The sequence below is a fragment of the Serinus canaria genome, chromosome Z, assembly GCF_022539315.1.
Source record: "Serinus canaria isolate serCan28SL12 chromosome Z, serCan2020, whole genome shotgun sequence".
Taxonomy (NCBI): domain Eukaryota; kingdom Metazoa; phylum Chordata; class Aves; order Passeriformes; family Fringillidae; genus Serinus; species Serinus canaria.
In genome coordinates, this window is record NC_066343.1 from 58188154 (window position 1) to 58260242 (window position 72089).

The 72089-nt window shown below is 42.0% G+C and overlaps 1 long non-coding RNA gene across 2 annotated transcripts; it reads left to right on the forward strand.

Moving 5' to 3' along the window:
• The first annotated feature begins 11702 nt into the window (after window positions 1-11702).
• LOC127061052 (uncharacterized) lies at window positions 11703-41568 on the forward strand. 2 transcript variants are annotated; one of them, XR_007780474.1, is made up of 3 exons: window positions 11703-11815; window positions 35843-35936; window positions 41146-41568. It is a non-coding gene; the product is annotated as an uncharacterized LOC127061052 (long non-coding RNA). The 2 variants fall into 2 exon arrangements; XR_007780475.1 differs by lacking the exon at window positions 41146-41568 and adding an exon at window positions 37280-37825.
• Window positions 41569-72089: the final 30521 nt, after the last annotated feature.

Sequence of the window (72089 nt, forward strand, 5' to 3'; positions counted from 1 at the left end):
TCTTACCAGCATGATGCCAGCAGTCATGTAGTTTGAGTGAAAGCAGGCAAGTTGGCTCTTTGGCCATGGTGACTGACTCTCTTTCTGCAGCTGGATTCATGGGGGGCAAGGCACCCATAGATCTTTTATTTTTGGAGACAACAGAAGAACAGCAGAAGTTTTTTGGCTGCCCAGCCAAAACTCCAATGTGTCAGACCAGAGCTAAACTGTTGGGGAAGGTCAATGGAATACTGTCAGAGTAAGGAGGTGTAGGATATTTGTGAATATTATACAGCCATTCCAGCTGTGCCATCTCCCTGTACAGCCATGCCACAGTGGGCAAGTTCTGAGTCATGGACAGGTCCAGTTGGCCCCAGGCAGAGCCTGCCTGACCCTGGTATTTAACTGGAAAGTAGAGAAGGCATCTATCTGCACTGCCAAGCAGAACAAGGCACCTTTGATTCCTAGCCATGACTCCCTCCACCTCAAAATGTGGAGGGATTTTTAGAGAAAGAAAAAGGCAGGATTACACACATTTACCACTCCCTTTCCCTTTGTTCTCACCCAGTCCTCTGCACTGTTTCATTAGGACAGTATCTGGCTCCTGCAATGTACATGAACACATCCACAAAATGCAGTGAGTCAAACTAACTATCCATCTTCTTCTGCAGGTATCTTGGTTTTCTGGATATCCAGCATATCTGAGCACCTGCTTAGACATTGCCAGAATTTGACATGGGAGTATAAAATGATAAATCCTTTCTATATCTCTGGGATTCATTACAAAGTGCAAGGAATCTGTGCAAAATGAGATCATCCAGCCAAAGAGAGTGTGAGAGACAGCTGAAATGAGGAATATACACCTGCACCAGGCAATTCAGCAGCAAGTTATGAATAATTACCTCTCTGCCTGCTGATTATCCAGCATTATGCCCAAGAGGAAAGAGAAGTATTCTCTTCTGCAAGTTGTTGGTAGCCCCGCAGTCTGCAGACATGGCAAGAAGCAAAAAAGTTGTTGCTATCCTCGACATCAGAAAGTTTTCCCTTGGGCCAGGGGCCTTTAAAAAAGCACCAGGATAGCTTTGGTTTGCTCAAGTTGAGGCACTACCAAACCTGTATAGTAGGTTTGCAGTGTAAAACGTTAGAAAAGTATTCAGTGAGCCAAAAGTCCAGTTGTCTCTGGTGTAACCAGCTGAATTAAGTAGAGCTACATGGGGAGAGGGTGGAGGCTGTGAATTTCATCAGTCTGAGAGATATCTTTGAAACCCTCTCATTTTCATCACAGAAAAGAGGAACATCTGGACATATTGTGCAAGGGCCACATTCTGCTTCAGTCGTGTTGAGGCAAACCCAGAGTTATCCCAATGGGACAATTCAAGATTTACCCCAGGATAAACAAGCACAGGATCTATCACCATATTTTTGATTTTGTTTTGTAAGCTTAACCTGTTTGTGCCCTGTGTGCACTAATGTTCTGAATTGTTTTCTCCTTAAATGAGACACAGGAGCAGGAGGGAAAATCTAAGAAGTCTCCAGTTTTTCATTCAATTGAGATTTTCATAATTCTTAGCATTCTCCAAAAACCTTTGCCTTTCTGAACTTCTTTTCTCCCCTCGACAACCTGTAAATTATTATTTCTACCTTCCTCTCCCTCTACATTGCTTACTCTTTATTTTCCACTTCCAGTAAACAAGAATTAACAACTGAGAGTTTTGTTGTTGTTTTTATTTTCCCACTGGCTCCAAAGACCTCAGCTAAGAAAACAAAACAAGACAGTTCTCTCAGGGCCATGCTGGGAATTGTACTTTTCAACTGTCTCCACTGTATGCCTCTGACAAACTATGAAGAGCTGAGGGAACGGGAAGAGGCTGTCAAATGCAGCAGTCTTGTGCCTGTTTGATTTATTTTTAATTTGTCTTAATTCCTCTTCTTACTCTCTGACTAAACCTTCAATTCTGTCATCTTTTGGACTGAGCCAGATTAGAAGCTGCAACTTTTTGAGTGAAAAATAATCTCAGGAGTAAAACTCACAGGCAGGACATGAATTTTGGAGATTTGCTCTTGACACCTGAGGAAGTTAAACTTCTTCCAGAAGGGTAGCTCAAACACTTTGTGAAACTAGGGTCTCCATGAAAGTATTCTAAAGAGAAATGAGCCAAAAATACCAAGTACAGCTTTGCAGCCTGAGATGCTCAGCAGTAAGACTCAGCCCAGCTCCGTCCCAGGTGCTGCATGTGGATGTTGCCTTCTGTGTTTTGTTGTGACATGCAGGGGCTCAGGTTTTGCCCACTCTGCTTTACCTTCTTGCATGGCTAATGCATTAGTCACCTAACACTTTTCCTAATATTTGTATTTATAATGGGGAAAAGGGGTACTTGCTGCAGAAGTCCCAGGAAAAGTGTCTCCAAAGAATATGGGCAGTAGCTTTTCCTACCTGTCCTTGCCTTTCCTCCCACTCTCTGCACTGCTGTACCATGAGGCACCTGGGAACTTGTGACATATTGTGCTTGAAACCATGGCAATTATAAGATAGCTGCCTTTTTTTCCTGAGAAAGTAATGTTCTTGCCCTGGTAGGCATGAAAAAGCATCGTCATACTGACATTTCCTGATGCTTCTCTTTGCCAAAACTAGAACAGTGAAGCAGAAGTCAATGCTCAAATAGCCTTGGCGTTAGGACAGTCTGATGCATATAATGCATATAATTTTAAAAAGCTAGCACAAAGAAATGGTTGTTATTTTACTTAAACTGAGCTCAACTCAGTAGCTAATTAAGTACAGACTTTTTCCATGGTTATATGCAATTTTCAAATTCCTATAACACAAACTGTTTCAGAGGATAAATTAAATACAGAATGCATTGAGTTTGGTAGAGAAAGTTTAAAGGTCTGCATTTTCCCACCAAAGCTATTTCATATCAGCTACAGAGTGGGGGTGTGTGTGTGGAGGGGTTATGACCTCTTTTATTTTTACAACCATTGCCATGATTTCATAATACTGGCAGCAGTCACTTCAAGCGAGGGACTAGACTTTATTACTATAATTATATGCTAGTATGTGGGCATAAAACAGAAAAACTTTTCTATAGATAAATGCCAGTAGCAAAATCCTTTTGTCCAACAAGCAGTCCCTTAGCAGTGTTATGAATATTATATTGACCTCAATACAAGCTATGCCAGAAATGTCTACTGTACATGGTGCAAGTCCTGTCTTCTTAGGCAGCTTTGTTCTGAGAAATGAACAGCATTGAGAGCATGCAGCACCTTTTCTTTGCAAAGCATGTCAGAGATGTTCGCTCATGAATCATAACAGCCACTGTGAGAGGCAGTAAGACCACCTGAAACGGGGGGAAAACAGGAGGGAGGGTTCAGCTGCTGTGGGTTTGTGCAGATAGTGTGGTGCAGATGCAGGACAATACAGGGTGAGCCACAGGGCTCAGCCAGCCCAGCACCCATGAGCATACTGAATTTCTGGGAGGCACAAAAAGGAAGGATGTGTCCTGGAGGGAAGATGAGGCACTGAGCCCCATCCCCACTGCTCCCAGACAAGCCCCCTGTGCTGGCAAGTCAGATCCCACCCATGTGGGAGCTCCACCAGCAAAGATGGAGGGGTTGAGGAATCAGAGACAACAAGAGCTTTGTTGGGGTCCATCACTCTTCTTCAGCAGCTTCTAAGGCCTTTCAGCCCAGCTATGAGAGCTGCAGAGCCACTGTCCCACCAGCCACCTAAGCCTGACTCGTGTGAAGCCTGGGCTGCTGGTGATGCATGAAATTAGAGTGCAGTCTGGGTAGTTCACAGCCTGGGTTGGGAGATCAGGGCCTGTGCAGGATGGTCCCTGCAGCACAGGGAGAGCTGGGACAGGTGGCAGCAGCAAACCTCCAAATGTGAGAATACTAAAGAAAAAAATTTTTAGCCTGAGCAAAAGTTGGTTTTGCCATCTGAAGTGATTTGGGACTTGATGAGTCTTGTCTCATGAATCTGTACCCCTCTTGGTCAGAGAGGGACTGAGTGCTGGTGAGGCAAGAGCCTCAGCAAGGGACTGGTTCTCTTGGCAAAGGCTAATCAGGCTTCACAAGCAATCAAACAAATAGAATCACACGATTAAAACGAGGCATGTAAACCACAACAAATTATTGATCTTAATTTTTTTTTGCATTTCCAATAATCCTGTCCCTGTTTCCAGTGACGTGATAGAGGAATACAGAGTAGTATATCCATCTCTGAGGAATTTCATTGATTTTCTCCAGTGCCTTTTCCCAGCTGTATTAAATTTTCCATCAGTGAATTATATAAATAACAGCTTTGTCTCATGTTAGCTGGAGTTAGTAAAACTACTTTTTATGAATATTTTACAATAACATATTGAGTACTTCAGATGTTAGTGACAGGTAAAAAGTGGTGTTTGCCATTTTTAGCATGCGGAAGCAGTATTGATGGATGGCTAAATAACAAGCTGTTATTATCAACCGTTTGTTATCAGTCTTAAAAACCATGCAGTATCCAATGTGTTGCTGCTGGACAGGGACATTTCCATTGCACAAATGGTGTGAAGAATTTACACCTGAAGGCCTGATTCTTCTGTGCTGATTTTCAGAGTCATACTTACTCCCTTTTCAGCATGGTGGGACTGGTATTGACGGGTATTACCAATCCTGTAAATAGGTTGAAACTTGAATCAAAAACTACCACATGCAAAAGACACACTGCTGTTCAAGTGTGTGAGGACAACCAGAGTTGATCTAGCTTCTGGCATCAGGTATATTTAGGAGTAGTTTTAGTGTGTGGCATGTTCATGATTGAAAATAAAAATACAGTCAGTGAAGACTACCAAAAGTGATGGCCAAACACAACATAGGCCAACTGAGTGCTCATGCAAGAGTACTAAATTCCTCATCTACTCACCCCACAAATATTTTTGGCATTGTTTCCCTCAACTGGCACAGTCTCTTCCAGGTGGTGTTCATCCTCACAAGGATCAGTGATAGGCCTTATTCTGTCTGTAACAGATCTTTGCTTCCCATTCAGCAGATTAATGAGCAAAGACTGCCAGTGGTCTGTGAGATCACAGCTGGGTTGCTGTTTCAAGTACTCAACACAAAACTTCAGCAATGACTAAAGAGAAAAAGGTACAAGACAATTTTATTGTACTGATGTTCTGATAATCATTATTCTCAAACTGCAAGCCAACTAGTCTTTCTCATAGCTCATAGACAAAAATAAACAGAAACTTGTTTGGTCTCTCTTTTCATACGTGGAGCCATAATAGGATTAGTAGAACACCAGCAGGGCAGTGGAGGGCTGACCTGAAGGTCTGTATAGCCATCCCACACTGCCTAGACCCTAGCTAGAAAATGGAAATATATCTGGGAGAAGCCAAGACATCAAAGCCAAAGCATGTTCCCCAAATAAGCAATCATTAAGCATGGTCTTTTTTTTTCTGTTAAAAGAATAGGAAGGAATAACTCAAGTCAGAGACCTTGTTCAACAACTCAAACACCTGAGTTTGGCTAAGCAGAAAAGATATGCACTTCTGAATTACTTTCTCAGCGTGTGCAGAACACCAGAGGAGGGAAGGACCAGTCAGCTGTGTCTGCAAGGCAAATAAAATGGTTTTTTACCCTTGCAGTGGAAGTACAGTGACTGAAGAACAGACACAGTTACTTGTCTTGTTGTTCTGGGCTTGGTTGTGGTGGAGCACTCCACCAGCTTGTGTTAACCCTTGGCAGACCATGAGCCTCAAACTGGCAGGAGCCAAATGCACACTGATCCTCACACATCGGGTGAGTGCTGGGGCTGGGCAGGGAGGCAGTGCTGGGTGCAGCCACAGGCAGGGGAGCAGAACAGTCAGCAGGGAAAACAAACCATGTATCTCAAGATGGATCAAAAATATATCAAAATCCTAGTGATATATCAGTTCCTCCCCAACAGTTCAGGGGATTTCCTAATAGATGTCTTGAACCTGGAAGACCAGTACTCGCTGATAAAAATTTAATATTAAGCATTAATAGTAATAATTTATTCATTTATTACTAAATTTTATTTATCAATATTATATTTATTACTATGGCTGCCTGAATTTTTCTTTCTTTCTTCTTCTTTCATCCCTTTTTCCTACTGTAAGGTTCATTTCCTTTCCTAAGAAGTAAACATACCATTACATGAAAATATCACTCAGTGCCAGAAGCCTGCTTTTCAGTTTTGGTTCTCCCAATGAGCTTCAGTTTCCAAGTCCAATGTGGCAGTTCAGGGACAAAGTCCTCGGTTTCCCAATTCTGAAATGAAATGTTTGTGTGTGAACTTTACAATTTGTGCGCACAATTTATCAGAAAAAAATTAAAGCCCATACCATTGTGCAACAATGCAGTTTCCAATAACATCATACTTTGCAGAAAGCTGTTTATTACTTGTCTATTTATAAAGTTATGTGGAGTGGGGGAGACCAACATACCTCACGTGGGCCACTTCTCTAATTGGGCGTGCTGGATACCAAAGGGGACCATTTAAATTTGCAGCTGCTGGTAGATATGCTAAAATTAGACTAAATAAAAAATAGCAGCTGCATTTGTAGAAACAAATGAAAGCTGATTCACAGATGAGAGGCAGCTTGGGGGACTCAGGCATTGCAGCTAGATTTGACACAAAGGCTGGTCCAGTGTGAGATCCCCATGCCTACAAAGACACAATAGACCATAATGGTAAGCAAAAACTATGTTCAGCTCAACTCCATTGCTGGGGAAATCCTTTCACCACCCTGGACTTCTTTTTCTTTTTCCTCCTTTTTTCTTTTTTATTTTTTTTAAACATGTGGTACAATGTCTCATTATGTAGGAACACACTTTCCTTTAACATGTCTGTCTTCTTCTATCCCCTCAGCCTCCCCCTCAGACTTTCCTTGGACAACCACACTCATTGTGGCCAATGCCAAAAAAAGCCCACTCTCTACTTGTGTCCAGTCCCATACTCTGTTCTAACTACATGCCAAGACATTGACAGAGTGCAGGATCTTTCTCAGCAGCCATGTCAGGCTGGCTTTTTTTTATAGGATTCCCTTTCAAAATGCTAGTGCAGAAGAACTTCATGACCTCTTCTACCAGCAGCTCCATCTTGCATTGCCCCATGCATTATATTCAGATAAAAGGATATATTGTGGGATTTAAGGCTCAGTCTGTGTTACAGGGATGAGGGCACAGAACGGGCAGACTGCACAGGCTGTGCTTTCTGAACAGTCAAACTGGACTTTCCCTGGACAGAAAATACAGAAATTCTAGCTGGTTTTCGAAGGAAATCTCAGCAAAATTACTTCCAGCCACATTTGATTAAAAGGACTCTCCCTTGTCAGGAAGAGTAGGACTGTGCTGTTCATGGCAATACAATATTATATGGGTTGTACAGGATTCCAGTGTGGTGTGTTGGAGAAATTAATGTGGCAGCTCAGAGTCAGTGAAGAACTTCACTGTCAGGCTGTTCACCCTGCTGCTCTGGTTTCCAGACGGGTTTTTAGCTTGGACTCCTCATCAGCACAGTGCCCTGGGAGCAGTCCCACGTGGCCTCAGCACTCCTGAAGTGCCATGCAGATCTTTTATCCCCAGGTACCAGAGGGCACAGGCACAAAAGCAGTCTGATGTCAGCTCTTAGGCAACTTCACCTCCAGACGTGTGCAAAGTGGAAGAGAGTCTTCACCACCTTGTGAGGGCTCAGCATCCTCTTCTCTTCACCTCCTCTCTGGTTCCACTCCCAGGTCCTATGGACATTGCCTGGCAGCCTCATCACCTCTGCCAGACTGCTCCAGCAACAGCTCTTACCACTTGGCCTGAGCAGGACTGTGCTGACTACAGACAAGCACCTAATTCCTGCTTGAACCAAAAGGATCCAAAAGCAAGGCAGAGGTTGCCAACAAGTTACATTCACCTTCAAAAAGCATTTCTGAGCAGATCCTTCCCTCGTGCTCCTCTGCACATCCACTCCTTGCCCCGGGGTAATTTCCAGCAGAGCCTTGCAGCTGCCTGGCAGTCACTCTGCCTCTGCAGCACGGCTGGGTCCCCAGACTAAAGTCAGAGCCTCACAGGACAAATTGAGTACTACTGTTGGTAAAGGGCCCACCTCCACAGCTGGGGTAGCAGGACCTGGATTTCTGACTTCCTCCTTCACTGTGAAAAGCCTTGTTTGAGGGTCATCTCCTCAACTCTACAGACTCACCCTCACTCTTCAATAAAATTCTTGGATTTAATTTTAGTTTCAGCTCTTGGGCCCAACGTCAGACAGAAGGTAGGAAAAGTTTTACTGCTCTCCATGCTTTGGTGCTTGTGCCCCTCCTTGGGAAAACAGGAAACGTACAATAAACCTCCTTGGACTGAGGATGCAGATGAGCCCATATCTCCTATTTGAGGAACTCTCAAATTAGAGAAGGAACAATTACTGGCTGCATACAGAAGGGACTGCCCAATGTGCATCAGATCTGGACACATCATGGGCAGAGTTTGATGTAACTTGGGAGTGTTCTGCCAAAAACCAGAGGCAACTGTAGTTATGAAGAGGAACTTTTGGAGCTGCAATTTTGTTATGAGGCATCACAATTCCACTTAAGCCTTCCTTTAGGCAAGTCTTTTCCTTGCTGAGGCTTAAGTGTCCTGTTTAATGGTCAATGACCTTGGATGCCAAAGCACCAGACAGAGTGGGGGCCCTGAGAGCTCTCCCTCTTGGCCAGCTGTAATCCATGCTGCAAACCTGTTTGGTAGCCCTTGAGTGAATGGGCCCTTTGTTAGCAACTGATGAGTAGGATGTTCAGAGAACTTGGGAAAGTATGCTTGGCAAGTAAACTCACCTAACTAATAATAAAAATACTCTTCAAATTTGCCAGGCTTCTTTGCCTCAGGCGAGAACAATAAAGTCAATGAATTGTTTAATGTGAGGAAATAACAAGAGAGGGAAGAAAACAAGCATACTGTTCCCTGATGCTGTTTTGGAATTTCTCTTATGTTGATCCTGTTCTGCATTGACAATAAAAGCCTTTGGCATGCATCCTGCAGAGAAATCAAGAAGGATAAGAGATATGTGATTCTGTTGAGAGTTATAGCACACCTAAGCATAGGGATGGACTCTGATTTAAGGCATTTTTCATTTGTAGCTGGGGTGATCCTCTATCTGGCAGGCACGTGTTTGATTTTGAACATCTCAACAAGCCAGAGTACTTTCATGGGAACACTCACAATGACATGGAGAGCTGTTTTAAACTGCAATCCTCCTCCACAAGAGGCCCAGAGTAGGCACTAATTAATGGGATGGGTGTAGCACATACCTGCCTCTGGTGGGAAAGAGCTGAGCCTGAGAACCTCATCTCCACATATCCACCCAATACATTCTCCTCCCTGTAAAGCCAGAAGGCAGAAAATAATTTTAACTTTTAAGAAGAGGCATAATACCTGTACATAAGGGAGGAACTTGATTTAGAAATTGTACTTCTTAGGACCTGGACAACAATTCCCCCATTTTACCATCACTTTTCACTGTCACCTCTCGATTGAAGACACAGCAGCCCTGAGCATTTTTAGGAGGCAGACATATACTAAGAGCTTGCAGATTAAAGCAAGCACTAAACTTGTTAGGTACTAATCTTGTGCTTTGGGAAGACTTTAATTCTTGAGTTCTGCATCTGACTCCTTACATAACTTGCTGTGTATTTTGTGTCTTTTCCTAGATAAGATATTGGTAATCTTGACTCAAATGAGACAGATTTCTAGGTAGTAGTTTCTGTTATTTTGCAATTCCTAGTTAAATACCAATGGATATTTTTTCTTCAAGTGAAGAAATAGACAAAGGAGAGAGCCTTGTTAGCTAGGCCTACTTTTGATTGTGGTAAAAGAATCACAAAGCTGAACTTTCCTTATTCTTATTCTTATTCTACAAGCTGTTCATTGGGATGTGGGAGGAATGGCATTTTCTGCAATTCCTAGTGGTGCACTACCATGCCAGATCGTCGCAATGTGGAGCAAGAGCACATGCTGGAAAATGCCATGGGCTGGTTTCTGTGTTGCTGGTTATTTCTGAGAGTAAAGATCTCATCAGCACTTAGGTCTTGGCAGTGTTAAAGGTGGAAGAGCAGAAGGTGCAATGGGACATTGCAGCAGCCAGAGTCTCACGGTACAGCAGTCACACTGCTAAGCATCCTAAAGCTACCACAGGTTTCCAGTCTCTTGGGTTAACTTTATGGGAATATCACATTTTAAACCACAGAAATAAGGTCTTTGAATGGAAAGACACAGACTTGATTAGTGATATAGAATAAAGCTCACCTCCACACTTTGCAGAGTTAAGCCCCACATCAGATGCAGCAATTTTCACAGAATCATAGATTTACAGAATCACCAAATTAACTAGGTTGGAAAAGACCTTTGAGATCATCAAGTCCAACCTATGACTTAACACCACCTAATCAACTAAATCACGGCACTGAGTCCCATGTCCTGTCTTTTTTTGAACACCTGTAGGAATGGTGATTCTACCACCACCCTAGGAAGATGATTACAGTGCCCAACTACTCTTTTTGTGAAGAATTTTTTCCTAATGTCTAACCTAAACTTCCCCTGGTGCATCTTAACACTGTGTCCTCTCATCCTGTCACTGGTTGTCTAGGAGAAGAGATTGACCTCCACCTGGCTACAGCTTCATTTCAGGTAGTTGCAGAGTGTAACAGCCTCCCCCGAGCCTCCTTTTTTCCAGGCTAAACAGCCCCATCTCCCTCAGAAATTCTTCACAGGGCTTGTGTTCCAGGCTCTTTACAAGCCTTGTTGCCCTCTTTTTTTTTTTTTTTTTTTCCTGTGGCTTCCTGGGTTGCAGCAAAGTTCACACTGTCCTCTCCAGATCCATATGAGAGACATGTTTTCTACACCATATTAAAGGTTCAGGTGTGGGTCCACTGAAGTGAGGCCTCTGCTCTCTCTGTCTTTTCCTGACTGCTGTTCACAGTTTCTCTTATCCCGTTGTGTCTCCCAAGGCTGTATACATCCAGCAGCTGGGCAGGATGTCAGCACCCACATGACACTCACTATCAGGCCCTCCTTCCTTGCAGGCACAGCGAACAAGAGAGACAGACACTCTTCCATGTGGGATGGCATTGCACACTGCCGGTGGAAGCTCTGCTGTGGAGTGGACAAGAGGGAACACTGAAGGCTGGGTGCTAGAGCCCTGAAAAACATAGGGCTGTAGTTTGTGATCCCAAGGGAAAATTTGGCTGTAAGTATAAAGCAGTGGAAACCCTGGTCTGGAAGTGCCTATCCTCCCCACGTCTCCCTCCTGCTAGGGATGGGAGGATGTCCGATGCCCTCAGAAACATCCCAGTAAAGCCGCAGCTGCTGCCTCCATGCGCAAGGCAAGCTGCAAGTTCCACAGCTCTGTGATCACCATCAATAATGCATTCACAGTAGAGGACAGGATGGAAGAGTCAGTCAGCTAACAGCGCTCTCAGGCTGCTCAATGGCACCACTGTCTCTCTGCTCACTGTGAGCTCAGCGAGCACCCTGGGCTGTGCATGTGCAGAGGGCTGCACGCTCCCCGTGAGGATACACCAGTAGGGCTGGCAGGTTGTGCTCTAATCTCCAGGCAGGCTCAGCCCAGGCTGTCAAATTTGCTTAGAATGAAGGAAATCATGTTTTTTCCTGCCTTTCCCTCCTGCCCCTTACTTAAATAACCTCTTCTGTGAAGGAAGAGGCCCAGATGGCAAACAGCCTGCAGCTGTGCTGCCCGGGGAATAGTGCAAGGAAACAAGTCTCACACAGCAGGAATAGCTCATGGACTTGTTGGAGCTTGTGCAGAGCAGGACTCCTTTAATCACCCTTTCTCAAGGTAAACTGCATACTTTCATTCATCTTCATTTCTTATGTTCCCCCTTTTCTCCTCCCATTTGGTGCAATTAATTCAGGTCTGGTCATGGGTACTTGTGCAAGGCTTTCACACTCCATTTACATGCAGGGAATTACATCAGGCATTTTCCTTTCACACCATGCCTTCGCACAGTCCTTCTAGACCATGTACTACCTGATGATCAGTTCAGGTCTAGACACTTAGCCCTCACAATCTGCTGAACCTCTGCTTCATGTGGGTATGCCTTAAGTCCAGTATTGACTTCACCCCACAACAGAGAGACTATTCACATGAGTCAAGGTGCAGCAGATACACCTTCATCCTTCTCTATCCCTTTTCTACTTCTGGCACAGGTATACATAGTGTTCAGTTCATAGTCTAAAGCTTGTCCCTCTTTTGTTTCTCTGTTGTCAGATGTCTAAAATCTTTATTTAGAAACAGAGAAGGGAGGACACAAAAGGCTTGCAATGCTTGTTGATCTGTGTTGAGGGTGCCTTGAACAGCAGCCACAGTTGTAGAGTAGCTGGGCAGATGTGAGTGAAGGAACCAAATCTTTCTCTAGGCTGCTAACTTAAGTGTGATCAGATGGAAAAAATTAGAATATAATGACATCATTCTATGACATCATGATCTAAAAAGGTCTTCTTGCTAGGGGAAATCCCGGAGCAAGATGGGATTTATCAGAAATTTGCCAGCTAAAGACATGTAACTCACAGTATTGTTTTAGACAGGTTTGTTTCCATAAGGAAAGATGGGTTATAAAATGTAATAGGTTTGACGCTGCTTCAGGGAAGCTGGTTCAGTACATGAAGATGGGACAGGTGAGGGTACCACTCGCTGAGAAGCAGCTCTCCTCTCTTTGCTTCCCGTGGTCATGGGCCACGAGCTCAGCAATGGTGCCCGGGCAGAATATGTACAATGGGCAAGCTGGGGCATTGCTCAAAGGGGACAGAACTAATACACTTGGCATGTGTCCTGGTTTCCAGAAGTTTTAGGTTTTGTTGAGGTGAGTACTCTAAAGTGCATAATCTTGGCATTGCATTAATGCAGCTCTCTGCCAGCAAATTCCATAGCATTTAACAGAGGCAATTTTCTCCTTAATATGCATTTAAGAATCTGTCATTACTCCCTGCTTGTGCAGGTGGCATGATTTTCTGCCAGCGGCATGATTTCATGCCTAGCTGTAGGTAAAGGACCTGCTGAAATTCTGTGGAAATATTCCAGTTCTGCCTTGTACTTTACAGGACTGAAACAAATTATATGAACAGAGCACAGCTGCTGACAGAACTGAATAAGCCATACATAGGGTTATAAACAAAACCCCACTAGAACCCCATTCTTACTGGTCACAGTATCTCTCATATAATAAGACACAGCTCTCTCCCCTTCTTTAGTTCTTCCCCTTACACATCTTGACACATATCCATGCCGTAATTTTCACCTGAGCTCCTCTGTAAGATGTTAACTCTCTAGAGACCACAGTATGGTTGCTTGCTTTTGCTTACATGTGTATAAATGGCAACTGGAGAGAAACAGTTCTTTGTTTTCTTCGGCTAAGCTGTACACTGAGCCAAATACTCTTCCCCTGCATTTCCAGGCAAGTTTTCCCAGCCATATCCAGTCCATCTACCGCCCCTTCTCTGCCCTTCACTTCCTCCCTTTGCCAGTGCTGCCACTCCCTGGTTCCCCACCAGCTGGAGATGCTGCCTATCTTACTTTCAAATTTCCTGCTTATCCAGACTTGAAATTTGTGTTACCGTAATCCATCATATAATTCCAGTGTTTTTAAGATTTAGGTCTGTATGCCTAACATCCTTCCTCCAAGATTCTGCCTCCAGTGAGTAAGACAAGGAAGAGGGACTTTGACTCCAGCCAGTTATGGCTCTTCTGATCTCAACACAGAGAGACCTGCACAAGGGCAAAGGTTTCAGCCTGCTTGCACTTCCCCTGCTTGAGTGCAGGAGCCTGGTGTGGGTTCAGGAGGGGACACGTGTGGCTGTCCCCTCTGTCCTTGCTGGGACAGAGTTCCCACCAGCAGTCTATAGATGTTGACAGCTTGGTAATTCTGTGAGCTATAAAACTGGCTGATCCTGTTTGACTCTGAAACTTTGATCTAGAAACTCCCCTTGGGACCCATGAAAACATAGCAAACTCTACATTTAAATGGGAATTTTGCAGCCAAAAATATGGATAATCCAAGGACCATTGAATTAACAAACACTGTGATGCAGATCAGTTTTGTAAACACAGTGCTGCAGCTAAGCTCCCATGAAAAGCCACAAGGCTGTGAAAACTGAAATGTTTATTCTTACATTGCATTCAAGGACACTAATAGAAATAAAATAAAGTAACTAGATACTGAGTCCAGAGGATTCCCAAATATCAAGTAGGGAGAAAGCATGAAATGGGAAAGAGAAAGGTCAGTGTGACCTTCCCTGCTTGGGAAGATAATGGAAGATATCACCTTAAGAGTGATCCCATAGCACTCACAGGACAACCAAGGGATCAGACTCAGGCAGTACAGGTTTAGGAAAGGTAGGTCCTACCTGACCATCTTGATCTCCTTTAACACCAGGTGTTGCTCCTAGTTGATGAAGGAAAGGCTGTGGATATAGCCTACTGGACTTCCCCAAAGCCTTTAATACTGTCTTGAGTGGCATTCACCTGGAAAATGTGACAGGCCATGGCTTGGACAGGTGCACCCTTTGTTGGGTAAAAACTGCCTGGATGGTTGAGCACAGAGAATGGTGGTGAGTGGTGCCACATCTGGTTGGCAGCTGGTCGAATGGTGTTCCCCAAAGCTCAGTCCTGGGCCCAGCACTGTTCCATCTCTGTATTAATTGTCGTGGTGAGGGAGGCTCGGGACACTCAATATGAGAGTTCAGCAAGGTTCCTTTATTGATTAGAGCATCAGACATTTATGCACAACAAATAATAAGCTCATGTATATTCTGTAAGCTAGGCAATCTATTGGTTATACTACAGATATCAGTCCCCCTCTTACTCCCTCATTCCCTACGACTTACATCTTCTTTTTCTCATTTCTCTCTTTCCCAACTACAGCATCTTATTATTGTACTACAGCTATGCTCAAGGCCACAGTGTCCTTGCAGGTTCAGGGCATCAGATTAGCTGGGTCTGGTACTTTTCCAATTCTTGGTCAGCTACCCAGAGCATGTCTACGTGGCCTTTGTCATGTAGCCACTTCTCCACAATAATGACCTGGATGAAGGCATTGAGTGCAGCCTCCCTAAGTTTGAGTATACCACCAAGTTAGGTGTGGTGTTGATCTGCTAGAAGGCAGGAGGGCTCTGCAGAGGGATCTGGACAGATTGGAATGATGGGGTGAAGGCAATGGTGTGAGGTTGAAAACCAAATGCTAGGCCCTGCCATTAGATCACAACACCCCCAAGGAGTGCTGCAGGCTGGGAGAAGAGTGGCTGGAAAGCTGTCCCATGTAAAAAGACCCAGGGGTGCTGGTGGCAGCAGCTGAACATGAGCCAGGGTGTGCCCAGGTGGCCAAGAAGGCCAATGGCATCCTGGCCTGGATCAGCCATGGTGTGGCCAGCAGGGCCAGGGCAGGGATTGTCCCCAGCACTGGGCACTGCTGAGAGCACACCTGGAGTGCTGTGTCCAGCTCTGGGCCCTCCCTGCAAGAAAGGCACTGAGGAGCTGGAGAGAGTCCAGAGAAGGGCAATGGAGCTGGGGCAGGGTCTGGAGCACCAGTCCTGTGAGGAGCAGCTGAGGGAGCTGGGGGTGTTTGTCCTGGAGAAAAGGAGGCTCGGGGTCCTACACCTCCCTAAATGGAAGCTGTAGCCAGGGGGTCAACCTCTTCTTCCAGCTAACAAGTGAAAGGGACAGAACAAGAGTACAAAGCTTCAAGTTGTGCTAAGGGAGTGCCAGGTTGTATATCAGGAGGAATTTCTTCATGGAACAGATTGTCAAACATTGGAATGAACTTCCCAAGGAGGTGGTGGAGTGACTATCCCTGGAGGTGTTCAGCAAATGACTGGATGTGGCATTTGGTGCTGTGGCCTAATTGACAAGGTGGTGATCAGTCAAAGTTTGGACCCTATGATCTCAGATTCCTTTTCCAACCGAAATGATTCTGTGATATGCAGGCATCCCCTCAGGCTATAGAGGACACAGCAGTACCCAGTACCTTCACATTCTGTTGTGAGAAAGAAGGGCCAGGAGGAGTGCAGAGACAAGATTTCTGAGCAGACTGAGCAGTAGTTCTGATGGCTCCACACTCTCTTGCTTTTTATCTGCTTGCATAGTCTTATGCTCCAAAATTTATCAGCATCTTGCAAATCCAGTGGAAACTTTCTCTAACCAAATATTTCATTTTCCCTACATTTTTTCTCAAAAGCTTTCCACTTCCTTTCTTGACTCTCATTCTGCCTCTCTTGTTTTTAAAATCCAGCACTTTAGGCTCTCCATACAGTGTTGGAGCACCTGCCCCTTCAGGTGTTCCTTCATGCCACCTTCAGAAAACTTCATTCTCCTGGCAAACCCTCCTGCCTTCTCATCCTTTATAATCCCTGCTTTTCTCATGACCTGAATTATTATCCCTGTAATTTGTCTTGTCTTTGTTTGACTTGTCTACCTTCTGTGGGAAGCAGTGTGGAGTGGAGAACGGGGCTTGCTCTGTCTCGAAGATTGCTGCTATCTGAGTCCTCTTCAAACAGCAATAAATCTTATATCTGCCTCATTATGCCTCTGCTTCATAGTCTGTTCAGTCTGGATCTGATGGAAAAGCCCTCTGGCACATTGGCATTGCAGAACAGCTCTCCCAGAAGCTCTGAGGGACCCAGTCTGTATTTTCCCTGTGAGCACAGCTCTTACAGCCTACCCTGAGGCCCAAGAACACAGCAGGTGCTCAGAATGCCTGGGGGATGGTCTTTTTCTTTACTTAAAAATGGAGTGGAAGAAAGGACAAAAATTGGGGAAGATATTACTATAAATGGAGAGAATCCTATTCTCTTCTGGCAGAAGTATTTTGTGAGTCATGGTTATTTTCTTTTGAATACAGAGCTTCTCTGAGCTGATTAAGTGGAATTAACAACACACTCAGAAATCCTCACAGTTCCTTGTTTCTCTGATCCCTGTGGCTCTTGTTTTACCTCTCCTGCCTTTGGGAACACTTGAGGAATTTATTAATGAGGTCCAATTACTGAAAATTGCGGATTTATAGTCAACATTCTGGCTAATGCTGGAAAAGAGCTTTTAACTCCTTGGGAATTTAAAATAAACACCAGGACCCACCTTCTCAGGCACTGTTGCTCCCCTAAACACCCAGAACAAGAGCTGGCCAGTTATCCCTACCAGATGCATCACCAGTTGAGGCTCCCAAGAGGCAGCAGGTCACAAGCTCAAGATGCCTCTCAACAGACTCTACACACTGGGGAGACCACAGGCAGGAAAGGGTTTCAATTAACTGTCCAATTATTGCCCAACATTGCATTTATTTGATCAAATTGCTTGTACTGTGTGCAAAGCAGGGGCTCCTGGGAATATTTGATGCTAACTCTGAATGAGGGGTTGAGCTGAAAGGCACTCAGCAGGTCCTGGCACATCTTCTCGAGTTCAGAGGGGTCCTGCAGCGTTGACTTAATTTTGGCCTTTGTCATCTTCTAGCTCTTTCCACAGACTGTAAACCTTGAAAATGGACAGCTGCTGACAGCAGTGCTGAGAGTCCAAGATTGGCAATAGGTTCCATCACAAGTAGAGTGACACTGTTTGTGTATAATGAAAGTCTTCTGTAAAACCAAAACTGATAAAACAAGGGCTAGGTTTAGGTATATAGTTCTACATTGCTGAATAAAAGTAGCTGGTCATTGATTCCTGGTCCTGAGCACAGGTAAAGCAAAGTGAGTCACTCTATACCACCATCTAATTCTGATAGGGTCCCTAAGGAACAATTGTTATTTTTAGTGTGTTATACAGTTTTTTAAAACATGCTGGAACATAAAGACTGCAGACTTTTCTGCAAGTCATATAAACAGTGGGTTTAGAGAGTAAGATATAGTATAAACAGTGGGTGGGGCATGTGGACAGTGACGGTTTAATGTCTTTGGGAAATTGTTGAAGGAATGAGGAACTAAGTCTAATGAGAAGAACTTATTCATGGTGCTTCCTGGGAACAGCCCCTGACCAAACTATTTCCCAAGGCAGGGCTGGGTGTTGTATTGCATAAAGCTAGCTGTGGTCTTGTAAAGCAAAGCTGAGGGGTGAGCAAAGAAATGAGCTCTCCATAGCTGAGCTCCTCCATGGACTCTCCAGAGGCTGAGCTCCTCCATGGACCTCTTTCAGCAGTATGGATATCTTTCTCACAGACCTTTTATGAGACCTCAGATGTCTCATTAAAGCTTACAGGTGAGGCAGTAATAAGCTTCTTTTTCCCTCTCTACCCAAAGACATAATTTCACAGAACCTTCAGGGCTTTCTGGATACATTCACTGTTTTGTCAAGATTGGTTCAAAGGTTACTGAGATAGGACTGGAAGGCAGCTCCAGAGAAGTGTGCTTTTAGGGATGGTATGAACTCATAAGCCTTGCTTTGCTGAAAAATGTGGCTGAAATCAGATCACATCAACTCCACTGAGTTTTACGGGAGCACTAAAATTTCTGAGCACTTCTGGCCCAGAAGAAAATTACATCAGTGTATTCTATAGCTCAGGGAGAAGGCAAAGCTCTACACGTGAAGATTTTCTTCATTCTTGTCTCTAAACTGAGGTTGCACACTAACTTTTAGCATTCTTCTAGCCCAGAACTGGGGCTGTAGTTATTCCATATTTCAAAAGGGAAAATAGTCAATTTCATTGCCTGCCTTATGAGGTGTGCCAAAAGTTGTCCCCCTCCCAAGCACTCACTCAAGTTCCAGGTAACTCCATCAGTAATTTGGGGAAGTTTGGTACTCCTTAGTAGGTATTTATAATTCTGCTTTCCTCAGTGAGAAACTTCAGTTCAAAAGCATAGCACCAACAAAGTCTGAAGAGGCCAAAGTAGCCTCAGAGTGTCTGTCCTCATTATCCAGCACCACCTGCAATGACAATGACAAGGACAAGATTCATCTCCAAATATGGCAAGCACCTCAAAGCCCTCCACACCAAGCAGACCAGACTTCTTAAGCAAACAGATAATTTTCAATCAGGCTTTGTAGTCAAGATTCCAGTTATTGTCACAACTGAAGGAGAATTGTGGAGTTGAAGCACAGGAACCAGTGGCATCAGGCCTTGTGTCATATCTTATGAGGGAAGCTCTACAGCAGGCTCTGCAATGGCTTGTCAGTGAACCACTGCTTTTCCAGGACAAGAAGGGGTAGCCTGGTGATGAGGAGATGACATCTGTGGCCCTGTGCAGTCTGGAAGGCTGCACACACTTTCAGCTTGATAAGGCCCTTTGGTATTTATGGGATTATTAGTTATTGAGAATTATGTCTGTTTGCACAATAGAAAAGACTCTTCAATCTACATCACTCATTGTGTGAGTCATTATGTTGAATAACATATGTTTCCTATATTAGGTGGGATGACCCAATACATTGCACTTCCATCCAGAATGGCATTATATTTAAACACTACTAGCCTTCCTTTTCATGCAAAAGCCCCAGAACATAAGCTTCATCGTCCTACAAATTTGTTATGTTTCGATTTTTGGTTTTTTGCGTGATCAGTTGCAAGACCTGCAGTATTAAGCCAGATCAACCATATGCTGGCTGATAGCATCTAGATTATACCAAGTTTGTATGTGTCCTAATGAAAGATTTGTTAATTGACAGAGGAGAATTCCAGTGGTCAGCTAGATTAAAACAAACAGAAAGAGCATTTAACTTCAGGAATTTATGCCATTCCACTGGAACCAGTGAGACTATTCAGGTGCTTACAGCTGAGGACATGCATGTTTGTTGGCATGGTTGCTACACCATTGTTCTTGCAAGGAAGGAGTAGTGATCCATCATCATCAAGTGTAACAGGGTGCTTGGGGCTGCTTTCATTAGAGGGAACGGCAGAATTCCCATTGATTTCAGTGGAAGCGGGGCAGGCTGTGACACAGAAGTAGTAAGCTTGTGTAAACAAAAGTTACAGAAAATGTTCCTCATTACAAGTATTTATGATGACTGTGGAGACTGAGAGTCTTTTGGGTGTGTAGCCTCTGAAGTACAGCAATTATTAGTTCACTTTTCTCCAGTGTAATTAAAGCTAAGGCACATCAACAACACACTAATTTTGAGTATGTGGTGCTGACTTCTAAAAGAAGTATTACCTCAAGTCAGAGGTTTCTGAGAAAGCACAAATTGCATTAAAACACATTTCCGCCTCTATACATTTTTATTGACTTTCTGCTACAAGGAAATTCATTTTGGCTTTGCTACCCTGGTGTTCCTAGAGGAGGGGTTATCACTTGCCCAGAGTGGGGAACCTCAAGTATATTCTAATATAGGTCTGAACCCCATTACAAATGTCATGTAGATGGTAGCACAATTAGGTGAATCTGCCTTTCTTATCCCATTTCTTACACACACCCCCATGTAGCTAGCAGACACCTTACTACAGACAGGCTTCCAGTGGAAAATAACTGTTATAATCAGTTCTGGGGGTTTATGCCATGAAGAAATACCAGTTCACAATGCAAGGTTTAGATCAAAACTAACTCCACTACTTTCATTGAAAAGTAAAGGGCTGATTTCTCTATGACTCTGTATCAAGTGGCAAAAATAGTGGGACTAAATAAGGGATGAATAAACCAAGAATCATTTCAGACTGCAAATTCCAGAGAGATTTCAGCTCAGAATCCAAACCTGAGACCATCACGGCTGCAAAGATTAATTAATAAAGCTGTTCATATGCATCATAAGTATTTTCCATTTATAAACTTCTGCATCTTATTTCCCAGTTAGATCCTCAAATTCAATATCTGTGTAAGACTTCTCCTACATGGGATGCACAAATTATTGCCTTGGACCCCAGATATGTCTTTGATCCAGACCTAGAAGAGAAATCTGATGAAGGTACAACAAACAGAGAAAAATATACAACATTTTTCAAAAATAAAATAAATAGAGAAAAATTATCTAGCAACAATTACACTTCTATTCCAAGTGTCTCTTCATTCTCTTTTAACTGAAAGTATGAATGCTTGCAATAGTAATGGATTTACTCTTTATATTTATGTTCTGTAACAGAATTGAGGGTATTGCCACTAGCTATGAGAGTGCTTTTAATGTTTTTGAATCCTTTGAGCTTTTGACTTTGGGATATTGCATTGAGACAATTTCTGTTGTATAAACAAATACATTGTTTTGTTCTTCACTTGCACTAAATTTTTCATTTTTTCCAGCATCACTTTATTATGGTACTTTGTATGCCTTTTCCTTATTGTGATGCAAGGACCAGAATAGCAGCAATTTGGAGGGGTTTTTTTTAAGTCTAATTGCTAGCATGTTTTATAAAATATATTGGGATGCTGACTACTGCATTCTGAAGAGATGCACTGTTTCAATCAAGTGGTACAAATGTGACTGAGAAAAAAATCTCATTAAAATCTTTATTTAGTGCTTTTCAAGGATCAGACTAGCTCATCACTATGATATCTGGTTTTAAATTCCTTACATCTATTAGCTCTAATTAAAGTTACTTCTTTTTTTACCAGCCAATCAATTGATTACTAAACCCCTTCAGTATAATTGAGAGACTGCTAGTTGGTCTTTAACATGTGGTTTTCAACAAGATTCTAATTTATTACACCTACTCTTATAGCAATGCCAGTAAAGTTTTACAGGAGCTCTCAATCTTTAAACCAGAGATGGAAATGTAGGAGAAATAAGAATTCTACCAGCCAAGGATTAAAGATTTTCATTCTCCAAAGGTTGATATGAACATTTTTAAATCTAATTTTCTTACTGTTCTGAAGTGTAATTTCTCAATTCTAGTTTTGAATTGATGCCTCCTAGGTGTTGTGAAATTTATTTATATTTTGGTCAATCCTGTCTTAGAGATAGCTACTCCTTAAACAAACTGCTGTATGTTACTTAGAGCTGCAAAACATTTCACACAGTGAAAGAAGGCCATGCACTCAGAGCCCAATGGAAAAGTTGCCAGCTGTTTTAATAGCAGTTTATTTATAGATATTCTCTAATCTAGAAATTTATCATTTAATAACAATATGGGTGCAAAACAAGAAATTTCTACAATTTTTTGAGATGACTGATTTTTCATAAGAGGTTTATAAAGTCACATCAGTCTGATATTAAAGGCTGAGATTTTTTCCACTATTTCTCACTTCAGAGTAATTCTGTCCTTGTTCATTGAATTCAGGTTGAATCAGGTTGTGTGATTTGCTAATCTTCTGCAAGACAGTTTTGGTGATCTGCAAAGTAGGGTCAATTATCCTGAAAATACAGGATATCTTCTTGCAGAGAAAGAAAAATACAAACAACAATCTTTGCTGCACTTTTTTGGCCCAGGTTCCTTCCACGTGAGAAAGGCTGAATTATGTCTTGTGCTTGTGTCTGCCTGTGATGCTACACTGCAATGTGTGCACTTGAAATTCATGAACAGACATGACCAGAGGAGAAGCCGTTAAATCTAAAAACGTTTTGTGTGAATCCTGCCTCAAACATCATAATCTGTTTGTTCATCTGATAATGGGAGAGGCTGCAACATTAAGGGAAAGAGAGTTTTTACATACAAGCCTTGACTTGAACCCTGACAGCTTTTTACAAACTTAGTGTAATATAATATTTACTCCTAGTTTTTGTCAGGGTGAAATGTTCTGTAGTTTGCAGAATACATAGCATGTAAAGTGTGTCTTTCTTCTCCTTTCCTTTCAAACTCTTTTCCCCACAACACATGTGGGCTTTTCATGAATATTGTGACAATTTCCTTGGATGGCCTTCAACAAGTCACTGGGAAGGGCTCTCCTTGAGTCCCTGAGTTCTGGATTAGGAGCTTAATCAACTCACTTCCATGAGAAGTGGAAGACAAAAACCTTCTTCCCCTCTCCCACTTTATTTTAAATTGCTTTCCAGAGCAGGGATGGATTCCAAGGCAGATATGTCTACAGCGAAATTACAGTGTATTTTTATATTTTATATATATTTTCATAAAGTATAACAGCCCAAGTGAGTGTCATGACACCTCAGTACTTAACTTCTAGAACCCTGCACATGGCTGAGATACCACTGAGTTAAATAAACCCCATGTTTTTTGTGCAGTGTCATGTGTTTTATTTTAAGTAAGCTGATTCCATGATAGTGTGAGTTGTAAGACTGTCTTGCCCTTTTGTTAACAGAAATGCTTCATTTTATAAAAGAAAAAGATGAAAGGACACACAGAATAAATAAATCTGCTTTCTTTGTTGAATGTGCCTCTGTTGAATGTCTATTTCCCAGGTGGTACTTGGCACTACTGAAGGTTTATTATGACTGGGTTTTGTAACAGCAATCATACCCCAGGTAAAAATACTCAGACATGACTCACCTAAAGAAGAGATCTTTGCATTCCTACAGTTAATTCTGTATGTTGCATATTAATAGGAATTGTGGACAAATACTTCTGTGCTCACCATCTTTCACTGTGAATCAGGAGTTCTAAACCATGCAAGGTCATCCTGGCTTTGCTGTTTGCTTGCACAGCCTGCCAGAGTTTGGATGTGCAAAGCATTTTTCCTTGTTACCCAATCTTCTTGCCTAGCAATTAAAACGTCATAATCATAATCTTGAGATAAACATTATGACCATATTACAAATTAGGCAAAAAATTGAACAGAGCATAAAAATTAAGAAGTGTAGGAGTATAAGAATGAAGAATAACACAGCTTTAGTATCTGTCACTACTTTTCATTACGTGCAGATATGTCTGAACTCATTAGAGCCCGTGCCATCTCCTGTTTATCTCCAAAGAAAAATGAGCCTCTCTGGACTGTCTGATTAAGATGACCAGAGTTTACATTTCTGTGATACATATTTTGATCAAGCATTTTGCACCATTTTCTGTTTCCAGTTGACTGTTGTCTGTCAGGAACTTACATCAGTCTCATGACTCTGAATGCAGAATAATTTCAAGGCTTAAATTCAGTTTGGATGGGACCGAAACCTCAGAGAAATCCTTGTGAGGGTTCAACCCAAGAAGTGAGAAGGCTGTGGCTCGTCCTGCTCTTCTGAGATTGCTGCTTTCTTGAGCATACCAAACCCAATTCAGGAAGGAAGATCCACTCTAACCCAACACAGCCCTGGGCAGGAAGGGGATGGAGACCCTCAAGGGTGAAAGGAAGGGTGGGAGGCCTGACAGGGGCTTCTGGTTCAGACCTGTGTCAAATAGTTATTAATTTGTAGTTATTCACTACACAGGCCCAATAACTGTTGTATAGTTTCCCTTGCCCACTCTTTGATTTCTATACTTGCATTTTGACACCTTTGCCTTAACTCTGAATATTGAGAAACCAGGGCTCTGGCTGGGTTTTCTGACGTGTTAAGTGAAACTTTGAGCAACCTGGAGTACTTTCATTTGCTGTTTTTTACTTACTTCTTTTTTAGTCATGATGAACTGAAAAATGTTGTCCTTTGAGTATTAAAAAGCACAACAGTGTTCAGGTAAATTGGCCTCAGAATTTTCTTCATCATAATGAAAGCATTTACATCACTTCAGAGGTTAATTTCCCTGCTTCTGCAATGCTCTCAATGTGTGTTGGCCTTCCCAGGAGCAGCTTTATTATTTTAATAAATGACTGTCAAAGTAGCTACAGGCATTTTGCTGCTGGAACAGAGTGTGGTTTTGCAAAGCAAACATCTGTGGGGCTTTCCAGATGCAGGAAGAGCATGGAAGTGGGTGTTATCTCTCAATGGGAAGGGAGGAATGTGGCTAGCAGCAGCAAATATACCAAAACTTGTGAGTAAATATGTCTATATTTTGCCATTTAAAACAAAATATAATAAGAAAGACAAGGTTAAAAAAAAAAAAAAAAAGAGAGAGTATAAAGAAATTAAATTTGCATGAAAGGGAAATTTTTTCATGGATTTATTTTTGCATAGCTGTTTTCCACAACCTAGGACTTTTCAAAGCACAAGCACAAGAAGGGAATTTCCCCAGGAACTTCCCACATTGACACAGCTGGATATGTCAGGGACAAACAAGGATTCATAGATGCCACAGAGATGTTGTGACAATCAGTCTGAGTTAGCAAAAGGAATTAATTTTTCCATCTAGGACTAACTAAAAGAACTTCTGCCTTCCTTCTAGCTTTCTTGGCTGAGGTTGCACTTTTACCACTGCATCCTGGGTCACTTGGAGCATCAGCTGCCAATTTCATCTGTAGGAGCCTCCCCTAGATGAACATGTGGTGGGTTTCAAACAGAGTCCGACTTAAAGTCTTTGACAAATAATTAAGTTTAATATATATTTTCTCTCAAATTTCACTTGATATGAAACTGCCTGAGAGATGCGTTTATACGTTCACAGCACACATGAAAAGAGAACCAAAACAGGGCACAAACGTACAGCTGGTAAAACATGTGTGAGGAACTTCTTGGTGCTGGGCTGAAGATCAGACAAGCTTATAAAAAGGGCAGGGAATGCTCATTATGGACTGAGTCAGCCCAGCAGCTGTGAGGCTCCTCCCTCCCCACTTCAATGATTTTATTGTTCACCCAAGCCACTGGCAGGCAGTCAGGAGAAATCCTCTTGGCCCTGCATCTGCCCCTCTGCTGGATGCAATCAGGCCTGGACAACTTGGTGATTCAGTTGTCTTGGTGAGGTCTTGCTTGATGTGACCTCTTCTGATGGGAAGCAAGGGCAGGGGACACCAGGGGTGCTGTGTGCAGACCTGACCCATGCGCCATCCTGGAAATCACAGCTGAGCTTAAACAAAATAAACAACAAATGCTTCCAGAGTACCAGATGAATACTGACTAGAACTGCAAGTTTCAGATGCTTAAATTAGATCTCCCTGTGGTTGCAGGTGCAGATTTTCCCCATACAGCTAATAATGGTTCAGACTGTCTATGTGTTTTTCAGATTTTTTTTTTTTTTTTTTTAAGATTTTACTGCTCAGGTTCTCTTTGGGCTTGGCATTCCCTGTAACTCTGCCACTCAGGTTCTCTTTGGGCTTGGCATTCCCTGTAACTCTGCCACTCAGTTGCTCTAGCAACTGCCAAATGCATTTCCAAAGGCATAAAATCTAATAATTTTGAATTGCACTGTTTCCTGTCCTTGTTCCTTCTTTTAAAGTTTATTTTGAGGGGAAAAAATATACCTGAAATGTCAGGAAAAAGACAACAGTTTCCTTGCTCTTTTCTTTTTCACCATTGAGAAAAGATTCGCTGGTCATTAAGAAGCATTGCATCTGAGGCTCCAAGGACAGCCCTAGTCCTCTCTGAAGCAGCTGGTTTTGTCTGTGTGCTCTAGACAAAACCATCGTGGCACTGAAAGAATTGTGTTCCGTGATAAAAACAAACAAACAAATAAGTACATGCATACCTACATAAGGAATTCTAGGCATAAAAAAGCCTTAAGACCCAAAACATGTTCTAAGAAGTGTCTGATCTGCACCTAATGCTGTGAGATAAACTGAATTTTGCATAGAAGGTTCACCTGCCTGGCACCCAAGACAGCCAAGGGGGATGCAGCCACGGAGAGGTTAACGCTTTGTCTGAGAAAATCCAAGCCTGGAGTGTATGCAATCATATTTTCACAGTATGTTAAACACCTTCTGGTCATTGGAGGGCTGGCTGATCACGAATGTGAAAGAAGATCACTTCTTAACATTTTGTCTGTCTATCTCCACAGGGGTTGACCCCTCTGCCATAGTATCTGACTTTAATCTATCAATTTACACACACAAGTGATGAACATCCCTTTATTTTGCTTTCATATTTAAAGAATTTTTGTAATATTTCAATTCTCTCAAGGTTCAGGATGCTGATATCCTCACCATGTGAAGAGATAAACTCCTTGTTAAAGTTAAAAGAGACCTAAAATTCTTTCTCTGAGAGGCAGAGGACCATCCGAACCAGGGGCAGAACTTGAAAACTCCTAGCTTGTCCCTTTGAATCTCAGAAAGCAGATAGTGTTTCCAGCAGTGCAAGGAATCATAATGTAGTGCCCTGGGTTAAGGTGTCCTTCCCCTAACAAACTTCACAGTGCAGACAATTCTCTGTAAACAGAGATCTGATATCTAGCACGTGTGTGCTAACAAGTTGCCTCTCACCCAAGAGTCTGCTGGGTTTACTGGCTTGCTAAATGATACAGCTCTCTCCCTCTCACGCTCTAAGGCCTCCCCTTTTGCCATATATATGCACAAAATGCAGCGGAAGAGCAGTAACCAGCCTTATTTCAGTTTCATTAGAAGTCAGATCCTGAGTCCTGCTGGTTTTTGAGTTAAATCTGTTGCACTAGCTCAGCATGTGCTTCTGGTTGAATTTAAGGGCGAGGCACCTCCGCTCCCAGGGCGAAGTCTGTTTCTGCTGGAGGCTGGGAGCGCTGCCTCCTTGCTCTGCAGAGGAGGCGCACCGCCTGCGCTCGCAAGAACCTGCCGCTGATCCCCCGGGGGAACTACGGCCACAGCGCAGGGCTCCCAGCTTTTGCAGGCAAGCAGCGGAAACAGGAAGCTCAGGAAATGACCAGAGAGACCCACCAAGGTTTTAGAGGTTATTTACAGCAGCAGGTAGAAATTCAGAATGTGAAAGACCATGTTAGCCCAGCTTAAGCCAGAAAGCCTCAGGCTGGCACTTTTGTGAGACGGTCTGACATGACTTCATATAAATCTCATGTGTATACTGCAATGGTACAGCCCTATGAAAGCCTCAGTTCACCTTTCTAAATAGCCCAGCAGAACACAATAGAACCATTTTAATCTGCACTGAGATTAAATCTGAGCACTCTAAATCAGACTTTTCCTCTCATTGAATGTAAATAATCAAATCTCACTATGAAGCCCTTTCCTGCTTTACTCAGCAACAGGCTCTTACATTTCACCTCTCTTTTATTTAGTGAAAATGCTCTTATTTAAAAGACACTTTAAATAAAAGTGTTTCATATTCAACTGGAGGTATCTGAAAATCTGTTATATCCTGGCACTATAGAGCTGGAGGAAATCTGATCTGAGCAACACTCAGAAAAACTTTTTAAAGAACCATGGTCATATTATTGCCCTCACTCCTGTCTAAATCCAGAATGTATCTACTGATTTCTGAAGAGCTGGCCCAGAGTTACATAAGAGAAAGATTTAAGTGGATAGTTTGCTTTTTCAAGACTGTATCTTTGCAGGTCTCACCCTTGCAGTGCTCTGCTCCAAGAAACTTGCTGTACCTCCTTCTACCCCAAGTGCTTTTCCTCAAATACCTTCTTGCCCACTTGGAAGTTTAGGTACTTGAAAGTGCAGAAAAGCCTTCTCTTTCCCTGGCCTCTGCTCCACCAGGCACTGTCTGGGAGAGCCTCCAGTCTGCTCCTCTGGGAAGCAGCCTGAGCTGAGGGTGGGTTCTCCTGCCCTTCTAGGGACACTTGCCAGGTGAGGCAAGCACACCCAGGCACCAAAAGGCAGCTTTAACCCTCTGAGGTCAGCAAGAGGCCGCTTGTGACATGACATCCCATGTGCTCTGCCAAGCCCTGTTCTTCACAAGCATCTTTTTTTCTGCAAGGAATGTTAGGTAGTGTCAGTCATCTGAAAAATGCAGTTCACTTTCTAATGAGATCACAGAGATGGAGGGGAGACCAAGAAAAAGAGGAGAAACCAGTGGGGAACCCCGTCATTCTGGTCTGTAATAATTAAATGGTGCTTGAATGTGTACATTGAGACAGCATCATTTGCCCTCCCCCTCCTCAGAGACTAATTTAAAACATATCACAGTTTTTGCAAAGGCATTCCTAATACTATTGTGCTGCAAATCCTGTCTGATCCAACCCTCAAATATTTATGTAAACTGAAATATGTCTGGAAAGAAGTCAAAAAAATCCCCCAAATATGCCACACAATCTCATTCCCACATATCCCTCCTACCTCATTTATATTCATGTTCAACTCTTTCCAACTAGTTCCCAACTGGTAGGTGGTGGTTGATGAGTGATAATTGCAGAGCCTGTTTCTTTGAGTGCATTGATGGCCAAACCTCTTGCCAAACAATTTAGTCTGGAATTTTCAGTAGCTGCAAATAATATTTTGCAGCAATGTTTCTTTTTTATTTTTCCCTTTGCAAATAGATACACAGGGTTTGAAAAATTTTTATTATCTGTTATTATTGACAGGGTTTAGAAAGAGGTAACTTCTAAAAAAGTTGAAATCATTCTGCTCTAGGGTACGGGGTATGCTTACACACCATATCCTACTTAGCTGACAGATTCCAGTAAAAGTAGGATAGATATGTGTAAAATGCAGGCACTTGTAAAACACTTCTGTACCATTTGCAAATTGCGTCTGTGTCTCTGTTTGCAGGGTTATGGTTGACAGATGCTGCCAATTCCCTTCTCTGGATGGGCAGTGCTGAGCAGGGCAGGGGATGTGTGTGAAATGTGCCACATTGCTGGCTGACTCTGTGCCTCCGTCCCCCCAGAGGTGATGCAATTTCATTGACTTCAGCCGTGGGGATGATGCCAGGGCTGGAGAGGCCAGGGTGTGACAGGCAGCTCCCCAGTGAGGGGGGATGACAAGCTGTGTCTGTAGTGTGCAATATCAAGAAAGCTGGGAACCCGTGCTCATAAAGCACAAGAATTATTTGTGCCCGAGCACCCAGTGTCTTGAGGCATAGGTCCTTCTTGGGGAGACTGTGTTACTCCCTTCATAAAACCTATCCAGCACTTCTGCCTTATATGGGGGCTTTTTGAAGTGTACTTTTTCCTCATATGCATCAATTTCAAACCCTTCATTTTGAAAGAAGATTGCATCAGCCACTGCTGTGCAAGGTCTGGATGACCATGCCATGCTGAGCAGCTCCAGGGCAGCCATAAATTGCAGAAGCACAAAATCCCAAAGCCACAGAGGTGGCCACATCCTCCTGCTCTGCAGTGGAAGAGGAAAATGCAGACCAGAAAACAGAGCCACTTCCATGATGCTGTGATGATGATGGAGTGCTAGAGGGAACCCCAGAAACATGATGGGAAAATACATTTTCAAGTGGATTCTTTTTAAGAGTCAGACGTGCTGGTCTGCTGTAACAGGAATATTTGCAAGCAAGAATGAGATGAACTAAATCTGGAATCTGTATGACTTTGGGACATATTTGGGAGAAGAGAACTAAGTATGTCACCAGCTGGTGGTGCAGCAGCAAGAAGAAAAGGTGGTGGCTTGCCCTATTTTATGTTTTTATATAAGGGTTTGATGAACATCATGAAGCCCAGTAGGAATATAAACTGGACATCTGACACACCGGCAACCTTTCCCCCACTCCTTTCTTTCTGTCTTCAAAAGCCAAGCTCTGACTATACTCAGTGTTGTCCCCCCTGAGAGTTTGTATCAGTTCCTCACCCAGCTCTCTGAGGGATGGGATATTCATGTAGTCAGGATGACCATTTCAGTTCTAAGAGATTGACCACACAAGCCTCTCACCAGTCCTCTTCTGCTGCCTGGTGGCCTCAGGTGGATGAGGGGGAATCTCACCCTGGAGAGCATCCTGACCCCCCCAAAAACAGACCTCAGGGAAAGATGCTGTCTTCAAGCTGGTTCCATAATGGCAAGTCAGTCCTACCAAAGCAAAGAACGTCTGTGTTTGGATTGCTCTTTTTTCTTTCCTGTAAATCTCCTAGTGAGTGTGATCCTAGTGAGTGTGAGAAGAAAAGTGGTTTCTTCTCCCACTTTTAAGACAACATTTTGCAAGTATTTTTCACCTTTGAAGCTTCTCTTTCCATGTCTTGGTGAGCTGTTAAATGAGAATTGTACAGATATTTTTTCCAAAGACTGCATTATGAGGGAACACTTTTAATCTCTCAAGAAAAAAGAAGGGTTTGTGTAAGGACATGTTTCTGTTAATTAGAACACCATCCTGAATATATATTCTCTGCAGAGATCTTTACCTCTAAAACATCATTGCATGGAAGACAAACAGTATTGAAATTTAAATTCCTGTCTTTTCTGTCAGTAGTTATTTCAACTGGACTTATTCTGCTGTTTCTCTAAAATAATATAGTATAAAACTGCAGCTAGCCTCAGGGGAAGCCAATCAACTCCAGCCTGATGAAATATTGGAAATTTCTGCATTTATCAAGGGAAAAATTTTGCATTTTGAATATAGTTAGGTAGAGCTAGTCAGCAAAAAGGGTTAGAAAGATATTGCTACATTAAGTATGTGTTGATTGTATTTGTCAATGCAGGTCCCAAAGTGGGGATTCTGAGTCTGGGTGAGGTTAAAGGAATACGTGTGTCCATTATTTCTTCTAAGTGGGACTGTAAATCATGTATTTTTTAGACATCTGACATTTTAATCCTTATCTTTTGGCAACAGATCTACATTGCTGGACTGGGAGCAGACAGATTTAAAAACAGCAACTCATACTTTTAACCCTTTTTAATTTTACAAAGTTTGGTTGCCAGGTGTGTTTTCTCAGTTTTTTAAAGTTCTAGATTTATTCTGATATTCATCAACTGACTTAATAGAAATCATCTACTGAAGACTAGGCAGCTGGGAAACTAGTTAATGAAATGACAAATCCTCCATATTTTCTTGCATCAGTATTCATCGAGTGTGACTTTGTTATATGCAGCAAGGCTCATTTTCCAAAAAGGACATTTAGAAACTACAGAGAGATCATAGCCAATACACCTAGACTTCACTCTGCCTCTGGAGTGATAGTTTTTATAGAGTTCATAAGTTCTAACACTTCTAAAGCTGAAACTGGTCCATGCCTCTAAGCAAGGGTAGTGAGTGCTTTGAAAGAGCTCCCCTGCTCCAAAGCACCTAAATACACTCCTTTTAAAACTGAAGTAACCTACTGAGTTCTCTTATTTGCAGCCACCTTGATAATAGAATCAAAGCACTTCCAATACGTATATCACCAGATTATAGGACCTGAAATGTTTAAAATCCCTTTCTATTTTAGAGAAAAGAAGATCTGTTCTTTGAAAGGCTCAAGGCCATTGAATTTAAAGTAGACAACAAAAAGGCTGAATGAACAAAATGGAAAGTTCCTGATGCCTCCCTACACATCCCACCCTCCTCTCCCTGAAGGATCAAGATCACTTGCATTTGCTTCAAGAAATACTATTTTCTTCCCTTTCTTAAAACGGTGGAAAATGCGAAGGTGCTGCATAGTTTTAATGGGAAGAAGAATCAGCCAAAGGTTGTTTGTTCAGCTTCCAGCTCACTTTATGCAGTCATAGAATGCTGAAGGAGCCTTTGGAGGTCATCTAGTGCAACCCTCCTGTTCAAAGTAGAGTGAATTCAGGACTGTGTCCAGCCAGGTTTTAACACCTTCAGGCATGAGGACTCCACAAACTCTTTGGGAAACCTCTTCTAATGCTTGATTAGCCTTAGAGTAAACTTAGTTTTTTCCTTTATTCAATTGGAAAGTCTTGTATTTCAGTTTCTGTTTGTTGCCTCTAATCCTTTCACTAGATACCAGTGATAAGAACCTGGGTCTTTGCTCTTCACTACATTTTTTCAATTATTTATACACCTTGATAAATTTCCCTGAGGCTTCTCTTCCCCCAGTTGACCAGACCCTGCTCTCTCAGCCTTCTTCTTCTGTATCAGGCGTTCCAATTAGAGTCATCCTCACAGCCTTCACTGGACACATTCCAGCAGGTCCTCATGTCTCTTGCACTGGACTGGGCACAGTCCTCCAGATGTGACTCACCAGTGCCCAGCAGTGTTGGCAAGGTTCTTTCTAATGCAGTCTAATGTTGGCTGTCTTTGCCACAAAGGCTCCCTGCTGGGTCACGTTCGGCTCCTTATTCACCAGGGTACCCAGATCTATCTCTGCCAGTTACTCTCCAGGTGGTTGTCCTTCAGTCTGTATTGGGGCACAGGGATTTTCCTCACCAGGGGCAGGACTTTGTATATCCCCATTTCATGATGTTGCCCCCAGTCAATTTCTCCAGCCTGCTCCACTGAGATCCACTGAATGTCAGCACAACCTCTGGTGTGTATCAACCACTCCTCCCAGTTTTTCACCCTGTGCCAGCTTGTGGAGGATGCACACTCCCCATTCTCACATGTCACCAATGAAAATGTTAAACAGTATTAGACAAGTACTATCTGCTGAGGACCCCCACTAATGACTGGCCCTTGGTTACATTTTGTATTGCTGAGGGCAACAATTTGAAGCCGAGAATTCAGCCAGCTTTCTAGCTTTCTGTCCATTTCACAGTCAACTTTCTCAGCCTGTGCTTTCTCAGCTTCTCTAGGAGGCTGTCACAGAAGTGTCAAAGGCCTTACAAAGTCAAGGCAAACAGGATCCACTGTTCTCCCTTCATACACCAAACTAGCCTCACTTTAGACGGCTCTCAGGTTACTTAGAAAAGAGCTCCTCTTTGTAAATCCATGTTTACACAGAATCACTTTCTGGTCTTCCATGCAACTGGAAATAGTTTCCAGGATTATCTGCTCCATCACTTTCATAGTGATTTAGGCGAGCCTAACTCCCCAGATTTTCTTCCTGTCTTTCCTTAGTAGTGATGTTTGCTTTCTCTCACCCCACTCGAATGACTCCCATCGTCACGGTCTTTCCAAGATAAGCAAGAAAGGCCATGCAGTTACACTGAGCAGCTACCTCGGCAGTTTTGAGAGCATGACTTGTGTCCTTCCAGTGTCTGTAAGAGTTCCCTAACTTGTCCCTCCAACAAGGGTACATATTCCTTGCTCTGGGATCTCCTACTGTTTTCATGAACTGCTGAAGGCAGTTTTTTTCAACAAATACTGAGTGGAAAAGACCATTAGCACCTTGGCTTCTTCTGTGTTAATTCCCTCCAGGTTCCTTGCCATGTTCAGCAGTGGGCCTGTGCTTTCTCTAGATATTTTATTGCTGAAATACCTGCAGAAACGTTTTGTATTACCCCCCGCCTCTTTCACCAGTTTCAAATCCATATGGGCTTCATCTTCTTAACATCATCCTCGCATGCTCAGTGTCTCTATGTATCTCCTGGGTCTGTTTACAGAGTTTCTCCTGTCTGTCCATTCCACACAAATGTCCTCAATGGGGTAGAGTCCCAGAAACACCCAGAAACTATCTTATCTGTTGTGCTTTTCACTATGGGATAACTGTGGAACTTATGTTTTCTGCTGGAGCCTTTCAGAAACTGCCTGCCGTGGCAGGCACCTCAAATACAGCAACATATCATCCAGACATCAAAGGCAAGAGGAGAGGAGCACGTGCAGGTGACTTTTCATCAAAACTCTCTCTTGTTTTATGCTTGGCTCAGACAAGCTATTCATTAAGTTTTCCTGGCTCTCTGATCACCTAAGACACAATCTCCTGTAGCACTCATACGCATTTTGCCTGCTCCTGTCACAGGGATTAGGGGCAGCAAGGCTGGCTAGAAAATTACTCAATTTCATCAAAGATTTCAAAGTTTCTTTAGTTAATATTTCATTCTGCTTTGGGAGAAAGCCAAGATCTCATGGATTAAAGGCTCAAACTGGCCTTCAGGCAGCATATTACATTCTAGGTGCAAAGTGATTATCTTAGCTAGCATGTGAAGTGAAAATAGTAGAAACATGACACTTGAGTGAGGTGACCAGTTTGCTCTGTCACTGAACCTGTATTTCCTGTGTATTTTTACAGCACTCATTACTTGAAAGTCCTTTTTGTCCTTTCTATTGCTTGATTTCTTATCCTCAGAAAGGTAATTTTTTGGAATTTTCCTGAGCTTTCCCTAACTTTCCCTAACATTGCACCTTCTGCAGTGAACTGTCAGCCACAGAAGAATGTGCACATATTTATGAAACCACTTCTCATATAAGTTTTAATCAAATTAGTAAATAGCACTGACATTTAAATAATGATTGATAGGACCTCATTTTAAACCTTTTGAGGTGGATAAAAGTGGTTAACTCCTCTCTACACTGTTGTTTTTGGTAATCTGCATGTTCATAAATAGAGCTCTCTGTTATTTTAACCTCAGTGTTTGAAGACATTCTTTGAATTTGATTTATTAATGGTTATTTCTTTGCTCACCTCATATTCCCTTAGAAATAAGCACCTCAGTATCTCAAGTAGACCTTTCTACTGATTTTCAATGGGAACTTCATTCCATGGCAAACTTCAGCTGACAAGGAGTAAGCACGTAAAGTCAATCTGAAAATAGGATGATATTAAAAATGTCTTCTCATCATGTAGCAGCAAAATAATTAGTCTCCATTAGTCATCACCTAATTACTCCCTATATTTCGTGTTTCCACTTCTAATTTGGAAGTGCGCACAACAGTGGATGAATCATTAGGGATTCAGGCTTTGGTTTTTTTAGATGTATAAAACCTAACCCTTCCATTATGGACTTAAATTTTGTCATAGAAAATACATTTTACCATCCATATTAGAAAATCCTATAAAGTAAAAACTTCATTTTAACAGGATTAATTGTACATGGAGACTAAAGCACGTAGAAAGGACAAAGGTAAAGTCCTAAGACTCTGAATGAAGAGAAACACCAAGTTATCCTCTTGACTTCATACAACAATCTGTCTTGTCCTTTGGGGTGGTAAATGGTTTCCCTGCCAGGAAAGGATACAACTACATCAGATTTGGATCAAATAAAAATGTCAAAGGCATTAGACACAGCACGTGTGTTCAAAATTCCAGATAAACAACTATGTCCCAAAATATATTATTCTCCAGGCATTTACATTCTCTGTATTTCCAAAGAACCTACCTTCTCTCTTGCTGGGATGTTATGGTTGCAGCCAGAGGAGGTGAAGAAAGTCCGCCTGGTAGAGGACTCCTTGTGGTCTGGTCTATGGGCCTGGGCCTTTGCAGAATCCCACCAGTGCTTTATTCTTTCTCTTGGAATTGTCCTTATCTGACATCAAAGTTCAGCCAGCAGAGGCAGCTACTCCCTCTGTCTCCATCTCTATTTCTCTTTGTTTCAGAGCTCCCAGAAGGACTCAGCCATAATGCAAACAGCGAAGTGAGGAGCATGAAACAGTCCAAGATTCACAATCTAAGGCCACAGAAAGATGTTAGGTGAGCAAAGAGCTTGATGAGTAAATTCAGAAAAGCTGTATTTGTTGTATTTGCTCCTTATCCCACAAGTTGATATCAGAATATACCAGAACACACAAGAATTTCTGCTTGTAAGATCACCATTTAGAATAGAATTTAGAAGGGCACAATGGTCTGTCCCAAATATGTGAAAGGTTATTCATGGGCATAACTGGGAAAAAATGTTATACATGTCTGAAATGTGTTAGAGGAAAAATAATCTTTTTTTTCAAAGAAGTAGGAAGAAGAAGGTAATTTAATTTTCTGGTATGACTTTTACCAAGGAAAGGTACTATCCCACATTTGTTGATAGGTCACAGTCTCCAGAATTATAATAAAATATGGGTTTGAATATGAATAAAGCCATCTCCCTGAGCACTTTGTTTGTGGCATGCTTGGCTTTTTTCTCTTATTTAGCCAACATTTCCCTAGCAGTGGATCAATCATTTCTGCATCTTGTCTGCAATCACACAGAAGCATTTTAGAGAAGAGAGGATGAGTGATGAGCACTTTACACACATACTGGGGCAGCTCTGTTCATTACCTTAATACAAACATACAATACTCACAATAACCTTTGTGGTCACAGACGAAGTTGCTGGATAAGAGATTTCCTAAGAAAAAATACCATTCAGACAGAGCCAAAGTAAACAGCCTCCTCTGCTCCCCTCTCTTGACCTTGTGGAGGTCTGTCTATGGTACATCTGTAAAAATGCTTCATAGAGTTCACAGACCTTTTTCATATCAATGGGTTTGGTTTAGGCACAATTTGAGATGATAGGCAGAAGGATGCCCTGTTCTGGCATCCTTCAGCTAGTACTGTAAAACATGAGCCCAGAAGCAGACCAGAAGCAAAGATATGGTCTTGGTAGTAGAACAATGCTCCTCTCAAAATATATTGCCTGCTGTGCACCCCTGTGTTTGTAACAGAGAATTTACAAACAGAGCCTGGAAAGGGGCTAGGCCAGCGCATTAAGTAGGATCCTGTAAGAGAGTTCCAGTGAGGCCTGGGGCTCTGCAATTCTTTCATAGCTGAGAGGACAGCATTACTAGAAACATCTTCAGTATATATCCTTGTGAACAGCTTGCCATGCTCAGCATAAACCAACCAGGAGCCACCCTTTCCCTCTTGGCTCTTTGGCCAATAAAAGTGCATTTCATTTTCTGTGGGACATTTGTAAAACAGGAACCAGAGAAGCATTTCCAAGGAAGTCAGCAATTGCCTAATCTCCTGCAAGTGTACCGTTCAGAATTTACACTAATATCAGCTTTTCTTTTGTTTGTGAACATTGCAGCAAATCTTCGTTTTTGTGCTTGTTCTCCAGGCCACTCTAGCTCCAGCAACTCGGAGAGTGGGGAAAATAGTTATGAGACAGACAAAACTTCAGTCTTACTGATTCAAAACTTCAGTCTCACTGAATCTGATGTGTGTGATACGCCTTGGATCCAAACGACTCAGGCACCTATTTCTTGGGTGCTGAATGAATGCAACCACAACACAAATAGGCTGGCATGGGAGCCCAGAGGATGCACTTTCATACTGACTTATATGACTAGGATGGAGCACAAAAATGGGGAAAAAGGAAAAAGCAGACAAGGATGAGATCTATTTCATTTTCCTTCATTTCCCGTTTCGCAGTGAATCTACATACACTCTGTAATTATTGAGAGACTGTGTGTTTGCTATATGACAATTCAGGGCACTAACCATTTGATTCTGGAAGAGGTTTTATTTGGACATCTGTAGAAACAGGCATTTTTCTCACTTGTGGAGGTGAAGCTATGACACACAAAGTTTGACAAATTGCTGTTCAGGAGACGATAGCTGAGGGGTCTCAAGAAAATTGTAAGTTAGAAAAACCAAAGCATAACTGAATATGTGACATCAAAACGTCTCACTTCCCTCTCTCCATCTTTAGTTATTTTTCTTTCTAAACAATCTAGGGGGCTGGGGAAAAAGATCTCTTTTGAAGAAGGAAGTAATGAAGTAAATTTGGTGAAATAAAAAAACTCTAGAAGATAAAGAAGAATTGGAGATAGTTCTATATAAACAGAAAACCTGATGTAGAATTCTGAAATACTTTGTTTAAATGTTGTACAGTTTTAAAGAACTCATCCTCTTTTCAACTTGTAAATCAGTTTCTCCATGAAATGTGGAAAAAAATGATCCTACCTTAGTATTAAGAGATGTACATCAGCACAGAAAAAGTTTGCACGGTTAACACAACATCCTGCTTGTCAAGATCATCTTGATCTAATTTTCTTGTCAGCAAAGCCACTTCAAGGTAAAACTTTAACTCACAATTTATTTACTCGATTATGTTTTTTTCCCTAGGAATTTCATAATTTTGATATTCTTGTGATTTTTTCCAGTCTAAAAGCACTAAGAAATTTGGTTGAGAACAATACAACAAAACAAATCTGCGCATGTGAGTGGACACAATCTCGTTGTCTATCTTTCTCTGTGAAATACTAAGCAGCTGCTGGCTCTTAGTGAGGGGGGGAAACAAAGCCCTGTTAGTATTCCTGTGCACAATTTTTTATTTCACTTAGCAGCTGATTTTAGAAAAAGAGAGAAACAGAACTGATCTGATGTCTTCCCTCTCAAGATCAACCCACATCCTTCCTAGGGCAGGAAGAGCAGGTGAAAAAAACACATGACATTTGCCACTTCTATAGCTTCCATTATCCAGTTTATTCCATTGCCTCCCTGAGACCAACAGGAACAGACTCCAGCAGAGCAATTAGTGGAGAAGTGAAGTCAAGAGAATCTGCTGAGGCATTTTGGCATAGGCACACTGAGTGCTGAAAAATCCCTTCTGCAAAGGACTGTTTTTCTGGCTCTGCAAGCAAATCTGTAGGGAGCAATTTTCTCTTCAGATGTGCGAGTTGCATCAGTCTTGTTAAAACAAAGGCAAGACAGAGGGGAAGGGGAAGCCAAGGCGAGAGTTAGCAAAGCAGGGGAAGCACAGTCTGAAATGGCAGCCAGGCAGCAGGCACTGTGACCCAGGATCTTGAACGCCAAAAGGGCATGTCAGGGAAGTGGTTTTTATGTCAGGCTGATGTCAGAGCCCCACTTTGACCCCATTTGCAGTTTCCTGATCAGGTGCATGACGGGACAAGGGAGATTTCAGATTTCCTGTCCTGTGGTCTGTCTCACCTACGCTGACCTGTCCCACCTGGGCCCAGCTCCCGTGTGTCAAGAGAGGAAGGCAGACGTGGTGAGGACCTGGGAACCTGACTGACTGGGAACCCCTCAAAGTGAGAGCTGTGGCACATTGCAACCTTAACCTCAAGGTGCACCTAGATTGAAGCAGAAGGAAGTAGCCAGGGTTTCTAGAAAAAGTTGCTGCAGACATCATTCCGTGTAATGAATGAAGGTAGAGGGCTATAAACTGGTGATAAGAAGTTGTTAAAACTGACAAACACCTTGAAAATGCTGACTTCTGATCAATATCAGGTACATTTTAGAAGTTTGAATGAGATGTGAAGGATGTAGATGATAACCATAAGCACATACAGAAGCTCTTCAGGTTCCTGCCACCAACGGCTAGCTCCCAAGGGAAGGAAGTGGTGTGGCTGGCCAGCAGGAAAACAAGGCTTATGAGAAACACGGACTCTCCAGACTCTGTTTCTGGCTCTGCCAGTTCTGCTGCCATCTCTGAATATACAATTGCATCTACCATAAGGTGCAATGATGCAATGATGTTTGCATATGGACAATGACATGCTCTCATGTCATTTGTGACCCTTGCCACATGTCACTGCAGGATACAGGTATCCCCCTCTCCTTCTGCCCCGAGGTGTACTATTGCTTCGTTGAACTTGTATTTCCAGACTGAACTTCAACACAAGATGCAGATGTCACCCACTTTTGCCCAGCTTTCATCCCACTAGTGGTGCCTGCAAACCCCACATCTGCAGGGGGGAAGAGTGTACCAAACCACCTGCTTCCAGGAAAGATATGCTTATAAGACTAGCTAATGAAATCACCCAAGATAAGCAGCTAGGGTCAGATGCTTCTGCATGATTTATGTTAGCCACAGAACAATACTTCTTATTCCATGGACAATTTTTAAAAAATATATTTCTCTTTTGTTCAGCAAAGGGCAGCAGGGCTTAAATAATGCATTGTTAAGAAACTTAGCATCCCTTTGGTTCAGTATTCTCTCCTCTCTGGAGAGGCTCCCAGAGTCAGGATGCTTGTATTTACCTTCAGAACAAATATCGGTGATTAAATTTATATTAGTTCAAAGGTTTCTGTGGTATGGTCCTGTTAATTTGCCCTGTGCACAGAAGTCAGCCGAGTCAGTTTTCATCACTTCAAAACCATACCAAGGGAGGAATGGAAGTGCTTGTTTTGGGCATTTCCCAAAATACAAAAATAGTAGTAATAAAAATATAGAAGGAATATGGTGGACTTACGTCTGGGGATGCAGCTGAGGCTAAGCAATATGTACATATTTAATTTTTCTCCCAGAGTGAAATGTATTTATTCTTTGGGGCTGTAGGAAAACTAGTGATTTCTTTTTCCAAGCAAGAGTTCACACCATTGTGTTGTAATAGAATATGGATTTTCCAGTATCTGATAAAAGTAATAACCTAGGCATCATAAGGTTTAGAAGGTAGTTAAATATTAATTCTTCATGCATTTGAAATTATCATGGAGGTAGAAAAGGGAGCACCAATCATGCTATGGCACCAAAGTTATAAAGTTAATTGCTTTTCTCATCCCCTACCAGGAGGGTTAACACCTGATAACCCTTAAGATATTAAGGGTTATCAGGTGTTAAGATATTGTTCAGATATAGTGGAAAAGGGAGGTAGTAGAATTTGAACATGAGCAACATGGCCTTTCTTTGCAAGAGATTCCTGTTTATATGTTACACTTATGTAAGATCATGAAAGAGAGCAGAGATGGTGTGAACCAAGAGTTTGTTCTGCATGACACACTGGAAAAGTTGTTCCATACTGGTTCATCTCAGCAAAGCTATTATTCTTTGAATGCTATAAAGGTCAGCTGGGGTTATCTGCAGCATAAATACTGGCTGTCCAAATTCATGGGAGGGAGCCTAGCTCTCGTGCCGTTCCTTCTGAAACAATGATTTGGGTCATTGTTTATGAATCTGGCTGCCATGAGTCAACCCTCTTCTCTGTCCCCCTTTTACATGGCCTGTAAACAACTTTCCAGATGGGCTGACATCTCACTGTTGATGGAGAGCTCTGTATGAATATCCTTTTGTGTTACCCCAGAAGAAGAGGTGTGTGGTACAGCTACTCTGCTTGCACAGTGGTGTGTGGGAACTTGAAGATGGACCTAGCTGAAAATACTGGCTGAAAATCCAGATGAAAGTGAGAATATCCTACTCTGCTCTCTATGATGCTGTAAGGGAATATTTCTGGAAGACTGCAGGTGAGATAGATATATAAAAAATAATAACTAGTCTTTGCAAGAAATTTAAATCCACTTACCTGATCACTAGGTTGAAACAAGGGACCATTTCTGGATGTGATTCTGCTGTGAATTAATACAGTAATTTAAATTATAAAAACTTTACTTTCTTCACTAATAACATATTTGTAAATACAAAACTGCCTTTCTTGGCATTTTTTGTTGTGGAAGCTACATTTTCAATTTCAATCTACCCTGTTAATGACATTGTTAGGGAAAATGGTGTTATGTGCAAGGTACTGTGAGATACTACATCTGTCATCCTGTTAATGGCTTTAAAATCATATTCTCTCTCTGATGTCTGAACTTTTCAAAAGATTTTTCAAGTTGCAGTAGTAAATAAATTTTAAATTACTGTAGTTTACATGGGTAATGTCATCAGGTTTCAGCCTTCATTGCTCTTAACTGCACACTGCATCACAGATTAATAACATGGATTGCTCCTTAATGCAAATAATTCATTCGGTTTGCCCTACTGTAAGAGTGGCTTTGGCATTTGAGTTTTAGATGTGTAAGAAACCAGAGGCAGATGGCACTAACCATTAAAAACATTGTATTATTGATTGATGTAGATTAAACAAAAATGCCATTTAATTACTAGAAAATTAAGTCTTGGCTGGTTTGTTCAGATCCTCAAGGATCATTAAAGGGCATAGCTGAAATCTGAGCTTTTCTGCAGGTTGACTAACATATATACCAGTACAGCCTATTATTCCCATTTAGGGACAACCAGATAATATTGAGGAAGACATTCACTGGAATGCAAACATAAATGTCTCTTTATAATCTGGTTTTGTGGCAGGTTTTTTTTTCCTAAGTAGATAATTGTCTAATCATACTCCTCAAGAACCTTTGATGACTCTAAAAAACAAACAAACAAACAAACAAAAAAACCCCAACAACAAAAATCAACATTATTGTGATAAAATTAGGTCTTTGCTTGTCAGGTGAAATATGTGTTTTCTGGCAGATAAGAATCTATTTCCTGAACTCATGGTGCCAAGTGACATCCCTGTTGACAGAAACAAGAGAGTTCTTCAGATTAAGATGGATCCTAAATTGTCAGAATTTACCTACTTGAAGTTGTTTTGCAACCAGTAAAAACATTATGAATTTTCCTCTTCCAACATTTCTATTTCTCCATGATATCCTCCAGAGCCCAGTGCTGATATTCCAGTTTTTCACTTCAAGATGGTTTGAAGGTATGAAAGTAAATAAAATAGAAGTGTCCAGAAATATTTATTACAGTTTATCTATATTTATCTATTAATTCTATATTTAGAATGAATTCACACCATGTGTTTTTCTCATTTGAAACTATAGGTTTTGATAGGGAATAAACCTCTTCTAAAATACGTTCATCAATCAAGCTGCTATTCAATGAAAAAATTATTTTGGAGAAACAGATTTTGATGTTTGGGTGAACACTTAATCAATACTGAGATACAAAGAGACAGTCTTGAGATGTGTGAGCTTGCATTGAATTATTATCAGTTCAGTGTGCAGAAAATGCCCGTGCTATCAATAATGCCAGTGTGTGAGAGAATTCCCTGTACTTCATTACTTATGATCTCCACTACAACATCTGAGCAGTCATCCTTTAACTGCGTGGAAGTGTTTTAAATTTCAGTAAGTGCTCCTAATTAGGCATCTCCTGATCTTTGAATTGGCATTCTTCAGTGCTGCATCACTAAAGTAACAAGAGTGAACAGCAATCTGCTAAGTTATGCTTTAAACGAAGGTAAATTTAGCTTAAACCAATACTACTTGTCAGTTGAAATAAAATCCATGCTTCTTACCAGATTTTTGTGCCATTGCAAGATTGTTGGATCTCCAAATATAAAAGCAAGGGGTGCCTGTGAGAAACTTCCTTAACTGTGTTTCACAGCATGCAGAACCTTTAATACACTGACATATGCACAGCTCTTACTTCATTGCACAGGGAGCTCAGAATAGACCTTCTGGGAGAGCCTGGGCTGATGCCAGAAATTCAGATGTGTCCAACTCCCCTTAAGAAACAGCACAGAATTGTTACATACTGCAAGTAGGATCACATTTTTTCACAGCATGGGGATTCGTCTCCAAAATGTCACCATCTCCTAAAATGAGCTAGATGCAGAAGAAAACAAATTTATGCTCTTGCCAGGATTGCTGTCAACATTTTTTTCTGATTGCAAGAGGCATCACTTCCTCTTGGAGCAGCCACTTTCCTTCATGTCAGCAGAATAGTGACAGATCATGGGTTAAAATTATTACAAATCTGGCATTTATTTTTCCCACATTTTTAGCCTAAATGGTTTCAACACTTTTGACTGGGTTTCCAGGGCTTTGTGTCAAACAATAAGGTGTGATGAGATCCTCATGATAAAGTACCTGCAGCACTTTCTTTTAATTAAAAAGTTCATATTTGCATCAGGTGTCTGTTTAAATAAACAGTGTAATTGCCTTCTTTTCCCCCCCTTCAGTTATTTCTGCATAGCCCAAGAAATTTCTGGGGATTTGCTTTGGATTTGCAAGAGATTAGTGATCATCCAAGACTGAAAAAGCTGAATTCTGTATAATTCTTTTTTTTGTGGACTCAGAATAACCACCTTGCTCATCCTGAAGTGTGGAACATGCACTGAAAATTCTGTCATTTTAAAGTATCTGTCTTTGAAGTTCAGTGAAAATAACCTTTGGTTTTTCCTGAAAATCTTGGCCTATATTAGAAGCATCCCACCTCCAAACTGCTCTGAGACTTAAATGTACAAAAGAGAAAAAAAATTTTAGTCTTGCAAGAGAAAAGTCATAGGATGGCTTGCTTGTTTGAAATGCCTCTAAACAAAAAATCATGGGCTTGAGCTCTTTTTTGTATGTTTCTGAAACTGTATTAAACCCCCCCCCAAAAAAAAAAAAAAAAGGCTTGAAGCCAAGGAGTTCTTAATCAACAGGAGATACGTATGATTAGCCATGGCTGTGGAGACTTTCTGAGAGTGCTATTTTATGTGTGAATGCTATTGAAGCATCACTTAACTAGGTGTTCCACAAGAATGTGAGAGTACTCAAAGTCTCAGGGGACTACAGACATGCTTTGGTTTGAAGAAGGTAGAAAATTTTATACAAATGCCAGCATAAAAGCTTCAATTTTTCCGCAATGTAATAGATGCAAACAGTAAAGTCAAAGATGGGCATTTCAATACCACTTTTACAAATAAGTATTTTCTTTCATGAGAGAACCAGAGATTTTTTGTCCCAGTTTGGGGACGTAACGAAGCATCTGAACCTCAGCACCTCTCACTTGACATCTTTTTGCCCACCAGACCATGCTGAAGCTGCTTCTAATTGCAATTAAGCTAAAGTTTACACTTTACAGATTAAGTGCCAGAAGAAATCAAAGAGACAGACTATCTGTGTCTGACATACAGCAGCAGGGCTAGGGTAGCTGCACTTTCATGTTTCAAAGTGTTCTCAAAGTGGGATGCTGCTGCTGGCTGGGGGTCCCAGTGCAGATCCAGGCATGTCTGCATGGATCCTGGTGCAGATCCTCTGCATGTGTGCTGCAGAGAAATCCTGAAGGGCAGGGAGAGCCCTGGGTTGAGGCCTGAGCTCTGCAGGATGACCACGTTCCTTCAGAAGTAGTTTGGGCATCTCTGCAGAAGCAGATGTTAGTCACAGCAAAATTAATTTGTCCACTTGCAGGTTCTTTGCTATTAGTAATAAACTACCAGGACATCTTCATCACCACACATCTTCTTCATCTTCACCACATTGCCTAAGGTGAGAAACAAACAAAGTTTGTGTTTGACATGCAGGCATACAAGTGCTGAAGACTAAGCTTCTTTGACCTTTTGTGAAGACTAAAGACCCTCCAGTTTCCCCCCAGGCCCCTTCAAACTGGCAGCTTTTGGCCACATATTTTTGTGTGAGCTTTTAGCACAGTAACATGCATACACTAAAAAGGCAACTAGAATCATTACCCATAAAGAAAATATTTCTTCTTCCCTTCCTCTCACAAAGACCTAGACAGAGGGGAAACCTGATTTCTTACACAAATCCAGCGGATAAATCATCCTCATTTTTATTGGAAGTAAGGGCAATTTTTCCTCTAAGTAAACTGTATCTTAACACAACCCCTCATGGATATTTTGCCACAGTTTCTGCATACCCGAAATTGGATAATCTCACTTTCTATGTAACTACAAGATACCATCTTTAAATAGACTATCTTTAGCCAAAGCAATAAGCAGAAATTCCTGTTTCTGATCCTCTAGAAGTTTTCTCGTCTCTCTTCCCCTTCGATTGGTGAGGTTCTGCTCCAGTTTGGTCTAGGACTGCTTGCTTGTATAGTAGTATCAGACAGGGACTCTCTTACATCAGAGCACTCATAAGAATATGAAAGAAGAACTTCACTTATTGCATTGCTGCAGTGTGGCCTAGTGCCATGCTTATCTTCTCCAACAGGTCATGTCCAGATGGAATGTCTTTGGCCTTTTCCCTGGATAAATTGCACATACTGAGTAGTGGGAACTGCTGTCACAACCAAACCACTTAGCTACAGTGAAAAATCATGTCTGATTTTTTCATCAAAAACTAAGTTTTTGATGAAAAAAAATTGCTTATATTGAATCAGAGTTGATATGCATGACTAGAGTGATTCCCTTCCATGATTAAAATTATTCCATTTAGAAGCACCCTTCTTCCAAGCACTGCTATGATGAAACAAGGACATTCACCCTCTCCTCAGAAGTAAGTGAAAATGTCAGTGGAATAACAAATATAAAAGAAATTTCATCCAAGGGAATAGCGAGAAGGACAGAGCTTATTATTTCAAATATGTAGTGCTAGTTATATTTAGATTTATTTTTGAGTAGTTGTGGATTCTGGTAAAATTGCTGACAGACTAAAACAGTGTTCAGTGTCAAGACTGTGCATGTTTCATTTTCTTGTATTTTTGCTTTTGTTGTTGCTATTGTCATTCATTTTACCAATCATTAAACACAAACACTCCCAAGTCTGTCTCTTTTCTTTCCTTCATCTTTTTTTCTTTCTCATTTCCTGTAGAAATTGAAGGTGGCATTAAACTCCACTGTTACAGGAAATAAGTGTCTACCTTCTTCCAGAAGGTCTGGAATTTTTTATATTTGCTAAACAGCACTGTGAACTATTTGAACAGAGCAGCTAATACCCAACACATTGTTATCGACCTAGGCAATCACCAGGAATATTCCTCCTGAGGCAAAGGAATATGGTATTTTTTTATTGTAACTCCACCAAAAACCTGGTAATATCATTGAGGAATCAAAATAGAACTGAAATTTTACATCTTTGGGAAAACATTTATCTCTTACAGTTGCATCACATGTAGCCTGGAAGAATGACAATAAAGTACAATGAATATTTGAGAGCCATCTTAGTGGATGTTTTCTCAGGTGAGGCCATACATGCCTTTACCCTTTTTAAGACATCACTATGAGTGAGACTCTGTTCACTACTGAAAATCAAATTGCAAGTTCAATAGCTAGATAACTTAAGCCACGGGAAAGAAAATAAAGTCTTAATACAGGAATAAAATTCCTTTGGGACAAAAAGAGATTAATAGTTCAATAAATCCTTTATATTTAAGCCAATTAAAGGTACAAGAACTGTTTCCTTTTCTAGGAGATGATTATATCTTTTCAAAGTTTAGACAGTAGAAAATCCCTCCTTGCCTACTGCCACAAAAAGTGTTATAGTGCTTGTCCCTTTACATATTATACAAAAAATTCATCAAGGCACTTATCCAGACTTTTCCAGAATTGCTTCTCATACAGACAGTATTTGTAAGTTACTTTTGAAGTTATTTCTGGGATGAAGCCATATGGAGCAGCCTTAATTGTTAACTCTCCAGATTACCAGGGACATTTGGGACTCTCTGTCAAAACAGTGGAAAATGAAGCCATTGCAGGTGTCCATGAGAACACCCCTGCCACTTTGTTCGGCTGCACACTCCCAGGGAAGAGAAACACACAGCAATTGTTGATGCCAAGGCTCACACAGAATATTCATGTTTCTCAAACCATGTAAAAAAATTCTATATTGTTGCCAGCTTTGCTATTCTCTCATAAATAAAGCTTTCAGAAAAGAAGGTAGCTGGAAATGGGCCAATTACAATTGCAGAGTTAAACATGTATAAGCACTAATCCCTTCAAAGGCATATGGATGCATGTATTTGTATCAGCCTAAATATAATCAGTGTTGTAAAAGTTTTAGTACAAACAACCTGAAAGATTTCTTTCTGAATTTCTAGATATGTGTCCCACAAATCTGTCTTGACTTACCATTGCTTGAATGTTCTCCCTAGAAATTAAGTGTCTTGTCCTGGCGACAGCAGCTGCTTTAAAAGTGATGGAGGGGATTCACCGTATCTAATGATGAATCTCAAAACTTGTTTTGGTCTCCTCAGTTGTTTGAAAAACAAAATTGCAATTTGGAAACCAGTTTGAGTCTCTGAAATATAAATAATTGAGGTCTGTGAGGAAGGCAGCTGATAGTGTACACATTGAGATTAGTCTGGCTTCAGAGCTGTAAATGATGCTGCAGTGACATCAGAAATACACATGCTTGGCTTATGATGCTCAATGCCATGTATCTAAAATGAGCTAGGAAAAACAAGAATGTAAATTCATCCTGTCTGCAGACATAAGCATTTTTTCTTAGGCATGTAAATAGTCAAGACCACCCAGGCACTTAGGAAGTCAGATTAAAAGTCAATTTTTGACCCAACAATGAAGCCTCTGCAGCTTCATTCATCTCAGCATTTCTTCATAACGGACCTATTTTAACATTCATCCGTGACACAGAAATAATGAATTCTGCAGAAGAAGGTGAGGTTCAGCAACACACTGTAAAAGGGATGGTGCCCTATACTGGAATAATTACAGCGCTTCTTCAAAGTATCAACTTCATCACTTCTGGATCAAGTCTCTTCAGTCTTGATAGCTCTGAAAATTCTCAGCATGTTCTTCCAGTCAAGAGGGTGGGAGGTGTTTAACATTCTGAGTTACAGAGTGAGACCATTTCACACATTTGCAATATTAATATATTATAATACATCATATTAACTCTTCAGATAGAGACAAATCCACATATGATGCACAGACAGCTCCAAAATGTTCCTTTTAGCAAATACCAAGTGTTGGTCTGTATCCATCACTAAGGATTTGATCAACCACCAACTTTGGCAGGGCATGCACCAGGTACTATCTTTACTACAAAGAGCCAGTATTTAGAAAAACAGAATAGTTTGTGTTAGAAGGGATTGCCTAGGTGCAGAGGGGGTGGACACCCCTCCCTTGAGACTAAAAGCTGTGTGTTGAACAAGATAAGGGAAGAGGTAGGTAAGAGGCAAATCCATTGGGGTGGGATAGTGCTCTTTATCCTTACAGTGTCCTTGCAGAAAAGGGTCAGGTGTGAAAACTCCCCTCCGGAAAAGTGAAGCACATTCTCAGGTAAGCCTGAAACATTCATCCCTTCTGAAGGGCCATAACTGATTCAACCATGCAGATGTAAGAGGCAGGTATAACATCTTAGAAGATATCAAAGATTCCCAAAATGTCCCATGATCCTCAGTATTACATCATCCAGCAGAAAACTCCCTGGCATTGCCACCTAGCCTGAATGTATATTAACCCAATGGACTTCATGTTTTGTGGGCTTCCTCCACCCTGAATGGGTGAAGACGACAACTGTGGCGTCGTCCACAAGGGTTCCAGGATGAGGGAAGAGACGAGAAAGTTGACTCCATGTTTCAGAAGGCTTGATTTATTATTATATGATAGATAATATATTAAAACTATGCTAAAAGAATAGAATAAAGGATTTCACTAGAAGGCTAAGCTAAGAATAGAAAAGGAATGAATAACAAAGGCTTGTCTCTCACCGAGACAGTCCGGCCAGGTGATCTGTGATTGGCCCTTAATTGGAAACAGCCTGATGAGTCCAATCACAGATTCCCCTGTTGCATTCCACAGCAGCAGATAAGAATTGTTTACAGTTTGTTCCTGAGGCCTCTCAGCTTCTCAGGAGGGAAAAAATCCTAAGGAAAGGGTTTTTCATAAAACATGTCAGTGACAGGCAACCATCACTTTCCCCAATGAACACAGAACTTGCAAGAATCAAGTCTCATGGCTGGATCCAAGGGTGTTGACCATATACCTTCCTACTCCTATTCTTTGTTTCTTTTACCTTATGCCTTTTTTAAATGTTATTTTTATACTTTTATATTGCTACATTTCTAGCAAAACCAGCTATATTTTAAAATTTGCCAAGAACCTTATTCTACCTTAACATTCTAAATGTTTGTTATTGAACCTCCTGCGTGTTGTTGTTTCTCCTGCACAACACCCAGAGTAAAAACTACCTAAACCCACCCAATGGATCAGAGCATAACAAGCTGGCCACACTTCGCTGTCTCTTTCTGTTCACCCACTCGAGAGGTGTGGGAAGAGACGTTGCCAGTGAAGACTGAAGAGAAAACTTGCAGTGTATGTCACCTTCCTCCTTGTCTGTTGTTACCAGTTTGCCAGCATGGTTCAGGGTAGGTACACTTTCTTTGATCTGTCTTTTCTGGGTGACATACACGTAGAAGCCCTTCTTGATGTTTCTTGAAGCCCCTGCTAAGTTTGCTTCCAGCTTTTTCTGGACCTTGCTCACACCATCCCTACGTAGCCAGATTGTGTCCCTACACTATTCTCAGCATACCTGTCCCTGCTTCCATTGTCTAGGCATTCTTGCCCTTTAGTTCTAGCAGAAAGTCTTGGCTATCTATATCAGTCTTTTCCCTTCCTTTCCTGATTTCTTATACCAGTGGATCAAGAGTTTTGTGCTCTAAGGAAAGTGTCCATAAAGATCTGCCAGCTTTGTTCTGCTATCTTGTCCATGAGGCAGTTTCCCATGTCATTCTACTGACTAATTCCTTGAGCAGCTGGTGTTTGCTTTCCTAAAATTCAGAGTACTCTTCACCTGTCCCATATTCCTCAGGACTGCAGATGTACCAGTGATGTTCACTGCAGCCCCGGCTGCCTCCATCCTTGGCGTCACCCATGAGCTCACTTGCACTGGTGACCATCAGGTCCAGTAACAGATCCCCTCTCTCAGGGCTGTCCATTACCTGGCTTAGGAAGTTATCCTCCATGCATTCCAACAGCCCCCTGGATTGCCTACAACTCACTGTGCTTCTTTTCCAGCAGATGTTGAGGGATGAAGTGCCCCAGCAGGATGAGATGTGGTGAGTTCAGTGCCTCCTGTGCTGGAGCAAGAAAGCATTGCCAGTTGTAGAGGGCAATCCCTCTGGCCCTCCTGCCTTGCCTGTCCCTTCTGAACTGTTGACATAATTTAGTATTCTCACTAAAGACCAAGTGCTGCTCCCCTCGCCCTCTAATGGGAGACAAAAGGCAAAGGCATGGGCTGAGAGCAATTTACAGGAAAACTCCATGGGCAATCTCCTGTTTAATTGGTTCAAAACCTTGTTGTTTAGGATCCTACCTGAAATCCTTCTTCCTTAATGTCACGCTACCTGAGGGTTTGTGATCTAGAATATACATTCTGCAAAGCCCACAGTGCCTAGGAAAGCCTGGGTTTCCTTCTTGCTGGTTTGTAGGGACATAGTTGGCATTTTATTGAACACACCCATTAAAATGATTATGTCTATCCTGCCATTTACTCCTAAAGCCTGAATTTTGCAGGCAGATTCCTTGACCTTACTTTGGTTTATGGCAAAACCAGCCTTCAGGAGGAACTAGATTATCTTCTCCTCTTTCTCAAAAACTTCCCCTGCTGTGTTCCTCCATACAGTGATGTCATCAATGTATTGCAGATGTTCCAAAGCCTCACCCTTTTCCAGTGTAGTCTGAATCAGTCCGTGACAGATGGTGGGACTGTGCCCCCACCCTGGGGTCAGTTGGTTCCAGGTGTACTGCACGCCCCTCCAGGTGAAAGTGGCCTGCACTCTGCTGCCAGAGGACTGGAGAGAAACATGTTTGCAATGTCCATGGCAGCGCCACTTTGCTGCCTTGGACTCATGCTGAAGCCCCAGCATGTCCAGCACATGGAGTGCAGACTCCATGGCAATGTGGCTTCATTCAGACCCCAGTAGTCCACAGTTAGTCTCCAATCCCCATTGGACTTACACACTGGCCACGTAGTCACTAAAGGGTGTGTGAGTCCTTCTGGCCAATTCCTGGCTCTCCAGTCCATCCATGTCATGGAGTCCCAGCTGGTGCAGAATTATCACAGGTGCACTGTTGTGGTAGCGATCAGTACCTGCTGGCTGACATTCCACATCCTGTTGTACAGAGGCACTTGGAGGGTGAGGTAGGCAGGGAATAGGTTTGCCTGCTGTCCTGAGTGTGGACTTGCCTCCATTCACTCTTCCCTTGAAGCTACTGTCTTCAGCCTGCTGGGGGAAAAACACAGAATCCCCTTGATCTTGTTTTCTGTTCCTGTTTCCATCTCCAGAAGGCCAGAGAATGGTTCTGCAAGTTCCTTTCCTTCTCAGACTTCCCTAACCTTCCTACTTCCTCAGGTAACGCGGACATCAGGCTGAGGAGGTCATCCACTCGGTCACACCTCACACTACTGCCAGCCATTATTACTTCCAGACTCTGGCACTTGGGATGGTTTCATGTTTTCATGGAAGTTCTCTCTGGATAGCTACATCTGTTCTGGCTAGTGCAAAGGACATGACTTGCCACCAAGTGGATACCATCTGAGCTCTTTCTGAGACGGAGATGACCACCAGCAGAACCCCTCTCTTTAGCTGGTATCATAACTGCCCTTTCTGCATGTACTGCCACAAAAACTGCTGATTTCCCATGTTCTGTTTGCCTGCTCTCCTAGCAGCATCCCAAGATGTACCCCACCATTTTGCCAGACATTCCTTAGGTTGCAGAAAGGGAAATGTTATCTTGAGATTCAACATGGCCAAGTGCTGGCTTCTGCACTAGTGTCACAACAACCCCACTGCACTAAAGACCAGCTGGAAATCTGCCCAGCAGAAAAGGACCTTGGGATGCTGGTCAACAGCAGCTGAACGTGAGCCAGGGTGTGCCCAGGTGGCCAAGAAGGCCAATGGCATCCTGGCCTGGATCAGCCATGGTGTGGCCAGCAGAAGCAGGGCAGGGATTGTCCCCAGCACTGGGCACTGCTGAGGGCACACCTGGAGTGCTGTGTCCAGCTCTGGGCCCTCCCTGCAAGAAAGGCACTGAGGAGCTGGAGAGAGTCCAGAGAAGGGCAGTGGAGCTGGGGCAGGGTCTGGAGCACCAGTCCTGTGAGGAGCAGCTGAGGGAGCTGGGGTTGTATGTCCTGTAGAAAAGGAAATCAGAAGTGACCTTATCACTCTCTACAAGTTCCTTAAAGGAGGCTGTAGCCATGGGTGGCTCTCCTTCTAGATAACAAGGGACAAGATTAGAAGAAAGGGTCCCAAGATGCATCAGAGGAGGTTTAGTTTGCATATTAGGAAAAGTTTCTTCATGGAAAGGGTTGTCAAGTAGTGGACCAAGCTGCCCATGGAAACATTGAGGTGCCATCCACAGGGATAATTAAAGATGTGTAGATATGGCCCTAGGGGACATGGTTTAGTGGTGGGTTAAAGGTTGGGCTCAATGATCTTATGAATATAGACACACACACACACAGAACACATTGGTTTTCCTCACATGAGAAGTCAACACAAAATACAAAAACTGTCAAAAATGGCAGAAAAAAATTGTTGTCCTTTATAGCTCCACCACTTTTTTCTGTTGAATGAAGGAGAAATGAAGCTAGCAGGTGCCTCTTGAACAGCGGAGAGTCTGGACAAGACAGCTAAACCTGAAGCCTCCTCCTTCCTTGGAGGAATCAGTAGCAGGGAGTGTGAAAAAGAGAGCATGACTTCTGAAGTCCTTTCCCAGTCCATGAAAATTTTTCCCTGTTCCTTCCTGCATGCAAGAGTTGCACCACTTGAGCTCTCCCATAGGGTCACTCTGCTCATCCTCCAGCAACTCACCTCCACTGTCCTCCTACAGCTTTGACCCCACCTGTCCTTTCATGTGCTCTTCTAACAAAGCTGGAGGAAAGATCTGTAACTGGTTCTTTGTTCATTGCACACAAAGGGCTTGCAAAATCAAACGGGTGGGTCTTAGGCATGACCTCTGTTTGGGATTCACAAATGTTTCCTAACTGTGCATGAAGGCAGAAGGGAGCTTAGGAGGAAGGGCAGCACTCTAGAGGTTTCTACAGGATGAGTGGCAGATTTGAACTTCTCACTGGAGTTGAAACTTTTTATAACATCACTTCTGCTCTCTGCCTGTTTCTAAATGTAGAATGGAGCAGCATCTTTCCCACAGCCACCTGGCTTAGTCAGGGAACAAAGCCAAGAGAAATCCATTGGAGATGAGCATGGGGTCAAAAAAGGGGCTCCAGCAGCTTTTTCACAGACCATTAAAACAGTCAATTCCCAGAAGGCTGAGTTTTCTGCTCTTGCCCCTCCACACAAATTCAGAAATAAGTTTTCCCTGACAGAGGAAACATACAAGACAGGAACCTGCTCTCTGAATAGTGGCTCCCATGAATTATATAGTTACTTGCTATTTTCATCTGTTGTCAAAACAATTTTATTTTTTCAAAATATCTTCCAGAAGGTTGGCTTAACACATAAACCTGATACACATCCAAGATTCATACCTCCTCACTGATTTTTTTGGTTCTAGCTATCATTTCTAAGTGGCTCAACATCATGGATCTGTTGTGCCCATTGGGTAAGTAACCACTTGAACTCTCATTGGACTGCTGCTCCTCAGACCATTTGATCCTTTTACTAAGGAGAAGACAAACTTCTCCTGTGTAATAATAATATAGTAATAGTAATAGTGAGAGTAATAGTAATAGTAATAGTAATAGTAATAGTAATAGTAATAGTAAAGTAATAGTAATAGTAATAATAATAATAATAATAATAAATAATAATAATAATAATAATAATAATAATAATAATTATTATTATTATTATTATTATTATTATTATATTATTATTATTATTATTATTATTATTATTATATTATTATTATTATTATTATTATTATTATAGTGCTGCATAGCTGCAGCAAATACAAATACTACTTCATGTCTTAGTGTTTCTGTAATTTAGGGTTGATTGTTCTTGGAGAGGTGCCAATCAATCAGCCAGGACCTGAATCCTCAATTCTGGAATGAAACTCAGCATCTGCCTGTGCCATCATACTCCTGGCTATTGAGAAAAAAAAGGACAAACAACTACCTGAGTTTTGACATCTGACCTACTCACTCTCTGTGCAACAGACAGGACTGTGCAGTGGAGCCTACAAGGTCAGGTGTTCTGTTCATGTAGGAGAAGAAATAACTTGAAAATACGTGGCATCCAATTAGAAACACAATACTACTGCAGAGTTCAGAAAGTTATTAAGACAGATGAAATTTATTATATTCTGATTTTTCAGTTGTGGGGTATTTTATACTGAAGAGGAAAATTCCAATGTATGTCAATAGACCAGCACTGTTGCTACTTGTAAGTCTATTTAAAAGCATCCTGTTAAAGTTAACTTATTCCCAGCTTGCCTAAATTTTCAGCACATTTATTGTTCTTTTGGTATGAAGATGCTAGTGGAACATATCCCTTTCCAGATTACCTACATGCAGAACAAAAACAGCTTCAGGAAGCTTAAAAACATTTCCAAGAGGGGCAGTTGAGCAACTATAGTCCATTAGGTTATGCATGTGGAATCACTAGTCCAGGAGGTATAGAATTTTTTAGATGAGTTTTGGAGATTTAGCCCTATGTTCCTGTGTCCAACATCAGTTCAATATCTATTCACTTTCACAGCCTGTGCCTCAGATCTCCAGCTACATCCACTTTGTGGCATCCTGAAATTAACTGGAGGTCAGGAACTCAATGCACAGCATTATTCAGTAATGAGACTGGGGATCTTCTAACAAAGGCATTCGAGTTATGGGTATAAGAAAAAGGTGTTGAAATAAGAAAACATGCCAATTTATAGCACACCACTTGCTTCATGCACTGCAAAAGCCTGTTGTAAATCACAGAATTGTTTGTGTGGAAGAAACTTCAAAATCAACTAGTTCCAGCCCATCTGCCACAGGCAGAGACATCTTCCTTCCAGTAGACCAGGCTGAATGGGAAGCAGCTTCTCCTAACCTAAGTGAGAAAGGAGTAAGGTGCTCTGCATTCATGGTGGGCTGATCACATGCATGTGTGCATGTCTGGGAGTTCTAACCTGTCTTGCCCTGTGTAACTTGCCTGGGCACTTCACTGAAGACCTGAGGATCTCTCCTGGTATTTTGAAAAGACTTTAGACCTCTAACACATATTTAGTCTAGGTGTGATTGGTCTGCCCCCAGTTTACCTCTGCCAAAGGGAGAAATATTTTGTAAATTATGTTTGGCAAAAAGAAAAATTTACTGAGGGTTTGGGTTTACAGTTTTCTCTCTTGCTTGAAAGTTCCTGGAAGAGAAAGAGGGATTTTGTAGTTTCTATTAGCATAATATAAATGGAAACCCAAATGCAGCATGTGATTTTGCCTTGTCAAGTTTACAAACCCTGCAACAACCTAAATGCACTGTAGTCCAAATAATTCATCTCAGGTTCCCACCATGGAAATGATTCAATAGTGCAGCATCAGTGTTTATCTTACATCCAGACATGGCTTGTGGCTCTGGATTAGTTATAAATTAAATCCATTCAATCCTTCAAACAAAACAACCACGAAGAGTTCCTTTTCCTCTTGCTAAATTTTCATAACTCAACAACGACAGTGAAATTTAGAGAAATGGATTATAAGGGAAAAAGCCTTGAGAATTTGTTCTCATGAGGTATGAGGTTTCACCAAGAGGAAATGGGACAAATAACTGTTCAACATGTGAATTAAATTTATTCATCAAGAGCAGGACATAGTCTTAAAATACTCCATTGCTGTGGGGTACACATCTTACTCAGACACACCAGTCAGTTATAGGGTGTGATCCTCATGTCTGAAAAACAAATCCCTGTTAAAATCAACTTTCTCAGTTATTTGGAAAATGCAGCCACAGCACCTCTGGCTGACTACAGGCAGTTTAAAGATGCTTGCCATGCCATTCACCCTTCTCAAAGGAATGGCAGTATTCACACTATATAAGGGTCCTGCATCTCACCTGCTTGTGCTAGGATAGCTCCACAGAGTGATGAGACTGAAGGGAGAATCACCACAACATAAGTCCTTAGATGCTGTATCCTATGCACTTATTTTAAAGAGCTTGCTTGAACTTTATAGTTTTTACTTGATGGCAAGAACCACTGCAGCCTAACAAGAATGGCTGTGTGGAACCTGTCTGCATGGATGGGCTGATGGGTCTTTCTGATGATGACAAGCAGAGGGGAGGCAAAATCTGTTTAAGAAACATAAGGACAAGTTTTGGGCTGGGAGAAAGAGTAGAAGGCCAGTTGCAGTGGCCAAACCATCTTGTTGCCCAGAGCTTTTAGGTCTACATAGATGCAGAGAGTAAGAACAGCAAGTCTAAGACTTTTTATACCTACCCTGTATTTGCACCAAAATAATTTTGTGGAATTCTCACTGATTTACAGCAGCTTTACAGAAACCAGCCCCCAGACTGGGAATGCCAATCCACATCCCAGTGCCATGACTTTCATGATTTCTGACAAAATGCAGTATATTCTCACTGGAAAAGTTGAAGGGCACTGTAAAAGAATCTGTAAATAGATTAACTGAATCAGGCATTAGCAGGAAAACTATTTTTCATGAAATAATTCAAGTCATGTACAAAAAAACACAACATGCTTCATATTTTCCACCCAATTCCAATGCAGTTTGGAGCACCTCACGTCCAAGGAAAATTGTGCTCTCACCAGCCAGCCTTTCACGGATGTCATGCCCTTTAACACATGCAAACACCTTATCAAGTTATCACAGCATATCCTTTCAAGGACTCTGAAGGCAGCTGCCACCCACGATGGCTCTGGCTGCCTGTAGCATTCCAGGCGCTTGCACCTCCCTTAATACAGTAACAAAGACAGCTTGGCTGCCACACAGCCTACAGTGTGCTATTACAGCTGTGGAACAGCTAACTTTGGCAGCCATATATCATTAAGGCTTTGTTTCAGAAACCCTCAGAATAGATTTTTGCCACGAAGGCACCAGCATTAAGCCAGTAAACTGGCACAAGTGAGCAGAGTGCCTGGCGAATGGCTGAGAGCGATGGACTGGCTTTGGAGATGGTGAAAGTAAGATTTCCATCTTTTTCAAACCGCCACCAGGCAGATACTGCAACTGCAGCCATTCAACAGCAGCTCCTCCCAGGATGTCAAAGTTTTTAATCTCTTGTGAGTGGCTGGACAAACTTAGGCTGTCTGCTGCAAGTCACTGGGCTGAAACAAAATGGTTCTGAAACTGGGCAGCAGTAATGTATGGTGAAACTTGGGTCTATTCGCACAGAAAAAGACTCTGCTGTTTATTGCCTTCAGGATATTACAACAACAAGAAAAAGAAAAAAAGATGAAAATAAAAGAAAATAAAAAAGAAATAATTACAAACCAGCCTCAACAGATAAAATGCCACCCGCATTGAGTGCGCTGAAGAGGACAAGACTAGGAGTGCAGGTGCATCCTTGCCGGCCAGGCTAATATTTCCTGTTAGTCCTTGTTCAGCAGCAAAGGCAAAAGTAAGTGGCAAAGGCATTGCCTCCCCAGGGATGTGCTTCTCTATGTAGGGACTGCACTGCGGCTGCAGAGTGAGCCTGTAGGAGTGGCTTTCCTCGGGACCTCCCTCTCCAAACAGGACAGCCACAGATACACAGCCTTGAGCATCCACACGCCTCAACAGCTGCCAGGCAGCAATAAGGGTGTAGAGCAGATAAGCTGTGATTGTTAGGACAAATTCAGCTGACTAATTTTTGAAATGGACTTAGCAATCTAGACCTCTGTAGTGGCTTCCAGACGTGACCTGGGCCAGAGAGAGCATGCACTGAATGCATCTACTTTTGTGTATATGTGTGTGTGTGTGTGTGTGTGTGTGCACATTCAGGAGACCAGAATGCCATGGCACAGTACATCTGAGTCCTGCCACAGTTAGCCTGGGCAGAACACCCTCAAGTGGCAACCCACCACTTCCCTGTCCGAGCCCCACTCTGGTTGCAGTGCTGGGCAGTGGTCACATCTTCCCTAGCTCTCTGAACTCTGACTCACTCCACTGCAGGCAGGAGAAAGTTCACCTTCTCATCTTTTCTATACATGCTTGTGAGTCATGCAGCCTTTCATAATCCAGTCCAGACATTTTTATCAATAAAATTAACATCAATCAAAACCAAAATAACTGTCTTGCACAGGAGAATTCCTATAATTGAAGTTTCTCCTGACTCAGAAGATGGTCTTGCCTCTGCAGTCCTCAGGAGAAATGGTCTTTCTCTGCTGCTTTCAGGGTAATGCTCTTTTGCATTCACATTTCCAAATCCCTGACACTGTGTGTAGAAAGGACTTAAAGCAGTAAGTGTTTCATGTGTACTCTCTCAGGAGGTGTTTTCTTAAGCAGACTTGCATGAAATACAAGTGAATGCTTAAAGAAAGATGAATTTATATAATACAACACAGGCAGTTTTGTAAATAAGGTTTTTTCACGAAACCTTTTGTGATCCCATTTACTTTGGTTTTTAATCAATGACACTTCTCTTACTTTTTACAGGATCATTTTCCTGATAATCTCTAGCTGTCACTACATTTCAGGTTGATGCTACAATAGGGGCTTGGGAATGAAGAGAGGATTAAGATTGAAAGAGAAGAGTGAATTTGGGTCCCAACTCCTAATCTTTGTTTTTTGACTCTTCTATTTCAGCATCACTGATTTTTCTGGTAAACCAGCTACTCAATGGAAAAATGAAAAGAAGCAGTACCCCTGGTTGAGTACAGAGAATCTGGGATCTGGAGTTTGGCATCTGTAATCAGTCGAAGGCTGGCGGGGATATAACTGCCTGAATGAGTTCTAGGCGTAGAGCAGAGGGTCAGAAGGAGGAACTGGAGAACACGTGGTTGTGGCAATGTCTCTTTTAGCTTCAGCCTGCTCTATACCTGTCTTGTGGGGCAGTGGCAGCATGTGTGAGAACAATTATCGGACTAAATGTCTGGCAGTTCTACACCCAGGCTCTGCCTCAAATTGGGCACCAGAAGTACAGAACACACATCTAAAAACTGCTGATACAAAGGTCAGAACAAATAACTTGCGTGAATTTTGAAAAAGCAGCCCAGCCCCAGCTGCTAAAAAAATACAGGGACACATCAGCCTCAAGTGCAGTTCCCTGCCACATTTATTTTTATTGCAATGAGTAAAGCAGATTACTTTGTATGAGGAGTTCAAAGTTGTTTTGTGAACTCTGTGCACGTTTTGCATGTCAACTAAATTATAGATACATTAAGGAATCCATCAAAAATCCAGAGAACAAGATACTATATATAGGAGTTTATGTTATGATGTGCTCTCCCTAATTCAGCAGATTTTAAAATCATTTGACCAGTCTCATCACAAAAACCTACTGAAGTTTTCATCTCCTAGATCCAATTGTCCCTTCATCCTCTGCTCCAGGGAGAGAAAGTAACAAGCAAAACTCCAGCATATCAGCAAAACCACTGGGCCAGAGTAGTGGCAAAACTGAGTTTGAGATGCTCTATGAAATCTGATGAAAATTAGCAGCTTTACAGGTCAAGGATTTCATCCTTCAACAGCACTGGGACTGTTCTAAATTTTCCTGTTGGGAAGCTCCCAACAGCTAGGAGCTGGGAGCTGGGAACTGGGGGCTGGGACTGGGAGCTGGGAGCAACACAGAGATATCTCCAAAGGTATGCACGTTTTCATTAGGTTCCTCCTGATTTAGGAATTCATCTGCGTGCTTCTCCTTTTTGAGGACAACACAAGTGCAAAGAATGAAATCAGAAAATTAACCTTCAGGAGGCAGGAGCTCTCTGGTGGACATAGTAAAGGTTAATAACCTCCCTCTATGATGCACTTCTTTTGAGAGCTCTGCACTAGCAGCTTGTTCCTGCAGTTCACAGCGAAGGCAGAAATTAGGAGGATTGCCAGGCAGTAATGGACTGAGCTATTTGTGTGTCTGTTTTTCCATTCAGCAGACCCTGAGAGCAGGGCTGATCAGCAGAGCAGACCAGGAAAAATTGCATTATTGAGATTATTGAACTCAATCTGTACATAAAATTACCAGATAGTCTGATACACGCTGCTGAGTAAAAATTCAAGTAATAACTCCCTATGGATGTAAGCATACAGAAAGAGATACAATTTTTGTTAGACTTTAACAGTTTTGGACCAAATAAATTTGGTCCAAATGAATTTATTTGAAATATCTGGTATCTGAAATAGTCAACAATTAAAGGAGACATTTGGTTCTCAAATATGTCCTGAAAATATTCAGCTGTTGTTTCCTCCTGAGAATTTCATTGCCTTTTTGCATCTGATGCTGCACAGTTACTCAGGGTCTCCTCCTGTAAAGAAGGCAGCACACTCTCCACTCAGTTAATTTAGTTTCTTCGACTGCTAAAACAATTTTAGAATTTTAAAGCATGGTATTTTACTTGCCATCTGTATAACTGAAAGCCCTGTGGTTGTTTGGATACATGCAGGCAGTCCATGGTGAGTTACACATGAAGCAGGGACCCCCAGTCCACCCCCAGTACTGCCCTCTTCCTTGGGCCTCTGACCCCAAATGGAGACTGGAGAAGGGAACAAATGAATCTATACCACTGCTCCTCAAGGAAGTACTAAAATCTGCAAAACATTTGTCTCTCTATATTACAAGAATTGCATTGCAATTATTGAGTTCCCTTTTCTGTCAGCTACTGTCACACACATAATTGTGTGCTTTCTCTGATCAGGCATTTTCTGCCTTTAAATTTACTGAGTTGGTTATGGTTGAAGCATAGGTCTCACTTTAGCCTAATTCTTTGACTTCACTCCTTTGTTTATCCCCCTTTCTCAGTGTTGTACTGGCAGGGATGTGTACACAGTAACCCAAAAATTAACTGTCTCATAAAAAGGGGGATATTTCTACCACTTTTAGGTTTGATAAATGCTCCATTTTATCAAGTCTTAATTACAGGCCAAATAAAACCTCAGAATCCATGTCCAAAGTGTTGCAGCTAACACACATCCCCTGACACCATCTCTTTTTGGGTTGATGCTTCCTGCAGAAATGGAATGTCATTTTATAAAATAAAGCCTGAATTTCTAGAAATATCAGTAACATTTGGGTGGACGGGAGAGACCATGCTTCTGCAAGTCTCTGCACTGTCAGGGTGTGGTCTTAAACCTCCTGGCTGTGAAGCACTGAGGACCTGAATGTTGGTACTTGGACTACATGAAACAAAAGGCTGATGAGCATTCACTGATAGGGAGGGGAATATGTACTTTTGCAGGTTTTTATCCCATCTGAACTCAAAAACTCTGTAGCTATGGTTGTCCAAAAGGTTTAAAAATATCTGGTGAAGAAAATCATATGCCTGACTCTCAGAGATTGCAGCACTTGGCAGAATAGCAACACTTGTGTTGTCAAAACTTTCTGGTTGAAGAAGCCGGATATCCACAGAGAGCACAGCCAGCAGCAAAGGCTGCTCTGTGGGGGGACAAAGGAGGGGAGTTACTGGAGAATAAAACCCCTGTTCCTAGCACAGGCAGGTGCAGGAGAGGAAGCAGAAGGGGTATATCTTAGTGCCAAACTAAAACTTGAACTGAGGTTTATTCCATGTTATTCAGCAACCGTATTTGGGTGCTGCCCATATGTGTGTTGCTTAGAAAGAGTGGGGACACACTCAGGGGCCCATGGCTGGAAGAGAGCTCATCTGCCCCTGCAATCCCTTTTTCCTCCGCTGTTTTGCTGCCAGGGGGAAGGATGAGGTGGCTGGACAATGCCAAAGGGATCTGTAGTTTGTTGGTCTTCTACTAAATGGCACAAAAAGTGGAGCACATCCTGACATAGATTTTCTTTTTTCTGTCCCACAGTTTGTTTTCCTCCACCAACTGTTAAAGCTATGAAATCAATAGCTGATGACAAGTGGGTTTAATATGTAGAGTAAAAGGAATGTAAGTAGTAGTTAAAAATTAACAGTTACAGACTGAGAACAGGGTTTTTTCATTTCAGAAACCACCTGGGGCAATTTGTTTTTCACTAATATATGCAAAGATCTGGAATGTACCATGTTATTATTCCAACGATGATGATGATCAGTACATGTACAAATGTTCATATTCAGAGCAAATCCAGTTATGTCTGAATGCCTTTCTGCTCTGTTTTATGCAATTATTCTGTTTAGTCATGAATCACAGACCTTCTAATTAAGGCTCAAGGTCAGGCAAAGGGGGATGGAAGGTGAACAGACTTACAGCTAAAAGCCTTTAAAGCCATCAGTTGTTTACCGGAATTCCCGGGCACTTTAACCAAAGAACAAGATTGGCAGATCTAGTATTAACAGACCAAAGTTAATTCCTCTAATTTCTCCTGCATTCTTGCAGGCAGTTTCCTCTAACTGAGGAATTAAAGGTCACGCACCACCTACCTCCTGTGCTTTACCAGCCATCAGCTCCGGGCTCCTCGGTGGGGGAAGTGACCAGATGTAGCACAGTCAGTGTCTCCAAGAGCCAGCAGCTCTTTAGCACCTTGATATGTCCTTCAAAATGACACATTCTGTTTTCCTCATTTCATGTGACAGTTCTGATATAGCACACAAACTAAAAGGGAATATTGCTGGGAAATTCTGCATCTGTTTATTCGATTTAGTTTTTGAATTCCCAGTGAATTTCAAATGTCTGCCACTGAGCTCCACCTTCTCTCATCACTGGTGACATCCCATCATTCTTCTGCCTACTTGGACTCTGCTATGGCAGATCTTTGAAGGAATCTTCTTGTCGCAATCCCTTGATCCTTCCAGCTCCTGCATTTTAGCAGAGGCCAGTCATGTGGTCCCTTTGCCCTATTCTGCAGCCTTCAGGAGCAGAACCTGCCTCTTTCAGTCACAGGTCTTCAGGCAAGAAGCGACTTAAGCCACACTGTTGTTTTTGCCACTGTGAGAGCTAAGGACTTTACAAAAAGCAGGAGCCACCAGGCAACCAACCTCATCCTATACCAGTGCAGGAAGCATGTAGGAAGAGAAAAGTAATAGATAGATGGTAGATGTTAGCAGGTGGGATTCTCCATCTGAATTGCCCTAAGGGGCTTCAGCAACTTCTTCTTAGGTCACATCACCATGTCCTGCTTACTGATGCAAGATAATCTTAGTAACCCAATAAACAGTTCATGTAGAGAAATCCTTTGTTCCTATCCTGCCACCCAGCACAAAGTCTCTCCTTTAATGGATCTCATAAGTAGAAGTTAAGATAATTTCATTGAGTAGGGGTGAAATGTGCTACCTCCTGGCATCTTGAAGCCTTGTTCTGGTTCACATCCATGGCCTTGAAGCCATGTTCTGGTTCACACACAGACTTCGGGTACCAGGGCATTCCCTCTCCATCCTTCCAGCCACCAAGGGCTACGAGCAGAAGCCAAGGAGCAATGGAATCTAAGCAGAAGTTCTCATGGCTGTGTCTGCTGGAGCACAGGGATTTTGCCACACATGGGTTTGGGATGTCAGCTGACCAAGGGATTAGGCAGATGCCTCCTTTTTGCCCCCCACCCAGTCCTTTTGAGTAACACTCGCATAGGCAGGGATGAAAGATTAACATCAGTGATTTTAACCAATTATGAGATGTAGAGGAAAAGAGCAAGGTGAACACAAGCTTTGGCTGTAGTGAGAAGGTGGATGTGCAAATGAAATAGCAAGAAAAGTCTAGGTTTAGAAAAGCTAGGTCTCCCCTGACCAATGCCTTGCCAATTTTCTTCTTTTTTTTTTTTCAGAAAACATTTATATAATAACAAAAAGGGAATAGAATTGGTCTCAGCTGTGTTCCCTGTCTAGTCATATGTCTTGCCATGTCTAAATAAACTGACAGCTGACATTTTAGGTGTTCTTAGCCACAGGGTTTCCAGAGAGAAAAACTTTTTTTTTTCCATTTTGTGTGTGTTTGTGTGCTAGTGTCCCTTTTGGAAAAACTGTGAAGGTACTAGAGAAACAAACAAAACTGAGCAAAACAAACTGAACTTGAGAATAACCCATGGCTGAAGGCAGTGTGTTTCCAAAGGGGAATATGTGATCAGGGGCCCAGTTGTTTATTTGTTGAGAAAGCAACCTCCTCGGTGTCACTGCTCTATCTAGGTTTCATGACATTACCTTACACTGTCCCAGCTTTTCTTTGTGACCTTGCTTGTAGATTAGCTTAGATGAATTACTCTTTAGAATGGAGGTGCTGCATTTCTTCTTTCAAGTGAAACTGCCATAGGGAGAGGCTTGTGTGCCAAAGCAAAGGGCTGGAGCATTCTTTGCTTTTCACACATCTCCCTCTCTCTGGGACCAGAGCCCGCTCTCTGATCTGAGTGACACCATTGGCACAGCTGCACCCCAGTCAGACAAGCAGGACACTTCAGGCACCTCATCCAACACATTGTTGTGCCCACAGCTGGATGATTTTCTCTCCAGAGAGCAGCTGACCCACCAGCAGAGCATCAGCTCCTCCAGACTGCACAGGTCCCAGCTCACCAGCCAGCTGCCCAGCCCCGCTCACAGCAGTTTCCAGGATGTCACAGTCTTTCCAGTAATTGCAGTGAGTTTCAGAGTGAACCCTGCACAGGATCAAGACGGCCTCTGGTGTTCTTCTGACTCTGAACGGACTCAGAGCTGCTACTCATAATGCCCCAAACACTTAAATCAGTGCAGCTTTGGTCTTTGCAAAATTTGGGAGATACTCAAGCATGAGATAATCTTTTCTTCCACAGTTTTTTTCAGAAATCTGAGACTGTATTCCCTGGCACTAAAAAAATAAATAAATAAATAAATAAATAAATAAATAAAAGAGTATCAAAAATCTGTGGTATTTCTTTTGTTGAGTGAGTCTATATGTGGGGCTTTATATCTTTGCCACTGACAGAATGCTCTTATTTATCAAAAAAGGAAAATGTAAAAGCAAAGAATATTTTAAGTGTGATTAATGGACTAGTCATTTGATGTAATGCCAAAATCTAGATTTCTCAGAACAAAATCTGGTGGCAAAAATAAATCTTGAATTACTCCCTTTGTCTCTCCCTTGCTTGTGATTACACTGTACTGAAAGCAAGTTGTAGTTATCTTGAATTTAAATTTCTTCAACCTTTAAAGCAGTCATACTTTTTTGTTGCCAGTTGCTGAGTCTAGAAAAACATTTATTCTTGCACTGTTAAAGCTGTGAGATACGTTCTGCTTGGTCAAAGAAAAAAGCTTATTTCTAAATTTTATTGCTGTTTTCTGATTCCCATTTTGCATGTTGATATTTAAAGGAAATAATTTTTCCTTGTTTTTTTCATGGATGAACTATAATGAGTGACCTGATGAAAAGCAGTAGAATGGAACAAGGGAAAACAGGTCTGGCAGGCAGAGTGTATGGAAAATAAACCTGACCTCTTGCTTAGTGGGGCCAAAGTTAATGGTTACAGACAGTCTTTGTTCATGGAACATGTTCTCCTCCTCTGAAGAAAGCAAGCAATTGTTCTGCTAAATTAAAACTTAATGTGAAATGAACAGCCTTTTTTACGGGAAGAGAGTTCCCCATTCTGGAGAGTCCCTCCCATCAGCTAGAAATCACTTCATGCTGAAGTCCAACTCCTACAGCCTTGTGTGCTGCTAGAGCACGAAAAAGTCTGTCTAGGGCACTTGCTGTGGGAAGAGGTCATGATATCAAGTACAAAGATATCATGGTATCTATGCTCACGATACCTAGTACAAAGTGAGAATTTATTTTCTTTTTTTGTTTTCTGGAGGAGAGGAATGAATCCCACAGAAAAGGGGTCAGTACCCACAGTACCCTCATTCTTTACTGCTTTGTCCATATTGTATGTCAAAATTCTGGTCACAGAGAGAAAATTCCTGGGCACAATGACAGGACCTGTCACTTCATCTCTCATCTGTTTTGGGACAATATTGTAAAATGCTAACAGAAGTCACCAAGCACTCCAGCTGATAAGGACCATCTTTGATCTTTCTTTGGTGTTTTCTGGGAATGCTCACTTATAAACCCCACTAAAGTTGTTGGCAGCACTGGGACACCTCTTTCTGAAGCATTTTAACAGAGTGACCTCAGCCTCTTTGTCCCAGAGTCAGGGGTATGATATGGTTAATGAGTGGGATCAGCAATAAAAATACTGGCCATGGGCTGGAATAAAGGACCAATGTCATATTGCCAGTCTGATATTCCATTATATTGATGTTGGCAGTGCACTGGGGAGGACCAACTGTCATTTCAAAGGCAAGGGACAGAAATTCTGTGCTTTCTGCTTGGATTTCTACTTTCTACATCTCATTTTGCCAGGAATTCTGCCTGAATAAATCTTCTTGAGGGGCTAAGAGGTTTCATAATGATAAGGCATTTACCACATATCTTAGTAAACCAACCTAAGAATATGTCAATCCTGGTATTAAAAATATTGATTTTATTTCCAGTGTAAATCTCTCTAACCTCAACACCTGGACATTAAATCTTAGGACACTCTCTGATTAAGTATGTCCATGGTATCTGATGCCCTCTCTTTACACAGAGCCTTACAAACTGAGACACACACCAGCCAAAGTTCTTTTCCAAAGAACAAAGCACTAATTTTATTAGCTCTTCATAACCCTCTCTCACAGAGGTATTCCCAGTTCTCTTCCTGCTTTTTTGATTTTGTCTGTCATCCTTTAAAAGCACACAGAAGTATTGAATACAGCTCTTGCAACTGGGGGGCCCTTTCCTGCACAGGGAGAGCAGCTCTGCTTAGTCATGCTCTGCTCAGGTACTAATGTCCTGCACAAAAATACAGAGCTGCCTCTTGCTGGCAGGTGGATCCTGTTGGCTCCAGCTAGGATGGGAGAAGGGTTCTTTCTTTGAAAGGCATAAACAAGGGGCTGGGACAGATGGGATTTATGCAGAGGAACCTTGGCCAAGTTTGGAGAAAGAGCTTTGGCTGAAGTTCGCTTTATTATTGTTTCTGTTTGAATTGCAAATAAAGGCCAGGAAGGAGGCATGTTTGGACTATGTACAGCATGTGAGTACTGTCGTAGAGCCAGCGGGAACTTTGCCTGCTCACCCACACACACAAACAAATGCACTCAAATCTCAGACTCCTCTATCCCTTCAAGAGATGAGTTTGATGCACTTGCAAGGTAAAAGAGAAAACTCCAGCTGCAGACAGAAGATTGTCGGTGACTAAATTACAGTCCTTAAGTACAAAGGCACAATTTGGGGATAAGTAAGGGTTGTACTTAAAGCAGAATCACATGAGACACCTGAAGATGTCAGACAGGAATGTACAAGTGGCATATAATAATGAGTGGTCCTCTTACAGAACTCAGAGAACTACGGGAGAAGTGCCAGGTGAGAAACGGTGATGGCTGGACAGTGCAGTTCCCACATGATGGGGATTGACTTCTTCTACTGATAGATACAGTACCTGTCTGTTGGGCTGAGTTGTCTTTATCTTGATCTCATTGAACAGCTTCACTGTGTTAAGTACAGGCAGATGGTCATAAATATGCAACAAGAGCAGGATTAAAGAGAAAAGAAATCCTATGTACCATCTTAATACAAAATGACTGCTACCCAAGTGCACACATATATACACACACATGTATGTACAAGCCTCTTAGTTTGCCAGTGCATCCAGGATCTGCATAGTCCTCTTCCACAATAACCCCTACATAAGAAGTCAAATGATGCAATATCAAGAACAAAATCTTCATATGTGCTTCAAAATAAGCAAGGATAAATGAACCCTGTGAAGGAAAGCTAATACAGTATGAAAGAGTCAGAGGAATGGAGGGTGTTTAATGTCCCAGGGCTTTGATGAGTGAATTTTCCACTCACCACACCAGGTCAGAAACCCATGCCCATTCCAAAGTTAATGCTATTGTTTTCTGATCTTTGAACCCTAACACCTGTCAATGTCACATTCCCAGAGGACAATACTGAGTCTGGCATTTCTTTTTACAAAGAAAATATTTACAGACTTATCACTCCCTGAACAACATCCATCCTGTTGGACTATCAAAAAAGTCATTTAAATACAACTGGAAGTTACTAGGGAAATGCTGGGAGTCTGAGTGTCATCAGACATGACTTTTCCTGTCACATTAGAGGTATCATTTTAATAACTGATTACATTGGCTAGTTACTCTGGCTTTATGGGAGTAACTGAGAGAAGGATTTGGCCCCAATAACTGGAAATGCAATCCCATTCTTGTTCAAGTTTCCAGAATCCATCTTTCAAAACCAAGTTTCCACGACACCTTGTACTCTGTATCTTAACTCTGTGTTTGTACAAAAGAAGGGCAAAATAGGAGCCTTTTATAAACAAGGAAGTGGTCTAGCTCACTCCCTTGTGCAGGAAAACCCAGAAAAGGACTGTTCTGAAGTCAGTTGTTCCCTGGACTGTGCCAAATATCCACCCCCTTTGCAAAGCAAAACAGAGCCTTTCGCTCCCCTCCCCTGCAGATCTGCACTAAGTGGGGAGAACCCCCCAGAGCAGAGGGGAGTCCCATGACAATGTTCTGGCTCCCAGTCCCTCCCAGCCTCCCCCAATGCCTGCCAGGCCCAAGTCCCCCTCCTTGAGAGTCCCTGCTCCAAATGGGGGTCACAAGGCAGCGGCTTTCCAGCGGCTGGGGAACACAGGCTGGATAAAACTGCAGTAAATGTGGAGCAGAGCTTCTCCTGGTCAGCTTCTCTACCACAAAGCCTGCCTTCAGGTTTCAACTCCATGCAGGATGAAGTCTCTCATCCTCCTGCACAGGAGCTAGGCTGTCCAAAGGGAGTCAGGGCCCTGCAGACACTCAGGTGAAAGGGCAGATTGTCTCAGCTCCTGCTGAACAACCCTTTCCCCTGGGCAGCAGATAATGCCACCAGATCAGTGTGCTCAAGGAGAGTAAAAGCTTTTCTTTGATTACACTGGGGTAACACTTCCTGGCCACATCTGAGTGAGAATCAGGTTGTTATCTCTGAGACGTGTTTTAGATACTTGATCTTGCTACTTTGACTTAAATAAAAGTCACATCTCAGAGAGCCTGAAGCTGAGTGAAGAATTTGGCTGCATAGAGGAGAGATTCACAATGACCTTCCACAAGCTAATGAAACACTACCTCTGCTACATAATTTCTGATATTTCCTCATGTGCAGCCAGAACTGAAACTCAATTAATAAAGAGCAGCAGCAGTTTTCAATGCAGGGGTGCTATTGTTTTGCTGTCAGGAGAGCAGGGCTGGAACACAACCGTGGAGTAATAACCACAGCTGTGTTTTGCTGGTGATGCTCCAGCCTGGGTTAGGTTTAACCTAGCTGATGCTATACCTCAAGGTCAGCTTGCAATTAGAGAGCAACTAGCCTGAAGGGTAAAGATAAGTGCAGTGGTTCAATAAAAGAGATTAGCATAGGTCAAATAATTTGTAGGAAATTATTAATCTTGCAAATGTTACCTTTCTGCACAGGTAGTGATTTTCAGTAATTCAATTGGAATTTAAGTCATTGGCTAAGCAGTTTGTGGCAAACAGGAGTGAAGTCATAGCTATTTCTGTAAGCAGTGCTCCCCGGAGCCGTGAAAGCCAGCGAGATGTTTGGATCGCATGACCCTGCTGCATTTCCTGATTGGATAAACAGCGTCTGACGACCGGCTTTCTGCAGCACGCTATTGTGACTCTCACTCTGAAGCCTCATTCCTGCAAATTGTCTGACATAGCCTCAGAAGGTGGGCTGCAGACCAGAAATTTTAACATAAAACATTTAGAGGATGGATGTATAAAAGTAACGGGCTCTTGCCTCGAGGAGGCCAGCCCAGTATCCTTGTTTGATGCAGACAGCAGCAGGCACACAGGCTGCTCCACAGAACACCTTTCTGCCTTGCCAGCTTCTGTGGGACCACCCTGATGCCTGGGAGGAGCTCACCCTCCAAGTCTGCCCAGTCTTTGGCTTCTCAAGCAGGCCTGCCAGCGAGATGGCTCATTGGTACGAGTTGTGGCGTGGGATTCGTGGTGTGGCTGCCTCTGTGAAGGGACTCACAGTGGGAATCAGATGCTCAGATAGTATGCTCATCAGATATTGTAGCCTTTGTGTAAGAGTTACTGTGCTCTCAACATCCAGGTTGGCCTGCTGGGCATCCTATCTCTTTCATTTAGTCTCATTTTTTATAGTCATTTTTCACAAGCAATGACACAGGCTATAAGGCAAAGCAGAACTAGGGGATATTTCTGAGGATTTTTAAAATCTGCTAACTAAACTAAATGCCTCTCTGTAAATACAGTTGTAAACATGTGTCTCTTCTTCAGCAATCCTGGGAGCATTAAAAATTTTGGGATAGATAGTTATGACATTTTAAACTATGATATTTAAATTATTTATTTAGTTGTTTATTTGATTCTTTCCTTTTCAAGCCTGACTTGAAAATAAAGATTAGTAAAAACATCTTAAAAAACAGTAGATTGGATTAAATATATTTTTAGGGCAAAGATAGATAGATAGATGATAGATAGATAGATAGATAGATAGATAGATAGATAGATAGATAGAAGAATGAAACTTTCTTGAATGTCTCTCTTTGCCAAAATCCTGGTGACTTAATGTTTGATGTGACATTATCTTAATATTTTTCTAGTCTTGCAACCAACTCTATGGCTCCAGCAAGGGCCCTACTCTATAATACTTGCAGAATCTTACTCTTCTGGATTTGCAAGAGCAGCTTAAAAAATAGCATCCTTTTAAGAATAACTGGAAACTGTTACAATTTAAGTTTCTTTTCTGTAGACTCACTGTCTAGTATTAAGTGAAGCAATGTTGCATATGTCTGCAGTAAAGATATTTTGGTATGAAAATCTGCTGGACCAAATTCATGAGTCCTGTTTTGGGAGGAGGATGACAGAACAGGACAAGAATGAGGGAGCAATTCTTTGGAATTCTTAATTTTGTTTTCCAGAAAACAGCCAAGGATGATGAGAAACGTTCAAATTTGATACTTTGACTGACTTAAAGATTAAACCTAACCATGTGAATTTGAAGACCTAAATGACTCTCTATAATAATAATAAAAAAGAATAGCCACTGTCTAACAGCAGGTGCCCTCACCTGAGGTGGCATGATTCCAGACAGAAACAACCAAATAAAAGGAAACCACAAGAGCAAAAGTGAGAGTTGTAGTGAGGGAAGAGCGTGGTATCTCTATCACTAGAAAACATAATAGAAGAGGCAGTTTTTTTTTCTTTGTGTACATGCCAAACATTACACATGTATGATCTATTTACTTCCTATAGAGTACACAATAAAGGACTATGAAATTGTCCTCAAATTAGAGAGAAGTAACTGAAGATCCCAGGGGACAGACATCAGGAGAAATACAGGAGTGCACCCTTCAGTTTGGGTTTTAACAGAAAGGAACACAGTTTTCTGCAGGTTGCTATGTAGGTTGTCAAACTAAACAAGGAAAGGATGGGGAACTGGGAAATTTCTTTTCAAAAATATTCTCTTAAATCAAAACTAAGGTGCTACCCTAAGTGGGGCTTCCTCCCCTGATTG